General features: G+C 51.7%; 1 protein-coding gene and 2 non-coding genes across 3 annotated transcripts; 2 read left to right on the forward strand and 1 right to left on the reverse strand.

Moving 5' to 3' along the window:
• The first annotated feature begins 1,744 nt into the window (after window positions 1-1,744).
• TRNAA-CGC (transfer RNA alanine (anticodon CGC)) lies at window positions 1,745-1,816 on the forward strand. Its single transcript has one exon. It is a non-coding gene; the product is annotated as a tRNA-Ala (tRNA).
• A 229-nt stretch (window positions 1,817-2,045) lies between these two features.
• On the reverse strand, window positions 2,046-2,116 carry TRNAG-GCC (transfer RNA glycine (anticodon GCC)). The gene has a single exon. It is a non-coding gene; the product is annotated as a tRNA-Gly (tRNA).
• Window positions 2,117-9,549: 7,433 nt separating this feature from the next.
• GPD2 (glycerol-3-phosphate dehydrogenase 2) lies at window positions 9,550-59,075 on the forward strand. Its single transcript, XM_058809311.1, has 17 exons — window positions 9,550-9,590; window positions 19,861-19,968; window positions 24,533-24,701; window positions 26,513-26,637; window positions 27,471-27,568; window positions 28,445-28,608; window positions 41,489-41,641; window positions 42,733-42,877; window positions 46,881-47,074; window positions 48,849-48,983; window positions 49,228-49,403; window positions 49,866-49,997; window positions 50,403-50,561; window positions 51,337-51,449; window positions 51,527-51,605; window positions 51,705-51,803; window positions 55,657-59,075. Exons 2-17 carry the CDS (start codon window positions 19,867-19,869, stop codon window positions 55,777-55,779), a joined length of 2,166 nt encoding a protein of 721 aa, XP_058665294.1. The 5' UTR covers window positions 9,550-9,590; window positions 19,861-19,866; the 3' UTR covers window positions 55,780-59,075.
• The last annotated feature ends 2,376 nt before the right edge of the window (window positions 59,076-61,451 follow it).

Consider the following 61,451-nt stretch of genomic DNA (forward strand, 5'->3'; position numbering starts at 1 on the left):
GGAAGAGAAGCCGTGTTTCAGTTCAATATAGGCAGCACTCGTATTGCTGCCACAGGGACAGGAATGAAACACTGATAGGCTCTGGATGTGGAGCTGCTGTTCTCAGCACACAGAATGGGCTCTGCCTCCATCCACCTCCCAGAGGGGACGTTTCACAACGGGGTGACTGTCCATCACAGCTGACAAATCCGTAACACCATAGTAATATCTGTATTGTTCATTTTTGGCCATTCTGAACTCTACAGGAAAGTAAACAAAAGAAGAGAAATATTTAAATTGCTTTGTGTTTTTATTGCAAGGTTGGTATTAGCACCCTTGGCTCAGCCTGGTGAGGAGCCACGGCCTCTCTGCACCTTAGGTTACACACAAACCAGAGTTCGGGTGTTGATTGGGAAAACCCAGTACCTCCCAGAAAGCAGCTTCTTAAAATCTGGCTGGAAGAAAGTCAAGCTGTAAGTGCTGTTTTCTGACAGGATGGAAACACCTGAGTGGCCAAGGTTATGGATGTCAGAATGGGAATGGCTGGGTGCAGAAGGGCCCTAAGGGATTGGTATTGCTGCCTGTGGGAGAATAAATGAAATTAATTTATTTAATAAATTAAATATAGTATCCAGTATTCCTCCCTGTGAGGGAGGTGAGGCCCTGGCACAGAGCAGCTGTGGCTGCCCTGCATCCCTGGCAGTGCCCCAGGCCAGGCTGGACACTGGGGCTGGAGCACCTGGGGCAGGGGAAGGTGTCCCTGCCATGGCAGGGTGGATGGGATGGCATTTAGGGCTTCACACCCCCAGGCTGTGAGCTGTGGAGTGGCTGGGCAGCACACCTGGATGGGATGGGATGGCATTTAGGGTTTCAAACCCCTCTAGGCCATGAGCTCTGGGGTGGTCGGGCTGCACACCCGCATGGGATGGCATTTAGGGTTTCACACCCCCAGGCTGTGAGCTGTGGGGTGGTCGGGCTGCACACCTGGATGGGATGGGATGGCATTTAGGGTTTCACACCCTCCACACCCGGATGGGATGGCATTTAGGGTTTCACACCCCCAGGCTGTGAGCTGTGAGGTGGCTGGGCAGCACACCTGGATGGGATGGGATGGCATTTAGGGTTTCACACCCTCCACACCCGGATGGGATGGCATTTAGGGTTTCACACCCCCAGGCTGTGAGCTGTGAGGTGGCTGGGCTGCACACCTGGATGGGATGGGATGGCATTTAGGGTTTCACACCCTCCACACCCGGATGGGATGGCATTTAGGGTTTCACACCCCCAGGCTGTGAGCTGTGAGGTGGCTGGGCAGCACACCCAGCGCCGCCATGGAAATGGGGTTTGGGTTCTGGCACCGGCGGCACGGCGCAGCTCCGGTAAAGGCAATGGACGGCGCTGGTTCTGCTGGGTCTCCGCACGGGAACAACGTGTTTGGGTTCCTCCCCGTCAGCACCAGGGCTCCAGACTCGCCGGCTCCTGTCCCCGCTGAGGGATCAGCACCGCGGGCTGCCCCAGGCCCGGGGCCCTGCCTGCGGCTCCCCGCTCACGGACGGGCCGCTGCCATCCCCGGGGCTCCGTGTCTTGGTCCCGGGACTCCGTGGCCGTGTCCCGGTGCCTCCGGCGGGGCTCTGTGTCCCGGTGCGGGCGGAGCGCGGTGCCGGCAGAGGGAGTTGTGTGGGGACGGAACGGGGCAGGACCAGCACCAGCACAGGCCGCGGCCCGCCCTCCATTTCGGGGCGCCTGCCGCAACCGTTGCACAGCCGGGGATGTAGCTCAGTGGTAGAGCGCGCGCTTCGCATGTGTGAGGTCCCGGGTTCAATCCCCGGCATCTCCAGGCGCTTCTATTTTTTTCACTGTTTTCTTTTTTTTTCCTTTTTCCCGTCTCTCCGCGCGGCCGCTGGTTCCGCCACGCCAAACCAGCACCGCGCCTCCGGCACGGCCCGGCCCCGTCCGGCCCGGTATCGCTTCCTCCCGCCCGGGAGCCCCGCGGGGAAAATCAAAGCTCGGCGGCCACAAAACGCGGCGGCTCCTCCGCGGTAAAAAAAAAAAAAAAAAAAAGCAGTTGCATTGGCCGGGAATCGAACCCGGGCCTCCCGCGTGGCAGGCGAGAATTCTACCACTGAACCACCAATGCGCGCTCAAGAGAGTGTCCCCGCCCCTGGCTCAAGGAGCTCACCCATGGCACCGACGGCACCGACGGCATCGCACCCACCTGCTTCGTTCTCTTTCTCAGCCCCACGCTGCTCTGCTCAGCCATCATTTCCAGCGAAAAAAAAGCTTTTAAAAAGTCACCACTAGCCGTTATACATCGTGCCTCTAAAGGATTAAAAAAACCCTGGCAAAGTGTATACTGCACCCACCATACATGCCACAGAGTCTGGCCTGATTTGGTTTTGGTCTTGTTCATCTCTCACAGATGCAAGACGTCACTAATCATTATTTCTGTGATAATTTTAAAAACTTTTTTTTTTCCTCAGTATATTCTTTGAAAACTTCTTTCGTTTCTAAGCATTCTGTTTGTAGCAGGGATAAACTAATAAGTAAGGAGTGATTTAATGGAAGAACTTCAGGAGATTACAGGTGAAGGTTTCCAAGATTCTTTACCCCAAGCACTATGGTTGGAGTCAATCTTAAAGGTCTTCTCCAACCTAAATGGTTCTGTGATCATTCTTTACATGTAAAAGCTTTCAGATCAAGTCACAAATGTACATTTTTGTTCCTTTTCCACCCTGGAAGGACTTTGTCAGGGGAGGCCAGGGGTTACGGGCTCAGAGGCTCAGCTGACCCACAAGGGAGTCATCAGAGTGTGCTCATGATGGTCTCAGTGACTTGCCAGGTGATGACATTTCAGCACACTGTGCCTGTGTGTGATGTCAGCAGTGAGTCCCAGATTGTGCTGTGACACGGCCATGCTGTGTCCCAAAATAAACTATCAATTTGCCTTGGACACACTCCCACAAACAGCCACATGTGAGCCAGAGCCCAAGGAAAAGCTGCAATGAGTGCTTCACATCGAGGGAACATGGAGGTTTACGTACAAAAGTGCTGGAGAACACTGCCTGGGCAGGAGGAACAGGTCACGAGCAAGGTCAGCACAGGTCAGAAGCAAGCAGGTGTTCTCTGGTTCAACCTTCTGGCACTGCAGGTCATGTTGCAGCATCCTGTGCTTGGATGTGCATGAACACCACAAGGTAACAACCCAGCACAGCTCCCTTTCCTTCTCAGCTTCCGTTGCCAGAAGGCAACATAATAAAAACTGTAAGCAATAATTATCTAATTATCATTTAGGCTGTGGCTTATGGTTGGATTAGTCAGCAAAACTGTTTTGTCAGACAAAGCCAGGACCAAAAACCCCCCAAGCACTCAGGCAAAAGATACTCATATTGAGAAGCCCTAATTCCCCATTTTAACTGTGTCTGTAAACTGAAAAGCTTGTTTTTCAGTTTCTCAGACAAGCTGAGGACCAAAACCCTTCAAGCATTCAGGTAAAAGACATTCATACTAAGAAGCCCTAACTCCCCATTTTACTGTGTCTGGGAGTCAGCCATGCAGACACAGCTTCCCCTATTTCTGTTCTCCACCTCCTCATTGCTGGTGAGCTGGGGCTGTGCCAGGCAGGGACACCTGGCAACATCTGTGCCCAGCAGCTGTGCCCAGCAGCACGCCCTCAGAGAGGGCACGGAGCCAGAAAACCGGAGCTGCCCTGTGAGATCACCGGGTCCAAGGGGTCACCCAGCGCTGGCAGGGCACCTCTGATCCCCGTCCCCAGGTGCCCCTGTGCTCTGTGGGGCAGGCAGAGCAGAACGTGCTGTCTGTGTCAGTCTGGAGAATCATTGCACAGAGGGTCCCACAGTGACACAGACTTTGCACTACCTGTTCCCAGAGCAGAAATGGGACCTGTCCTTGCACCCTAACAGCTCACAGAACAGTTCCTCATGTCCCTGGACTGTTCTGCAAACGCTCAGAACATCTGGGAGTGTTGGCTGACATCCTGCAGGGAATTCTGTCACCGGGAGGAGTTTGGTGACTCCAGGCATCCCTGGGGCCCAAGGTCACCCCAGAACATGCTCTGGGAATCCGTTCCCAAGCTGTGTGAGCCAGGCTCACACTTGGCTTCCCTCAGAACTGGCTGGGAGTAGGGGGTGCTGAACGGGGCAGAAATGGACACCTGCAATATGAGAAATGGTGCTCCAGGCCTCAGAACTGCTGAAAATCTCACAGGGTCAGTTCAGCTGAGCAGGAATCAGAACCCTACGCCAACAGAACAAGGAGCTCTAAGGGGTTCCTTGCCTCAGCTGTCACAATGGCTGGGAGAAGGTTCCCTGCCAAGCTGCAGTGCAGAGGGATCTGTTCTGTGTGCCCATGGACATGGCATTGTGGCAGCAAGCTCAGAGCAGGTGACAGAGCTGGTGAGGCTACTGGAGCTCCCTGTGACCCTGAGAAAGCTGGGCCTGGTCAGCCTGCAGGGGAGCAGGCTCTGGGGACACCCCAACCCCTAACCCTAAGCCCTGAGGGACACCCCAACCCCTAAACCCTACACCCTGAGGGACACCTAAACCCCTACCCCTACACCCTGAGGGACACCCCAACCCCTAACCCTAAACCCTACACCCTGAGAGACACCCCAACCCCTAAACCCTACACCCTGAGGGACACCTAAACCCCTACCCCTAAAGCCTGAGGGACACCCCAACCCCTAACCCTTCACCCTGAGGGACACCCCAACACCGAACCCTAAACCCTACACCCTGAGGGACACCTCACAGCCCCTTCCAGTGTCTGAAGGGGGGTACAGCAGAGCCAGAGAGGGACCTTTCACCAGGAGCTGCAGGGAGAGGGCAATGGGGAATGGCTTCACACTGACAGGGGAAATTTAGGTTGGATATGTGGAAAAAATCCTTCCCTGGCTCAGGTGCCCAGAGCAGCTGTGGCTGCCCCTGGATCCCTGGCAGCGTCCAAGGCCGGGCTGGACAGGGCCTGGAGCAGTCTGGGACAGGGGAAGGTGTCCCTGCTTCTGGCTGAGGCCTGGCAGGGCAGAGCCCAGGAGCTTCAGGTGTTTCTGCTGACTCTGCTGTGCCCCTCTGAGGAGGATGCTGCAGCTCAGGGCCACCCTCAGCCTCTCTCCCCAAGCTCAGCTGGTGCACTGTGACAGGAACCAGGCTGGGTTGATAGGCAGTGGTAAATCAGCTCAAATCAAGCCTAAAAGTGCAGGTGTGGCTGACCTGGGGTGTGGCAGTGGCTATCACTGCTTCCCTCCTGCCTGCTGCCTTGGACACGTGCTCCCCCATCTCGTGGAGGGACTGTGCAGTCAGTCCATATAAAATGGGTGTGCACTGATCTTCATCCTGGCACAGGAAAATGGGGAAGCGTGACAGCACCTGTACCGCTGGCTCTGCTCCACCTCCTCACGTGGAGCTCTATTAAACCATGGACATCCTGAAGGAGCAGCTGAGGGAGCTGGGCAGGGGCTCAGCATGGAGAAAAGGGGGATCAGGGGGGACTTTGTGGCTCTGCACAGCTCCTGCCAGGAGGGCACAGCCGGAGGGATTTGGGATCATCCCAGGGAACAGGGACAGGAGCAGAGGGAACGGCCTCAGGCTGGCCCAGGGCAGCTCAGGGTGGACAGCAGGTTGAAAATTTTTAGAAATTCAGGAAGATTTTCTTCACAAAAGTGTGGTGAGGCCTTGGCTGCCCAGGGAGGTTTGCAGTGCCCATCCCTGGAGGTCTCCAAGGAATTCCTGGAGGTGGCACTCAGAGCTCTGGGCTGGGGACAAGGTGGGATTGGGCACAGCTGGGACTCCATGGTCTTCGAGGCTTTTTCCAGCCTCAGGGATTCTGTGATTCTGTAAATGGAGATCTTAGAAATAAAGCCCAATGAGTAAATCAGAGCACCATGAAAGACAGCAAAGCTCTGTGTAGGAACCAGCTGTTGTTTCCCTCACTCACACACCAGGCAAGCCCAGTCAAGACTTCCAAGGCACTGAAGATAACAAGAGGCCTTGCAAAATGGCTTCTCAAAGCCTCTCCCAGGCGTGCTCCTGCCTCCTCTTGCGCAGTGCAGGGAAACTGCTCCATCCCCGCTGAGTGGGGCACACGCACATCAACTCGATTTTAACAGGTCACGGAATGAGCCGGGCATTTAAAAATATCCACCTACCCAAAAGGACAAATGAATCCGTACTGTGGAGCCCTCAGCAAAGATGGTTGGAACAAAACAAACAAAACAATCCTGGTAATCTTTTAGGGGAGACTTATAATGTAGAACAACTTGTCAGTGCGGGTTAAAGTTTTAAGGCCTAGCAATTTTGACAGCGTCCCTTTGAGCACAGCGAGCGCGCGGGGACGAGCAGGACAGCAAAAGGTCACTTGGTCACACATATCTGCTGCCTCTCTGAAGTTTAGCTCCAGACCCACCAGGCACGTCCCAATTAATTATTTAAATCTGCAGGGAGAAATATTTCAGTAGATGAAAAAGCATAATCTGAAATTCCGGGCAAGGTACAGGATGGCTGGCGTGGTCAAAATGGTGCTGAGGGAAAATGGGGCGAGATATCCCTGCCACTCCCACCCAGGAAGGCTGATTGCTCCAGATACCAGCCTCTCAGGGATTTTCCAATATCCTTTCTTTTTCAATGGAATCGTTCTGGATCACAAAAGGTCACTGAAACCAAATTGACAATGATACATGTGGTTATTTAAAATAACTTTTCCCGGCACAATTATTGATGATGTTGCTGGCAATCTGCAAGTTCCTTATAAATGCATGGACACCCTGAAACTGTTCATCCCAGATCCTGCCTAAAGTGTCCCAAAGGAAAGCCATCAGGCAGGCAATGCCAGGGAAATGGGCATTGGAAGCAAATAGGAGACTCAAATCCTGGATTTATTCATTACGGGATACCAGGCTGGGAATTTTTAATAGTCACTGTATGTGTCTTTGAGCAGGTTTTCTAAGCTTTTCCTAACCAATTCAATGGAGAAAATACCTGGATAAAAAGCAGACATGCACAGTTACCAGGGCTGGTTTTCATCAGTCATTGTCTGAGGGAAAAAAATAATACAGCACAAATTCTGAAGAGCCTTTTGCCTTGCTTTTGCTGAATACAGTTTCTCACTCCAGCACATGTACAGAAAATAAATTTAATAGGCTTTTTCTTATATTTCCTGCCACAACAAAGCTCCTTAAACGTTTAAAGAGAAAATAACTACTCTTGACTAGTGCGAGCAGTCTTGCTTTCTAAAAGATACTGTTCTTCTTTTCTTTACCAACGAATTTGTGCTGTCCATCAGACCTAGCTGGGCCATTTGCCCAAAAAAAACACGGATGCTCCACATCCCTTCCTTCCATTCCCTCCTGTGCTGCCATTGCAGGGAGAGGCCAATTAATTACAGTGTTTGTTCTGCCACCAATAACGTGACCCGTGACCTTATTCTTTTAAAGCTGCAATTTCTGCATTTGTTTCTGCAGCTCAGCCCTCGTGCGGGATCTCGATGGGACAGCCAACAATCAGACATGATTACAGTGACAACACACCAGAACAGGAAAACCAGCCCCTTTCTCCCCTCAGAGCGCTGGATTTATCTGCTGCAGGGCAGGGGAGCACCTGAGCAGCAGCAGCAGAGCAGCAGCAGCAGCAGAGCAGCAGCCGCAGCAGCACATGCTGCTGGGCACTAAACTGAGCCCGGGGAAAGCCTCGGGCTGTACCTGCAGTGACAGCCGACACCCCGGCCCGAGATGGGAATGATTTCACACCTAACCACAGACACCGCCAGCCACCTGCATTTCCCATCGGCAGGACCTGCCCTGGATCCTGCTGGGAAAATCCCAGCGGTGAAGTTCTGCATCTGTTTCTGTCCCTTTGTCTCAGCTCTCCTGCCACTGCCACCACCCTTGCTCCTCACAAAGACATTTTCCTCAAGACAGATTAGCAGAAAACATATTTGTGAGCGTATGAACAGATTTTCTTCTTATGATACATAACTTTGGCATGCAGTCAGGAAATGGTGATGATCTTTTTCCCCATCTTCCCTTGCTAATGAAGAGAAAGTGCCTCTGGGGCTGAGGACAAAAGGTGAACTCTCCCTGCACACAATTTACACCTGCTGAGCACATGATTTCGGGCATCTGAAATTCCTGTCTTGGCAGGTGTCCCGGGGACCAAGCCACACGCACGGAGACTTGCTCTGGAGGTAATATTTTCATCCAGGCATTAAATAAAAAACAGACTTGAGAGGGATGAATTTTGCAATACTTTCGGGCATCTCATTTTTTTACTTAACCTTGTAAAACTCTTTCACTCTTCAAACTTATGCAGCCCAATGTTAAACAATCAGTAACTAAGATAAAAAGACGGTAGTAGTTGAACAGAAGCCTAAAGTAGGGGAGAGAGCAGCCCATCCCTGTTTATTGGTAGCTGCACTGTGAGGGTGGGGACAACCTCTCCTGGAAAGTGAGATTGCTTGGGAAATGTGATCCTTATGAAGTTTTCACTTTCCCTTTATGAGGACAGTAGTACAACGCTCTCATTTTCTACCCCCTTCAAGATTTTGCAGGTTGGAAAAAGCTCATGAGACACAGCAGTGCTGGGGTGCAGAAAATGCTCACTTGGAAACCGGCCATAGATACATTTTGCACTCATAAAATGCCCTCTATCAATCAAAATTTGTCATACATGAACACTAATAGTCCAGCATATGGGTAGACAACCACTTTGAGAGGCGGGAGGAAAGGGGATTCTCCTAGCTCTAACAAACATTTGTTAAGAGATGGATGAAACAACATCTAGTGCCATGTTGGAACATATATATCGGGTAGGCATTCACATCCAGAACTTGTGCGTTGGGTCATGATGAAATTATTTGCTAGAAAAAGCATTTTATCCTTTTTTTTTTTTTTTTTTTGTATCCCAATTATTCTTCCTTTGTGCTCCAAACACCACACACCCTAAAACCATATTCTTAGAAAATAATGAATCATTGTCTGTTTTTTTCCCTTTTATTTTCAATTCCTTCTCTTCAGTTGACAGTTTCTAAGCCAGAGTATCTTCTAATTCCGGCTGCCACTCGAGATCTTAGCTCCTTTTAAGAGCACTAATGTTCCTGGGATAAACACGGCTCCCATCACCAGTGACTGAATATCACTGACTTTGCAGAACTCACGAAATCCAATCCTTGCAGTTGTTTACTGACTGGAAATGACACCCAGACAGCTGAAGACCCCGATCAGCTGCGCGGGCGGCGGAGCCGGGCCCCACGCGTGGGCCGCAGGCCTCCGGTACCGCCTCCGGTACCGCCACGGGCGCGGCCCCGGGGAGGGGCCGCCATGGGCGGCGACCCCCATCACGCAAGGCCGGGGATGAGGAGGCCGCGGCGGGCCCCTCCCCACGGGCCCAGGCCGCAGCGGCGGCGCTCCCGCGGCCTTGGCGGGGCAGCCGCGGCCCCGGGCGGGGAGCAGGGCGGGGAGGCGCCGGCGGTGTGCGAGGCGGAGCTCGGGGGAGCCCGGCTGGCTGCTGCAGGCGGAGGGCGGGCAGGGAGAGAGCCGCCCTCCTGATCTCCTCCCGCGGCCGGCGAGCAGCCCGCAGAGGGACGCGGGCTCCCGGCGCTCCGCAGTAAGTGCCTCTCGGGTCCGGCTCACCGGGCTCCGAGCCGCGGCGGGCGGGATGAGGGAGCGGGGCCGGCCCGGACGCGCGGGTGGAGCGCCCTGAACACCGCAGTGCTTTCATTAGAAACGCGTATGGAACGCATCCCGCCTGCCTCCCCTGCACATGCCGCCCTGCTGCCCAGAGCTGCTGCCCTGGGTCCCTGGCAGTGCCCAGGGCCAGGCTGGACACGAGCGAGCGAGCGCCTGGGACAGGGGAAGGTCTCCCTGCCACGGCAGGGTGGGACCGGAGCATCTTTAACGAACCATTCTGGGATTTTATCATTCCCTGTGGGAGGCTCAGGAACAGCACGGGTGGGTGGGATATTGGGAAGAAATTCTTCCTGTGAGGGTGGGCAGGCCCTGGCACAGGGTGCCCAAGCAGCTGGGGCTGCCCTGGATCCCTGGCAGTGCCCAAGGCCAGGGTGGAGCAGCCTGGGACCATGGAGGGTGTCCCTGCCATGGCAAGGGTGGGATGGAATGGGATTTAAGGTCCCTTCCAACCTAAACCATTCAATGACTCTATGATCTTACACAGCAGCTTTAAATGCCAGGTGCTCTCAGCCTCCTCCCCCTGTTTTATTTAAGCTTTCGGATGGGGGAAAAAATAATAAAAAAAGGAGAGTGTGGCAGTTTTACAGAGGTGGTGCAGAGCCCCTGGAAGCTGTCCTGTGTGTGGGTCATCCCTAAGAATGTCCCACAACAAGAGGTCCAGCCTCAGTGTCTCCCTGTCAGGACAGCTGCTGTGTGCCTGTAGGTGTCTATATATAATAAATAAGGACGTTGCAGAGCTCATTAACTATATTTTTTTTCTTGGATGGAGCTGGTAGAAATAATATCTCCCATTATAAAAAAAGGCCCCAAATTCTTGGTAAGAAATAGCACAGCTGTAATTACACTGAACTTTGTAAAATGAAAGTAAGTTATTACTTCCGCTGAAAGTACTCGTGGGACCATTGCTTGGTGTCCTAAACTTCTCTGAGTTCTTACCTCTGTTAAGCAGTCAGTGAATGTTTGTAAGCCTGATTCTACAGGAAAAGATGTAAATGTGTGTGTGGAGAGCTTGGGCTCCAAAGCAGCCAGGTTTACTCCCTCCTTGACTTCCTCTGGTGAACAGGTGGTGCAGGTGTGCTGAGAGCAGCTCCTTTCACCTGCTGGGAAGCAGGGGCTCTCCTCCTCTCCAAAGGATTTGCATTTTCTTCTCTTCCCTGCTCCTTTCCATCCTTTTTTTTTTCCTCTCTTATTCTTGGTTACAGTTCTTCAGGAATTTTCAGTGAGGAGCAGTGACTGATTAGCCAGTAAAGACTTGGTCTGATAGTTCAGGATCTTTCTGTGTTAATATGTAAAGCAAAGGCCAGTATTGCCCCTTCAGTAGCAATAACAGAATATTATTCATTTTAACATTAGGCATTAGCAGTTTACTTAGTCTGAAGTTGGATGGAAGTTTTGAGTAGGCACAAGTGTGCATACAAAATTATTTACACCCCTTGTATCTAATTGGTAGCCTTACTTTGGTTGTGTATACATGGATTTACACTTTGTTGTGCTTAATTATGTGTGTGCACAGGAGCACAGTAATAATAACAACGTTGTGAGCTAGGCCTTGCTGCATAATGTAGTATTTTCTCTGGAGATCCATCTCTGCCTGCTGGCTGTTCCTGACAGGAGTTTAGGAAGCTGGCAGGATGTGGTCAGTGCAGTGGCCATTCCTGCAGAGCAGTTTTCCAAAGGACAGCTCCCGCAGGTTCCTTGCTGCTGCCTGCTTTGTCTCCACACAAGTCTCTGCAAGCTTTAGCAAACATTTGAAAGAAATGTGGGTTTTCTGCTGTCAGTCTGCAGTTGTGACTTTCATCTTCCACTCGTAGCTGATGGTTTCAAAACAGGGCTTGGCATTTGCAAGTAGCTCAGTTAGGCAACATCTTCCTTGTGCTGGTGCTTGTTTGTGTGCTGGCAAATGGGACCCAGGGAGTTACTTTGGCTTTTTATGGGCTGGGTACCCTCAGTCTCAGCCAGAGCTCTGCCAGCCTGGCTGTGCAGATTAACCAAGCCACTGTCTGTTCTTGGCCTCGTGGCTGTGGTTGGCAGCTGGGTTTTTGCAGGGAATAGCTGTGCCATGGTGGGTGTGCTCCTGGGAGCACAGATGTGAGCACCAGGGTGCTGATCCCTGTCCCTGTCCCCCTTCTGGGACGTTCTGGGCAAGGGACACCAGGGCCAAGGTGGGAAATGGGAACAGGCTGGGCTCTGCTCGCAGGGAACAGGGACAGGAGCAGAGGGAACGGCCTCAGGCTGGCCCAGGGCAGCTCAGGGGGGGCACAGCAGGAATTTCCCCATGGAAAGGGGGCTCAGGGACTGGAGCTGCCCAGGGAGGTTTGCAGTGCCCATCCCTGGGGGTGTCCCAGCAATTCTGGAGGTGGCACTCAGGGCTGGGCACAGGGTGGGCATGGGCACAGCTGGGACTCCATGGGCTGGGAGGGCTTTTACAACCTCAGTATTTCTGGGGATTCTGTGCAATAAAAATTAAAGGGTGGAAAAAGAAAGCTGAAGTAAGTGGGACAGAAGTAGATCATCCTTTAAGGAAGGAAGGATTCCTGCACTTTACTGCTCCATGGGTGCTTGTGGATCACTGGAGCCACTTGGGGTAAACACTGCGGAGCACAGAGACCACAGAGCTGTTTGCAGCAGCAGCTGTTGGGCTCTAGGACTCCACTAATTAGCTCTAATGTAGATGCAGCCCATTTCTTCCAAAAAGCTTCACTTTAGGAAATAGCTTTTGTTACGTAAGGAACAGACAGTTTGTAATCAGAGCTCTTCCACAACATCACAGTATTGATTTTGGAAACATTCCATATCCCTAAAAGGCTCTCTCTGGGCCGGGTTCCCGAGCCAGCGTGTAGCTCTGTCTCCAGGGGTTTCCAGGTGAACTCACCCCCAATCACAGCCAGATCCTGTGGATGGCGTCCAAAGTCTTGGACTGGCTTGATTTATTTGCTTTGCAAAGCTTCTCATATGAAGCGTTGGTTCTGATTTCAGAGTGATTCTGAAGGCAGGCCCCTCCTCCAGGATTAGATTTGCATGTGCTATCAGGTCTCAATCTGTATCCCAGGATATAAAACTAGGCTACTTCCTTGCCACACCTAGGTATTCACCTAGTTAGTAGCTATTTTTTGAGCAGGTTCCTGATTGTGTGTGCAGGTATATGTCCAGTCTTGTAAAAAGCAAAACCCCTTGTTTTCTAGCCCCTGCTCCTTGGGTCTTTGGCTAGGGAGCGGAAGGGAGAGCATGGATAAAGTGCCAGCATTGGGATCCAGTTGAACTGGCAGACTGTCTATTCCAATATCCGCATTAAAAATGGGGGGAATGAAGAATATATATAAAAAAGGGGAACAGCTGTAAATTAACTGTATCTGACAAGTGCATTTCTTTCCAGTGGCAGTTATTGGCTCACAGTCATTGTACTGCGTGCATGGTTGATGGCTGATATTAACCCCCACCAACAGTGAAAGCAAGAGTGACTATCTGAGAAGTTTAAGTTAAAACAACATTGGCATAAGTACACAAAAGTATGGAAATCATCCTGCACACATTAGTCAGCGATCAGGCTGGAGACCAGGCTTCCCATGGGACAGGAGGGAACTGAAATACTTTCATCTAGAACTTGATAAATATATTGTGATGTGTGTATGCTGGGAAAGCTCAAAATACCTGTTGACATTGGAGTTTCTTTGTATTCCTGTTAGTCCTTAGATACAGTTCTTGGGATTACAGCCATCCCTGTGTGCAGTGTTGCCTCATTCCCAGGGACTGCTACTGTCTGTGGCAAGGCTATTGCTATTGAAATTCCGAGAGGGATTTTCACAGAGGACTTTTCCACTCATCATCTGTAAGTGGGAGGGTAATGAAGCAGCAGAAAAAGAAGGTTAGGCTAAAATCGAAACACTGACATTGGAAAGAGGAGCTAAAAAAGTTTGTTCCTTGTGGGACAGAGTTCACAGCAGTGCTTGCGTCATCTAAAGCAGGGTGGGAATATCTTGGTGTCTGGGTACAGAAGGCAGATGAAGCAGTTGGAAGCAGTAGGACCAAGAGGAGGAATGAGGATAGGATACCTATTTTCTGCTTTGTTTCTCCTTTAGTTTTGTGCCTGACAAGTGCTGCAGCCACTTTTGGGCATGGGAGCCGAGCTGGTTGCCTGTGCTGGAGCGTGGGAAGGACTTTCCCCATATGGTGAAGTGCTGCTTGGCTTCCACTTACGGCACAGAGTGACCGGGGGGATTGGGGTTTAAATCCTGCATGCAGGATGTTCCGTGACTGTGGGGTGACCCTGTGAACTGGATGGATATTGCAGGCTGTGCTCCTGTGCTTGGCTGGAGAGGTGATCTCGGATAATGACTTAAATTGCAATGCCTACCTTGTGTGTGAGAGCCCAGAGTGACGGGGAGGCTCCAGGGCAGGCTCTGGAGGGTGGCTGTGGCCGTGCTGTGTCAGCCCTGGTGGGACCCTCTGCAGCCCTTCCTTGGGCTGTGTTGGGTTGTTCCTCACCAGACATCTGCCTTGCTTGGGTTGGGTTAAGCTTTAATCAGTTCCTTTCCAGCTGCTTCAGCTGCTCTGGCCTGACATCCCGTGTAACATTAACCACTCCCGGCTTCTCAAAGGCACACGAGAGACAGCTTGCTAGATGACCTGCTTAAGAGGGTGCTAACTGGGCTCTTTTCAGGTTACATCCCCTTTTCTGGTTGGTTGGCCGCTTCCTGCATTACACACCCTGGAACTGAGGGTAACAGAGCAGTACAGCACTGAAGGCTGGAAGTGCCCTGTCAGAACTTAACTTTCTGGCCTTGCTGCTAGGCCACCGTGGGCACCTTGAGTAGTCCTGTGAGAGGGATGGGAACTGGGTTGGAGGCAGTGAGGGTAGGACTGCAGCTCTTTGGAGAGGCAGGACTCAGCTCAGCCCGGAGGGACGTCAGTCTGTGCCTCTCATCATCCCAAACTCACCTGAGGAGCGTTGGGAAGGAAGGAATTAGACAGTGCCAATGGCAGGTTATGCAAACCGTAGTGTAGATGATTATAAGCTTTCTATTTTTAATCTTTGCACGGAGTGACTCACTTTATTAGACGTGTTCGTTTGCACTGGAATGCGAAGCGCCTGGATTCCATGGTAATGGCCTCGTAAGGCACACGGGTATCCAACACAACAGATTGGGTTTCTCCTCCCAGTTTCCAGGGCTGTGTGTCTCAGAGCCTGTGTGATGGCAGCACGGGGCGGCTCACGCTGCTGCAGCACAGCTCTGCAGCCTCCATCCATCTGTGCCCCTGCTTCTGCTGCGGCGCCCATCCTGCTTCATCCTCCTGGCCCTGGGGCTGAGCTCCCCGCCATTCCCCTCACTCCTTTCATTCTGGCCATGGGCTGCTCACATCCAGCCTGTACCCGAGCAGAGAAGCGCTGATGGTTGTGGTGTTTCACACCTAGCCTGTACCTGAGCAGAGAAGCGCTGGTGGTTGTGGTGTTTCCCTTTCAGCCACTGGCTGCCTGGGTTGGGAGTGGGTTGCACAAGTCCCAAGAACGTCCAGACAATATCTGGCAGCTGGCTGGGCCGGGCATTTCGGGAAGTAAGGAAGGCAAAGTCACTCCCAGGAGCAGTGCCAGCCTGGTGAGGGCTGCGGGTGGCAGAGGTTTGTCATGTGGGACACCCTGTGCAGAGTCATGAGGATGGCTGTTGAAATCCCTTCTTTGAAACCCAGGCTGTAAGTGGTGCCTTGTAGGGTTCTGGGGTTGAAGCAGTGTCAGGAGTGCATTACCTGCTGAAGTGGAGCCCTTGCAGGTCCAGGCTCTGATACCTGGGAGGGTCCCCTGGGCACCTCACCATGCAGGGAGCTGGTCACCAGCCTGGGTCTGGAGTGGGACACTCTTCTGCAAGTGGCTGTTCCATGCTGCTATAGTCCAAGTGACTGTGACTGATGGTTAAGGAATGCACCAAGGACTTCCTACTGTGACTAGGGTTCGTATTAACTTTTGGAAATTGAAAGCAGGAACTTGTGCTGATAAATCTTTTGTGTAGTTTCCATTTTCTGTAGACTGCTCTCCCCTCCCCTTTGTGTCCTTTCAAGTTTAAAGTCTATTTCTTCTTATCATGAATCCTTTAGTAGCAGTTTGAGCTCGTGTCCCTCTGAATCTTCCCCAGCGCTCAGCTGTTCCTGGGAACTGTTCCCTGGGGACATTGAACTCCTTGGACAGATCACTCTCTGCAGTAGCTACTCCTTGTGACGTGCTCCTGGCTCTTCCCACGCCAGCCAGGGGCTCCTGCTCCTGCCACAGCTTGTTCTAGAGCCTGTCAGGGACCTCAGCTCACCCTCCAGGTGAGGCCATGGGTCCAAAGGTGCCATTTATGGCTTCCACTGAAATCAAGGGTAAGGCTTAACATGCAGATTTAGTGTGTCAGATGGCACTGACAGCACTGAAACACTCTGAGCCGCTTTTAAAGGTGATTCAGAATATTTGCGTGATGGAAAGATGACATTTCTGACTGTAGTGCTTCTCATGCTGGTTGCTATTATAATTTTCATTAAAGTAAAATCCCATTTCTGTCACAAGCTATTGATCTCAGCTTGAAGAGAGGCAGGTTTCAGTAGCTGCTCCCAGAAGAGGAGGGCTTTGTGAGCGTGGGCTGTTCCCTGGTACAGCCTCCGTGGAACCACATGGGCTGCATTCCTTCCCCTTTCATCTGCCCTGGGGTGGATCCTGCTCAGAATTGGCAGCAGCCTTCCTCAGCCACCTGGGACAGAGCTGGGGAAAAACCCAGTGTCTGACCAGAGCCTCTCCTTTCCCTGTGCCTTGTGGCCCCCAGGCAGTGTCCAGTCCTTTCCAGAGGAGGCCGTGTGAGCCGTTTGCTGCCTGCAGAGCCGTTCCTTTGGGAAGAACCAGAGCTGTGCCGTGCCCTGGCAGAGCCTGGGGCAGCCTGGTGCCCGCGGTGCCCGGCCCTGCCCGCCTGCAGTGCCCTGAGCTCACCCGGCCTCATCCAAACACATCCTCAGAAATGCAGGCTCACGTTTCCCGGGATGCAATTGAGCTGTTCCAGGTGTAAAAGCACCGTCTGGCTGGAATGCCCGTCTGGCTTTGTGCTAGAGTGGCTTATGCTAAGCCCTGTTTCCCTTTCTCTCCTGAATAAGCTCCTGTTAGGGATGGAGAGCAAGATTGATGTGGCAATTTGAGCAGTTGGTCTGCTGGGAGAGTTCCTTTCTCGGGAGAATTGCCTGTAATCGGCTCCCAGCTCTGAGGAGAGCTAAAGCTGCGTGCCCCGGGGCCGGGCAAGGAGTAGGGAGCCCTGAGGCCAGAAATCCTCCTGCACAAGGCCATCAAGTCCCTTTCTGGGTGTTAGAGGTGTTACCTGCAGGATGAAAGTGGGAATGCCCTGTGGCACATCTAATGTCACTTTAGCTGAACAGCTGTACCTGGCTGGGCTCAGGTGACAATCACTGAGCTCCTTAGTCAGTGGTTAGTGTACCTTGTGTAAATTCCATGGAAGGGAATGCTGGAACTCACAGGTGTGTCCCTGGTGTCCCAAATGAAGTCCCAGGAGAGGTCCAAGCCAGAGGAGGAGAAGCAGGGCTGAGTGGTGTCTGTGCTTGCAGGAACCCTGGTTCTGAGCAGGGATCGTGCTCCAGCCATCACCCTTCCTCCTGAGCTCACACAGCATGGAAAGGGCACGCTTCCCTTTGTCTTCCTGCAGGCCAGCATCTCTGCAGACGTGTGACACACTCCTTGCAAGATGCTGATATGTTCTTTTTCAGCTCCTTGGGTTGTTGTGTTCTGGCACAGGCACTTGGAGGGCTCCAGGCTCTCAGAGAGACTCCTGTGCTGCTGTGTGAGGGGTGTGGAGCCACTCCAGTACTGCCACCAGCCTTCCCTGGGCAGCAGAGCTGTCATTGCTGCCCCCTGGCAGCCTCGGGCACAGGTGTGTGTCCCACAGTGCTGGCTGGGGTGTGCAGTGCTCCTGTCACCACCTGTGTGCTGTGGCTGCAGGTGGTGGGAGTGATGGAGGCCTGAGCTCCTCAGTGTGGGGATGGCCACGGGACTGTTCCTGCTGCCCTTCAGCTCCTGTGCTCTCCTGGATGTTCCAGCTGTCCTTCAGCTCCCTGTGCTGTCCTCCTGTGCTCTCCTGGATGTTCCCACTGCTCCTCAACTCCTGTGCTCTCGTCCTGTGCTCTCCTGGATGTTCCCGCTGCTCTTCCAATTCCTGCACTCTCCTGGATGTTCCAGCTGTCCTTCAGCTCCCTGTGCTCTCCTGGATGTTCCCACTGCTCTTCCAGTTCCTGCGCTCTCCTGGATGTTCCAGCTGTCCTTCAGCTCCCTGTGCTGTCCTCCTGTGCTCTCCTGGATGTTCCCGCTGCTCTTCCAGTTCCTGTGCTCTCCTGGGTTCCACCTTGTGATCCAACTTTGACTGTCCATAGTGTTCCTCTCTGTTTTCACGGAGGTGCTGTAGTGTTTGAGGCCATGCCTCCACAGTAACTTCCCTCCCAGCTTTCTTTGCTGGGGTTTGTCTGTCAGTTCTCCCTCTCACTCCCTGTCATGCCACAGAGGAAAGCTGAAGCTGATCTTTTTTTTGCAGCCATAGTAAGAAGCAAATGGAAAATGTGATACAGGAAAGGCAGTCACGGTGGGAGTCTCCAAGAGCATAAGTGGCCCTCTTTGGAAAAACTTGTGGGAAGCTGCAAGTCTTGGCCTTCTGTATATGATTACTTACACAGTTTGTACACACAGCAGCTCTGCACTGAATGCCTGCCCCAGAAATTGTGTGGGGGATTTCCCCCATGCTCAGGGTGCTGCAGGCAAAGTGCTCCGGGAATGAGGTCAAGCTTTGGCTTGGGAGGGACTTCAGAGCTCCTCTCGTTCCGTGGGCAGGGACACCTCCCCCTGTCCCCTGTGCCAGGTGCTCCCAGCCCTGTCCAGCCTGGCCTTGGGCACTGCCAGGGATCCAGCGGCAGCCACAGCTGCTCTGGGCACCTGTGCCAGGGCCTGCCCACCCTCCTAACCAGGAATTCCTTCCTTTGAGGCATTCCAGCCTGGGAACATGTTTCCATGCCCAGCCTGGCATGGGGAGCTGGCTCCCTGCTGCTGGCCTGGGGCTGATCCCCAGCGCTGGTGCTGCGGTGCTGGCACAGGGCTGCACACACAGTCTGCCCCTGCTTTGAGCCCTGTTGGTGCTGAACCACTGTCTGGGGACTGCTGGGGAGTGTGGCCAGGCCGGGGTGTCCCTGGGTGCTGATGGGATCCCCAGGTGGGAGGGATGCTGCCCCTGATGTGCTGCAGCCCCAGCAGCAGGGAGCGCAGAGCAGACTGGGCCTGTTTAACATTCCGGTCAGCCCCGAGCACATTTGTCATTCAGCACCCGAACACTGGGCCTATTAAGGGTCTGCCTGACCCACATAGGGCTGGTTTCACACCCTCTGAGCTGGGTGCAAAGTGCCACTCAGCGCTGTCCCTGTGTGTGCTGCTGCTGCTGCTGCAGGCCCTGCTCCTGCTGCACCTGGGTAGGACAGGCTGGGCTCTGGGCAGCAGGGACTGCAGCAGGGCTGGGATGGGATGGGATGGGATGGGATGGGATGGGATGGGATGGGATGGGATGGGATGGGATGGGATGGGATGGGAATGCAGCTCTGTCCCTGTGTCTGCTGCTTCTGCGGGCCCTGCTCCTGCTGCACCTGGGTAGGACGGGCTGGGCTCTGGGCAGCAGGGACTGCAGCTGGGATGGGATGAGATGGGATGGGATGGCTTGGGATGGGATGGGATGGGATGGGATGGGATGGGATGGGATGGGATGGGATGGGATGGGATGGGCAGGGCAGGCAGTGCAGGAGGTGCTGAGGGGCTGATCACACCTCCTGTGGTGCTGGGATCAGGGTTGGTGGCACTGTCACTGCAGACAGGCTGTCCCTGGTCTGCCTGTCTGTGGGACTGGCAGTGCCTGTCACACTCAGGGTCACTGTGGGCTGTGGATATCTACTCTGATCTCAATACTCTTTCATCCTTCAGCTTTCTCAGCAGACACCAGAGCACTCTGGCTTGCCTCTGTCTAGACTTTGTTTAGAAGTTACTAATATTGCAGTGAAAATCTCTAATTAAGATTTTGCTACCCTAAATTTCAACTTGTCACAACATTGTTATTAGTTTCTTCAAATGGTTTATTCTGCGTGTACCAGATCCTGACATGGTAAAACTGCCAATTAATTTTTATCTTCTTTTCTTCCAGTAAAAAATGGCATTTCAGAAGGCAGTGAAAGGAACTGCTCTCATTGGAGGAGGTGCCATAGCAACAGTTTTTGGCCTCTCTCAATTTTCTCAGCATAGAAACAAACACGTAAGTATTAATTATGATTTTTGATAAAATAGGAAACTTAAAATCTGTCACAGCATATGTCAGGCTTGTACAAATAGTTTTAAAGAATGACCTTTGGCTGCCACTGGGGGCTTTACTTAGTTGCAGGAGGAGTGGAAAGACCTGACTGAAGTAATAGTGCTGTCTGCACAGTGTTTTCAAGCTGAGAGGCTGGAATTGAAACCAGCAGCACTACCTGTGAATATCCCAGGCTCAGCACAGAGCTGGTGCCAGCTCCTGCTGGGTTCCTGGGGCTGGGGACAGGATGTGTGCCAAGGCAGGGCTAGGGCAGGCTCTGGTGGGCACGGCCCGGCCCCATGGGCTGGGGTCCCTGCAGGGCTGTGCCCCAGCTGAGGGCCATGGGCAGGGGCAGCTCCCCCAGCAGGGCAGGCTGCTGCTGCAGCCACCAGCTAAAGCCAAAGCAGCACATCCCATGTCAGTCTGTGCCCTGCATCTTGCTGCTGCAGAAAACAGATTTCCTGGGTATCTGCTCCTCCCAGCAGGGCTGCAGTGGCTGTGCTCTTGGGCTCCTTTCTGCACTATTGCACCGTGGACTTGTAGGGCTGGCACATTCCTCTGAGACCCCCAGTCCAGCCATTCCCCCAACACTGCCAAAGCCACCATGTCCCCGCGTCCACAATGGTCTTTAAGTCCCTTTTCTGGCTGTTTCTGTGGGGAGGAGGAGGAGCAGCTGGGAACGAGATGAGTCACGTCTGGGGAGCCAAGCTGCAAGTGGATAAGGCAGGATTCTTATGGCTTCAGATACTGTTGCAGAAAATAAACCCCAGCATTTCAAGTGAGCTCCCCATCGTGCTGCCTGCCTTGCTCCAAGCTGGTAATGTTCTCTCCAGAGTCTCTGTCCCAGGGTTTTACAGCCTGCCTTCATTACTGACAGAAATGGCAGCTGCAGCTTTGAGGACTGCTAAATAGGAGAGCTGGAACGGAAAAGTCACCTGGAGAGGTCACTTGTTCCATATTGTCTGCAGTACCCCAGAATTCAGGGAATTCCTCTTTTTCTGGGGATGGATGGCCACTGTGAGCTTCCAGAGACAGGTTAAACCCCAGGGTTTTACAGAGTGTGATCATGGGGTCAAAATCACAGAACCACCTGTGCTTTTATCCCAACTAATTTTCCTGTACACACACATCTACTGGCATTTTGGGTCACATTTATGCAACTGGAACTGAGTCACTGAATCCCAGAATAGTGTGGACTGGAAGGAGCCTTAAAGCTCATGTCATTCCAGCCCTGCCCCATCCCTGGAGGTGTCCCAGGCCAGGCTGGGCAGGGCTTGGAGCACCCTGGACAGTGGAAAGTGTCCCTGCCATGGCACTGGATGAGCTTTAGGTCCCTTCCAGCCCAAATCATTGTGGAATTCTGTGATTTGCCCTCAAACACTCAGGCACCTGCACGGCCCAGGTGGCACAGTGAGCCTTTGCTGGCTGTTTCACCAGCACTTCCAGCACTGATGGGGACGCAGAGTTGGACACAGATCCTCCTGCTTCCTGACTGCAGTGCTGCATTCTGGTTTTGGGCCTTTATTGAATGCATCAGCCTCAGCAGGCTGGTGCCAGGTGTGAGATGGGGTGTTCTGGACATGCCAGGTTCAACTGGAGACCGCTGCTGGCTTTTCCTTCCCCTCTCCCCTCAGATCACTGAGGAAAAGGCAGTGCTTTGGTTTGGAATTGCAGGATTCTGCTGTCCTTTCCCAGCCCTGCTCTTCCTGGTGTGTGAGTGTGTGGTTGGTCAGTAGGAATTGCTCAGCAAGGTGAATCCAATGTGTGATAATATGATAATGCATCAGGGCCTGCTCTGGGGAGTTCTAATTACTGTATTTTTTTGTTTAAATGAATAAGGATGATGAATTTGACTCTGCAAACCTACCTGGAAATTTACAGTAGCAAATTAACGAGAGCACTGGATTATGGATTACTAGATCACTTTATAACTTGATGATTAAATTCAAACTGCCAAACTAAATTCCTCTCACTAAGAGCGTAATCAAAACCATTCAGGGAACTCTTGCCTGAGAAATTGTAGATATAAACAGCAATTGCTTATTTCAGTAAACACACTTGTTCACTGCCAAACTAATCACGTTACTGCAGATGGAATCCCTCTGTGCAGCTTTTCTTCACTCCCCCATTTAATTGACAGCAAGATGCATCATATCTATATCAATTCCTGGTACTAATCACTCTGCTTATATTCCAGGGCTAATCTCCACACTCTGGCTATACCAGGGGCTGGATGCTGGGACTCTGCTCTGGGCTCTGCTAGGAGCCATTTGTTGTAAATAATGGGTTTAAAAGCAAACCTAGACATGGAGTCAAACCCACCTGATGCCAGTGTTTTTTGAACTCCAAATCTCTCTTTTCTGGTGTTCTGTTATTTTCCTGAAGTAGCATGCTTGGAAATTTCCCAGGAAATGTAGTGCACAGTAAATTTGGAGGGGAGTTTCCTTCTCCAGAGCTCGTGGAAGTTGATCACATGTCGCTGAGCTTGATCAGCCAAAACACGTGCAAGATAGGGAGTTTTAGTGTCCCCAATTTCCTGCTTGTCACTGCTGTCTGGCAGTGCCAGGGTGGCCTTTAAGGTCCCTTCCAACCCAAGCCCTTCTGGGATTCTGCTATATGCTCTTCTTGTGCTTTGGGGATATGAAAGGTTTATGGCAGTGCTGGAGCCGACAGGGCCGGTGAGAGAGCAGGGCAAGAGGCAGGAGGAGGTGGGGATGGGCAGAATTCCGTGGCCAGGAGAATAACCAGGCACCTGAGTTTCTCTGAAACTCTTAAACTTCTCACCTGTCTCCTCCCAGCCCCAGAGTGCCTCGGGAGCTGCAGGCTGTGTCTGAGGGCTGCTGTGCCTGTGAGCAGAGTTTGCTGTCTTTGCAGCTGGGCACAGCTGGGCACAGCTGGGCACTGCAGCTCCTGAGTGCCCTGCATGGGCTGGAGGACAGAGCCGATCCCACAGGGATCACCACGCTTGGGAAAAAGCAGGATTTCTTATAACTCTTTTTTTTTCTGTCTTGTCCCCAGTCCCTCTTCAGCTCTCCCGAGACCCTTTGGGCCCTGGAGGGGGCTCTGAGCTCTGCCTGGAGCCTTCCCTTCTCCAGGGGAGCACCCCCAGCTCTCCCAGCCTGGCCCCAGAGCAGAGGGGCTGCAGCCCTGGGACACTCCAGGACCTCATTGGATCCTCAGTATCAAGTGGAGGACTCTGTCTCCAGCCCCACTTTCCCCAGGGATTGCACTGTACCACAGGGGCAGTGACAGTGGCTGCTGCTGTCCTGAGGGATTTTCATCAGCTACTTTAGTCAGCATTACAGTCAATATCATCCCTGACTGCAGGATGAACCTGCCCATTAATTATCTTTGGAATATGCACTTCCTTGAGTCATGGCTACTAGTTTTTAGATTTTATTTTCAGCTCTATGGCAGATATAGGGGCACAGAACGAATGCATTTAAATCATGATACTGCTGAGGAATGAGCAAATAATTCTGAACAAAAATATTTAGGCTGCATGCACCATATAATCTGAACTGAGGCTTTTTGTGCTTGGCTGGAAAGGAGTTTCTGTGGTTTGTCACTTGAATTTTTATGAGTCTGCTCTTTCCTGTCTGGGAGATCTGGGCAGAAGCTATTCTGCATAGTTAAGTCTGCCATTTGGCCTGGAGACTGTGCCTAAATTAGGTCTTAAATTAGGGTTAAACAGGTTTTTCTGGTGTTCAAAGTGTTTATAATTTTCAAGAAAGTCTGGAAACGTTCAGAATTCAGTTTAAGTTGACGTTAACAGCAGAGAGCCTTCAGAGACTGCTCAGACCCTTCCTGCTTGAGCCATGGTCCGTGGTAGGTGGCTGAGCATCAGCCCTTCTCTCCACAGTCACTGCACACAGCAGCATTGGCTCTGGGAATATCAGCCCAAAGAGATCCCCAGGGCCATTCCAGAGAAATGGGAACTTGTCTGCAAACTGCCACGTTGTTAAGCTTTGTCACTTTAAACTTGTATTTTAACGTGCTCCAGGACATAAACTGCATTGCTTAGAAGTTTCTCAAAAAGGAGGTGAAATTAGAGTTTCTTGGTGTTTCAGGGCACTATGTTTGACAATCACATCACTCCTGAACCTCATTAAACTTGAGCTTGGATTAATGCCACTGCATGAGATGGGAAATGTACACTCAGCTCTGGTGAATTTTTTTGAGAGTCCAGAGCCCAGCCATGTGTCTGTTTATTAAAATGCTTTCTTTGTAGTGCTTATTAAAATAATAACAGCATCCTGTAACTTTTGAGAGTTCCTAGAAATAATAATTACAGGTAGTAACACTTGAGTGCGGTGTTACATTGATGTGGGCAAGGTGAAGTAGAGGTGTGGTAGCCCTTCATGGGTTTAGTACCGTTTGCTCCTCAGTGTTTAATACGATACGGTTGTGAAAGGTGGGGGCAGTGGCTGGCAATGAGTGAGTTCACCCCTGTGGCTGTAGAAAAGGCTGCGTTTGGGGGTGTGTGCAGAACCGAGCCGCGGCTCACGGCTGTGTTCCCCCTCCGCAGGGTGCCCTGGTGCAGGTGCAGGCTGCAGAGGCCGTTCCGGCCAGGAAGGAGCATCTCCCCACGCGGGAGCAGCAGCTGGCGGCCCTGCAGAGCGGCGCAGAGTTCGACGTGCTCGTCATCGGCGGGGGAGCCACGGGCTGCGGCTGCGCCCTGGACGCGGCCACCAGAGGTGAGGCTGGCCGTCCCCTGCGGGCTGCTACCTGTGGGTTACTGGGAAGGAACGCACTGCTCTGAGGGGCTTCTCTCAAGTGCCCGCAGGCAGAGGTTGGCTGTCCTGCCTGGGAAACCTCTGCTCCCAGAAGGACCCCGAGGAAGGTCATGTAGCCATGGTAATTTCTGAAAAATCCTTTCTTTAGGGTTTTTTCTCCTGAGAAGCTGAGAGGCCTCAGGAACAAAATGTATACAATGATTATCCGTGGAATGCAACAGGTGCATCTGTGATTGGTCTCATGTGGTTGTTTCTAATTAATGGCCAATCACAGTCAGCTGGCTTGGACAGAGAGCTGAGACACAAACCTTTGTTATCATTCCTTTCTATTCTTAGCCAGCCTTCTGATGAAATCCTTTCTTCTATTCTTTTAGTATAGTTTTAATGTAATATATATCATAAAATAATCAATCAGCCTGCTGAAGCATGGAGTCAGATCCTCGTCTCCCCCCTGATGCTCAGACCGCTGTGAACACCATCACAAGGTCATACAGCACAGTCTCCCCACCTTTGGGGAACTGGCCTGAAGCTCTCAGGCTCTTTAACCTGACATGCACCTCAGAAACAGAGACAAAACCCCAGGAGAACCTTTCAGTTTGAGCCGGGAAACACTCATCCAGCAGGTGTGGCAATATGAATGGATAAAGCAGTAGGGACTGAGCACAGGGAGATAAGTCCAAACTCCAGCCTGGTTGTTATATTTAATATTAATATATATAATAACACAGGACAAAGATCTTCTCCCTTCTGCCTCTGCTGTGCTTTGGCAGAAAATGCAGTTGTAAAGCAGACAGAAATTATTACAGTTAATCTCTGTTTATCCTTTTCTTGGGTGTACTGGTTATATCAGTAGGTCTCTGAGGTGTGAAATATTCACGGGCATTTGGTTAATGAGTTGTGTCTCGTTGCTGTTCATTCATGGAACTTGCTCTTTTATCGTGTTTGCTTCGCTTAACAACAAATTTTGTTTTTCGTGTGTTTGATAAATCTTCACCAAATTATTTCTGATTGTGTCCATTAATCTTCAGTCACATTCGACAAAAATAAATTGCTCTGATCTTTCTAAGTTACCAGTAATAATTAGATTTTTTTAAGCACATAAAAGTTTTGGGAGACCAGCAGATGTTAAAATCTCAGTGTTGGCACTGCTGAGGGCCCTCAAGTGCTGTGTCCAGTTCTGGGTCCCTCATGGCAAAAGGACATTGAGGGGCTGGAGCATGGTTGGACCCAGTGATGCTGGAGTCTTTTCCAGCCCCAGGGCTTCAGTGGTTAAGGCTGACCAGGCTGTTTCCTGTGGATATCAGAATTCCAAGCGTGCCCCACGGGTTTGGGCACCTCTGAGGCAAACTCCAAGTAAGCAGAGCTGCCAGTTGTCTCCCTCTCTGGAATGCCACTTAAATGGTTGCTGAAGAGGTGTGGAGCTCCCTGCTGCAAAGGGTTAAAAGTGTCCACGGAGCCCCTCTGTTCCTGCCATGCATCCAAGCTGTCATTTCCCTGGGGAGCGTGCCCCCGTAATGTGCAGTAATGCCTTTCCATTGTGAAATACCCAGCTTTTAATGTGCTGCTGTTTAAGTTCTGCTTTGACTTTTCCCTCAGGAGGAAGGCGAAAATTTTTCATTACAATATAGACAGTGCACTACACTTTGAATACAAATTTATCTATGTACAGAGTAATTTTTCTTGTGATTGTCTCTACCCTAGAGAAGTGTCTTTAATGAATTACATACAAATTGTGTAATTTAAGAAGTTAATTTGGTTTTCTGGTAACACAGGACTAAAAACAGCCCTTCTAGAAAGGGATGATTTCTCATCGGGGACCAGCAGCAGGAGCACTAAATTGATCCATGGTGGGGTGAGGTACCTCCAGAAGGCCATCATGAGGTTGGATTTCGAGCAGGTAATTTTGTGTGCTGGTTGTTCAGCAAGAATTGCTGGGAGACCCTTCACTGGCCCAGTTAGAGCTGCGTCTCCTTTGGAGCTTTCCAGTGCTGGGTTCCAGCATTGTGTTCCACAGCCACTGTGCGTGGGAAGCGTCTGCTCCGGGGAGCTTTGCTGGGCAGTGTCACTGCCAGGCCCTGCAGGCTGTGGGTTTTGGGAAGGGCAGGCAGAGGCAGGGCTGATCTCAGAATCAAAACAGCTTGAAATAAAATAAAATTAAAAGAGACAGGCAATGTCATGAACTGGGGTGAGTGAGTGGCTGTCCTGTTCTGGAACGGGGAGAGAAAAGATGGTAAATGAGTGATTTAATTTGGAATGGGGGAAGGATATTGTAAATGAGCGACTTATTTTGGGATAAGGGAATAAAAGATGGTAAATGAGTGATTTATCTTGGCATGGGGAAAGAAAATATGGTAAATGAGTGAGAGTTTGTAGATGCTTTTGTGCATTCTTGTGTGGGTGGAAGCCTGATATTCCTGTTTTGAGGACTCACTTTGTCTTTCCATTGGAGCCTCTCAAAGTATGTTTTAGTGGTTGAAATGCTGCTGCCAGAGTGTGACTTTTCAGGGGAAACACCTGGCTGGTGTTTGGCAGTGCAGGATGGTGAGGAGGCTCTGGAGGAGGGTGGCTGCTGTGGCACTGACCCTGGCTGCTGTTTTGCAGTACAGGATGGTGAAGGAGGCCCTGGAGGAGGGTGGCACTGGCCGTGGCTGGGTTTTGCCGTGCAGGATGGTGAGGGAGGGCTGGAGGAGGGTGGCTGCTGTGGCACTGACCCTGGCTGCTGTTTTGCAGTACAGGATGGTGAAGGAGGCCCTGGAGGAGCGTGCACACCTGCTGCAGAGCGCGCCCCACCTCTCAGGTGCGCTGCCCATCATGCTGCCCATCTACAAGTAAGCTCTGCTGTGCCTTCTCTCCTTTACCTTGGCTTCTCACAAGCAAACCCTGGCCTGGGAGGGTTTCTTAAAGCTGTCCTGGGGGAAGTTATTGGGCTACAGAAGCACAAAGCTCACTTGTGCACAGCCAGCAGTCGCTGCTTTGGGGGGCACATCCTGGGGTGCAGCCCTTCCAGCACCCCAGCAGGGACAGCTGCAAAGAGCTCTCATTGCCAGGATGTATTTGCTATTCTTTCAGTGCACCCTTGTCCCCCCAGTGTTCCCAGCACGGTGCTGTTCAGTCCCTGTGGGCACAGAACAGATTCCTCCTCCTCTGAGGAAGGCACTCAGTGCTTTGGGTTAGGTTTTCAGCCTGCAAGAGCAGTTACTCACTGGAACAGGCTACTCAGACCAGGGAGGTTTTGCTGAAGGAACCTAATTTTATTAAGATCATTGCTGTTTTCATTATTCCTGTCTTAGTGTGAGGGGCTTGTAAAAACTAGAGCTTGAGTAGGTCAGTGGCTGCCTGCATTTATCGTGGTCCTGTTTGTGCAGGAGGCCTTAGACCCTGCCTTGGGGGAATCCTCTCAGCTTGCACACACAGCTCCAGTATCTCACCCAGAGGCACAACAGCCCCATTTAGATCCTGATTTTAGAGCAAATAAATCCTTGAATGTGCTTGACTCACTGCAGAGAGTAGCTCAGTTAAAAACAGTGGCAAACAACACCTAAGTCTGCAGTATTTACATTGTCCCGAGCTTGTGATGCTGCACAAGGTGGAACTGCTGTAAGAACATTGTGTGTCGCTCGCCGTGTTGCAGTAACAGAGTGTGCACGCACCTGTAGATGCTTCGTTCGTACCTTGTCTCACCTGCCGGTGCTGTTTCCCCCCAGGTGGTGGCAGCTGCCCTACTACTGGATTGGGATCAAGCTGTATGACCTGGTGGCAGGCAGGCAGTGCCTGAAGAGCAGCTACGTCCTGACCAAGAGCCGGGCCCTGGAGCTGTTCCCCATGCTGCGCCGGGACAAGCTGGTGGGAGCCATTGTCTACTACGATGGTGCGTGGCCTGTCTGCCTGCTCGGGGCTCCTGGGCTCTGCCTTTGGCCTTCAAACACGACTGGGGGGCTGGGGTTTGAGCCCTGGCTCTCTGCAGCTTGCCTCTTGATTGTTAGTGTGGGAGAGAAGTCATGTTTTCTGCAGCAACTTACTGGGTGTAGGAGAAAATGCAATGGCTTTTCTTGGCTTTCCTTGGGTGTAGAGCAGCGTGAAAGTGTTCTGGTGGAGATGTGGTTTCTGACCTTTTGGCAGCAAAAAGGTCTTCACACAAGGTGGATTATAAGGGAATTCTTTTCCCTTTGTAGAACTGCATTTGGAACAATTCATCAGCTCATCAAAGGGGTTCTGGACTGGGAAGAGCTCTGGAAACACACTGGACTCCAGTGGGGTTTATGAGGCTTCTGCTTAAAGCTTGTGTTGTTAATTGCAGGTGTCTCAGACAGAGCCCAGCAGCCCAGTGGAAATGAATTAAAACTTTATATATATGTGTGGGAATATGTATGTGCAGATTCTTGTTTGGGAGGAGGGTTGGATTTAAAGGATGGACTTGTGTTTAGTTGGTTTTACTACTGATAGAAGCTGCATTTTATCTCATTTTTAAGGTCTGGAGGAAATTAGAGCAAAATTTGCAAATGTAGCAAAATTTGTTATGGGATTATGTGGTAGTTTTTGTACCCAGGACCTGCCATACACAGCACACAGAGAGGGAATTCAGGTTTATTTTTTCTGTATCCTGAGCTATTCCTTAGCTTGTTTTAAGGGATCCCAGGAGCCTGCCAGAAGAACGAAGTGGTTCTCTTAACTGTAATTACACTTCTCATAAGAGCACTATAGCTTGAAATCTATTTATAATCTAGTGAAGTTTTTTCTGATTAAATAAATAATTTGGCTGTATCATGGCTATTTACTACTCCAGCATTCCAAAGATGCATCTTTCAGGGTAGCCTTAAAATTGGTTTTCACGTTTCTTACATGAATGATTGTTTTAAACAGTGCTGTAAATCTAAAGATTCAGCATCAAGATGCCAGGTGGGCTTTGATGGCAAGCACAGGCAGGGCAAGGCTCTGAGTGACTGAGAGATGTCCCTGGAGGTTCAGTGCCATCCCAACAGAGGGAAACAAGCCCACACTCACTATTGGGAAGGAAGATAAAATAGAGAAAAAAAGGAAAAATCTGTCTTGCTTTATGTGGCTTTCTCTTAGTTATCCTCGGTTTTAGGCAGAATGTAAAGAAATGCTGTTTTGAATTAAAATTTTAAAAGTTCTCCAAGCTCCAAGCCTCAGTTTCCCTGAAGAGTAAGATGGGTTTGAAGGACTCAGGGATGAAATTTGTGAGTGGATAATGCACGTGTGAGTGTTCTGAGGCTTCACCTAGTGCAGAATGAGCACTGCCCAGCTGGAGCGTTAATTCAGTGGTGAGCAGGCCACGTTTCAGCTCGCTGCTGTCTGTGTCACTCTGCTCTGGGGTGGCCCCTGGGGCACGTGGACTGCTGTGTCCTGATCAATTAACCCGTGTTCTGGCCACGGGAAATGGGCTTTAAGTCACAGCATTTCAGCAAGCTCCCTTTAGGTCTTGTGAATTATTGTACTTGAATTTTAGTGATGTGCTGTCACACCCTAAACCCAGAGGGATGGAGCGCAAAGGGAGAGGGAATGGAGCTGAAAGTAGAGGAAGGGGTGATGAAATTAAATTTGTTTTAGTCCTTTCAGAAGGATTAGTCATAAAATAGAGTATTAAATAATGGCAAAGCAAAATACAAGTCTTAAAGTAGGTGATATCTTTCTCTTCTCTGTCCATCCCTTCTCTCTCCCCCAAAGGATGAATTGATAAATTGGCCTTTTAAGGATGGAGTGTCTCACCTGTGAGTGCAGTTAAATGCAGTTTTATCCCGTTTCCTCACTTTCTGTATTCCCTGTCGCTGTAATTGTTGCAAAGGGAGCTGTTAATGGTGACAGCTGTGGATCCCCAGCACGGAGGGGAAGAGGTGCAAACGCTGCACGTGCGGGTTGGTGCTGGTGTGCTGCAGCCCTGCCCAGGGTCCCCGTGTCTGTGTGGCCCTGTGGGGCTGCTGGCACCTCCAGCCATCCATAATTCATGGGGCCGCTGCGTTCCCAACCGCGCCGGGGTCGTCTTCATTACAGCCTCTAAATTGTTTATACAGGCACAAAGAAATGGTACATCATAAACGTTGCAAGTACCAGCAAGAGCAAATCGCAGCCTTGTCCAGAGGCTATTCTTGCTCTGCCTGAGCATCGGGAAGCCAAAGCATATGTTGGATGTTAGCCGGGGTGTACACAACGTGTCCTATTTATTCAAGGTTTGCTTTGAAGCCACAACTTACAAGTTTGTTTCTTAGGGGGACATGTCAGACTGCATTTAGCATTTGTTGGTATTAGGATACTCCTGAATAGCAAAAAGGCAACATTTTGGGGGGAGAAGGCGGCTGCTATCTGAGCAGGGATCTGTCAGATCCACTTAGGGGCTGCGGGAGAACTGGAGAGGAGGCACAGGGAGAGGCTGGGCTCAGCTCAGGATCTCGGGCAGGATTGTTCCAAAGCGCTTTAAATGGGAGAATTAATCTCCATTTAAATTATATAGAGTTCATTATGATAACAACTAAGAAAACCATTAAAGCAGGGATCCAGCTGGCCAGAGTGTGTCAATGTAAAGTGTTCAGCAATTCCAAGTGGCACGGTTCTCTTCATGATACATTATTTTTCTGTCTCTAGGTGCTTGCAGGCTTCTTTAACATATTTTGCCTTGCAAGAGCCCTTAGGTGTGTAAGGAAAATCTGTGTTCTGGAATCGGTCCTGAATTTTAGATTCTAGGGCTCTGCTGACTGTGCTTTCTGAATTTGCTGTATTTCCTGAAATAAGAAATTAACATATGCTGTGTCTGGGACTCTCTTGCCACATTGAGGTATTGGATTGTTTATTGTCTTGTTCTACAAATCTCCAGTATGTTTATTGGGATGTAAGTAGTTGTTTTTTGCTTTTTGCATTCTCAGTAGTTTTGCATGCATTCTCTGCTGAAATATTTTAATATGGAGGTTATTTAAAAGTAGAAAAAGCCTTGGCAGAGGATTTCGCTTTCCCTGTTTACAGCAAGCCCCCTGAGAAATCCTTTCCAGGCACACGTGCACACACAGACACACACACAAAAATCAATGCAAAAGAGTAGGGCATTCGTTAAGCTGTCAAAAATGGAATAAATGCTTTTTTTTATTTGGGCTCTTGTAGCTATTTTTCCTAGGATTTGAGTGTGTCCTGAATTATGAAATGTTATAGCTTTATAATTCATGTTTGACAAATGGATATTTGGAGATGTTGAGCTGTAATAGGGGTATTACAGACAACTCTGTGGCTGTTTTCCTTCACTGGATATAAAAACTCTGACAGCTTGTCACTGAACAGAGTTTCCATAGGTGAATTTAAACACGCAGCTGCTGATATTTCCCGGTGTTTCCAGCCTGGGGCTGGGTGGGAGAGAGAAGCCTTGCAGGCACGCTGACCATGGTGTGGCTGGGAATCACTCGGTGTGTGTCCGTGCCCGGTTGTGTGCCAGGGCGTTCTGCATCTCAGAGCTGCCCTTGAAATCCTGCAGGGTGTGGGGCTGAAGGGGCACAGAGCCCAGGACAGGGCTCTGGAGCATTCTTATGGTAGCACAGAGAGGCAGGACCAGCTCCCAGGGGTGCAGAGAGCCCAGCACAGAGCTCTGGACCATGCTGGAGCTGGAGCTGGTGGTGATGCTGGTGCTGGTGCTGGCACAGACAGGCAGCCTCAGCTCCCAGGGGTGGAGAGAGCCCAGAACAGAGCACTGGAGCTTTCTGGTGCTGGCATGGATAGGCAGGACCAGCTCCCGGGGCTGCCCAGCTCTGTGGGATGGAGGTGCAGGGAGCCCAGGAGAGACCTCTGGAGCATTCTGGTGCTCGTGCTGGTGCTGGCACAGACGGGCAGCCTCAGCTGCCAGGGATGCACAGAGCCCAGCACAGAGCTCTGGACCATGCTGGAGCTGGAGCTGGGGCTGGCACGGACAGGCAGCCCCAGCTCCCAGGGATGCAGATGCAGAGAGCCCAGCACAGAGCTCTGGAGCACGGACAGGCATGCAGAGAGCCCAGCACAGAGCTCTGGAGCACGGACAGGGGTGCAGAGAGCCCAGCACAGAGCTCTGGAGCACGGACAGGCAGCCCCGGCTCCCAGGGGTGCAGAGAGCCCAGCACAGAGCTCTGGAGCACGGACAGGCAGCCCCGGCTCCCAGGGGTGCAGAGAGCCCAGCACAGAGCTCTGGAGCACGGACAGGGGTGCAGAGAGCCCAGCACAGAGCTCTGGAGCACGGACAGGGGTGCAGAGAGCCCAGCACAGAGCTCTGGAGCACGGACAGGCAGCCCCGGCTCCCAGGGGTGCAGAGAGCCCAGCACAGAGCTCTGGAGCACGGACAGGCAGCCCCGGCTCCCAGGGGTGCAGAGAGCCCAGCACAGAGCTCTGGAGCACGGACAGGGGTGCAGAGAGCCCAGCACAGAGCTCTGGAGCACGGACAGGGGTGCAGAGAGCCCAGCACAGAGCTCTGGAGCACGGACAGGCAGCCCCGGCTCCCAGGGGTGCAGAGAGCCCAGCACAGAGCTCTGGAGCACGGACAGGCAGCCCCGGCTCCCAGGGGTGCAGAGAGCCCAGCACAGAGCTCTGGAGCACGGACAGGGGTGCAGAGAGCCCAGCACAGAGCTCTGGAGCACGGACAGGGGTGCAGAGAGCCCAGCACAGAGCTCTGGAGCACGGACAGGGGTGCAGAGAGCCCAGCACAGAGCTCTGGAGCACGGACAGGCAGCCCCGGCTCCCAGGGGTGCAGAGAGCCCAGCACAGAGCTCTGGAGCACGGACAGGCAGCCCCGGCTCCCAGGGGTGCAGAGAGCCCAGCACAGAGCTCTGGAGCACGGACAGGGGTGCAGAGAGCCCAGCACAGAGCTCTGGAGCACGGACAGGGGTGCAGAGAGCCCAGCACAGAGCTCTGGAGCACGGACAGGGGTGCAGAGAGCCCAGCACAGAGCTCTGGAGCACGGACAGGCAGCCCCGGCTCCCAGGGGTGCAGAGAGCCCAGCACAGAGCTCTGGAGCACGGACAGGGGTGCAGAGAGCCCAGCACAGAGCTCTGGAGCACGGACAGGGGTGCAGAGAGCCCAGCACAGAGCTCTGGAGCACGGACAGGGGTGCAGAGAGCCCAGCACAGAGCTCTGGAGCACGGACAGGCAGCCCCGGCTCCCAGGGGTGCAGAGAGCCCAGCACAGAGCTCTGGAGCACGGACAGGCAGCCCCGGCTCCCAGGGGTGCAGAGAGCCCAGCACAGAGCTCTGGAGCACGGACAGGGGTGCAGAGAGCCCAGCACAGAGCTCTGGAGCACGGACAGGGGTGCAGAGAGCCCAGCACAGAGCTCTGGAGCACGGACAGGGGTGCAGAGAGCCCAGCACAGAGCTCTGGAGCACGGACAGGCATGCAGAGAGCCCAGCACAGAGCTCTGGAGCACGGACAGGCAGCCCCGGCTCCCAGGGGTGCAGAGAGCCCAGCACAGAGCTCTGGAGCACGGACAGGCAGCCCCGGCTCCCAGGGGTGCAGAGAGCCCAGCACAGAGCTCTGGAGCACGGACAGGCAGCCCCAGCTCCCAGGGATGCCCAGCTCCCTCGGGCACACGCCGTGCCTCGCCGCTCCGGTCCCGCCGCGCTTTCCCCGCCAGGGCCCTTTTATCATTTTCAGAAAGGATAAAATCAATGGGCTGCACCAGCTGCGTGTTTAACCCAGTTTTGCCTCTGTCGGAGGTGCGGGCGCAGCCGCGTGGCTGCAGGAGGAGCCCTTTGCTCCCGACAGAAGGGCGCTGCCTGCCCGCTGCCCCGGGCGCCTTCCCAAAAGCACCGGATGATAGCTGCGTCTCTGCTGTACCTGTAACAATTTAATCGTGTGAGTCAGCCCAGTCAAGCATCCCCAGCTCATGACTGGGAGACATGAAATTCATTGTCATTATTGTCCCTGTCATTTTGGATCATTATATCCTGCTGCAGAATTTTCCTCACTCCAGTGCTTTCTTACCTCCAGGAAGCAGGGATTATGGCTGAGGTTGGGGTGGGGGCAGGACTGTGAACTACATTTACCTCAGGGGAGCCACAGATTAAATTGGCTTTGCTTTCTGACTTGCTGGATTCGTCTGTTTGTACGCTCTGGGTTTAAGGTTGGAAATGATGAATATTCCGGTGAATTCAGGGCCTCTCTCTTTTCTTTTTTTAATGCTTGTATAAGCAAAGGATGGGGTTTGTGTCCCTTAAGAAGTGAACGGGGAATAATTCTTCAGATCGTGTTACCAAAAAGATTTAAGATTATTCCGGAACAAGACGACGTTACTGCTCATTGTGGCACAAACATCTGCGTGGTCCCCGGTGTGTCGTGGCTTTCAGGGCCAGGGATGGAGCTATGCTGTGAGCCAGGGGCTGTTTGTGGGGGCTGCAGTGGGTCACGGGGTGCCAGCTGCGCTGCTCCTCATGGGACGTGTCCTTGGGAGGGGAATTGGGCAATGGGATCCCTGCCCGTCTCACTGCTGCCGGGAACAAGGGACAGGAGCAGAGGAACCGGCCTCATGCTGCCCAGGGGAGCATCAGAATAATGTTCAAAACAACTTCTCACTGCAGGAGTGGCCAGGCATTGTAGTAAGTTGTCTGTGGAGGTGGTGCTGTCACCATCCCTGGCAGTGTGCAGGAGCCATCTGGATGTGCCACTTGGGCCATGGTTGTGGGGAGATTGTGGCAGTGCTGGGTGCTCTGGAAGGTGTGTTCCTGCCTTGCTGCTGTGGGCTCTGTGGTCTGTGGGAGCAGGGCTGCTCTCTCTGCTGTGGCAGGGCACTGTGTCCCTCCGGGCACTCCCTCCCTCTGGCCAGCCTGATGCGGCTCCCAGGTGGGCTGTCCTGCGTGGCACAGCAGCAGCTGGCCAAGCTCAGTGCACGGGGGCTGACACAGCCATCCCTGCTGTGTTGGGAGCTAGAAACCAGCACGGGCTGGGAGCTCACCCTGATGGGATTTTCCCCTGGGAGCTGTTGGTGGCACTGGGGACACAGCGAGCTTGGTGACATCCCGGGTCCCTGCCTGGCGCGGTGGCACGGCTGTGCAGCCGTGCCGTGACGGGCACTCGCGGTGACATTTTAGCGCTGTTTCCATAAACTGACAGTGACAATGTTTAGTTTCATTTTAACACAGTGCTTTTCCTGCCACTGACACGGCAGTCACAGCGTAGTGACAAGTTGAAGCCTGATACAAAAGAAGTGGGAAACAACGTAATTATAAAGCAGTCACACAGAGCCAGAATTCCAAATTTTGTCTGTCACTGGATGTGGTGGATATTGTGGCTTATTTTTGTGGCTTTCTTAGTGGGGATCTTAGTTTCAGTAGGAGTTTTAGCTCCTGTGCTGTAACTTGGCAGCAGACTCTAATCAGACAGACGTTTGAAGGATATTGGGATTTCTTCTGTAAAACCATTTTATGGGCTTTCTGCCTCTTGCTTTGTTTATAACTGCAGAATTTGGAATAAATCATAGTAGAACAGGGGCATTGGCTTTAAACAGACAGAGGGCAGGGGTAGGTGGGAGGTCAGGGAGAAATCCTTCCCTGTGAGGGAGGTGAGGCCCTGGCACAGATGCCCAGAGAAGCTGTGGCTGCCCCTGGATGTGTCCAAGGCCAGGTTGGCTGGGATAGTGGAAACGGTCCCTGGAAGGGGAGGTGGAATGGAATGAGCTTTAAGGTCCCTTCCAACCCAAACCATTCTGTGATTCCAAGATTCTTGTGATCTGAGCTGGTGCTAAATGGAGGAGGTCAGAAATGAAGGTGACTACTATTGGGTGACTACTAAACTGTGGATGTGTCAAATGTGAGTTTGAATCTGTTGGAATCAGTTTACCTGTGGGAAGGCTGGAGGCTTCCCCTGCCACGAAAGCTCACAGCTCTGGGCAGGTGTTAGAGAGCTGAAATGTGGGGTGTGGTTATTTCCAGTGCATGGTCAGTTGTCCACCATCCTTCCCACCTGCTTGGGCCTCAGTTCAGCAGCACGGGTGCCCAGGGCACAGCAGGGTGGGCTCTGTGTGCCCTGCAGGAGCTGCAGGCACAGCCAGGAGTGCTGTCGCTGTGCTGCTGGGGGGATGGCGCTCATGGAGCCGGGTCAGAACGCGTCCCCTGGAGCAGGACAGGAGCAAGGACATGAGTGCTGCAAAGCCTAGAAAGTCTTGGAGTTTGCAGCAAATTCCACTTCAGCTTCTTGTGATTCAGAGAGCTGGAGAGTTCAGGTCTGAGGGCATTGTTCCGACTTGTGACTCACGAGTCAAAGGGGACATTCCCCCTGAGCTTACTCTGCTTGTTTGGGGAGGAGAGCTCGCTGAGCTCTCGCTCAGAGAAGTCTGGAACGATCTTGAGTCACTCCAGCTGATTCATCGTGCCTAACTGGGATCTAACCCTTTCCATATGCACAACAGCTCCTGGGCTCCTGCTTAATGCTTGTAATAAAACTGCTCGTGCAATTAAGCACTTCCTTAAAATTATAGGAGAGGGACAGTCTTGGGGACTTAGTGTAGTGTGGTTATATATATCTAATGCACATGTATAATTGTGTCATCACTCACCAGCCTTCAGTGTGGTGAGGTTGGGGTAAGGTTTGTGGGTACACAGTGAGAAAACCTGAGCAGGAAAGGATTTGGTTTCCTGTGTTGCTTTGTTGTGTGCCTGCTGTTACCTGGTGCAGGGCTGCAGTAAGGAACACACCTGTAGGCAGGTGAGCTTTAAGGTCCCTCTCATCCCTCTCTGGGGCTCTGTGAATTGGTGTGATGGGCTAGTTGCAGAGTGACACAGGACAGAACATACCAGAGCTGCCAGAGCTGCCTCATTCCCGCTCTGGTTTTCACACAACGCTCCTGAACCAGCCCCAAACAAATCTCTCTGGTCTGTGGGCTTTGTTACCTCTCCCTGCTGGCTGGGGCTCAGCTCTGATAAAAATAAAATTGAATGTACACTGTGTGCACTCTGGGGGAGGATCCTGTGAGTGCCAATGGAAACATTGTCTGTTCGGATGTGGAGAAATACAGCATTTGCTACTAAGGAGTGAAAATAGAATTCTCCCAAATTACACAAAAATAAGAAATTATAAACCAAATGGCATCACTGCTGGGCTTAACGTGATGTGGGACAGACTTACTCAAACTGTCTTTGCACACTAAAATGTCCTCAGCAGTGTGGCTTCCAGGATTGAGGGGTTTCTGAGAGGGTTCAGTGCTAATTTGGTGAAAGCACTTAGGCCGGTGTTTTGGGAAAAGCTGGGTTGACTGCCCTTAGTAAAAATGAAAGTATCTCTTCATTGTCACCATGTTACAGCAGGTGAAAACAGCAAATAAGGGATGACTCTTTCGGTTTTCCTCGCCATTTTCAAGAAGCACTACACAAGGAGCTGCAGAGAGCTCAGCATGTTTCCTCAGCATGCTCAGGGAGGTTTCTCCCAGTGCGCTGAGCTGTGCCTGCCTTCTGTTGGGGTGCAGCAGGTGAGAAGTGGCACCATGCAAGGGACTAACACTCAAACCCAGCCCTGGAGCAGCAGAGTCCTCTCCAGGCAGGGCACTGGTGAACATCTCTTCTTGGGGAATGCCACGGTTACCTTTTCACTGGGCTGCCTACACTTAGGGGATGTAGGGGATCTTCAGGGGCAAACTCACCTGTACGAGAAGGATTTCAAATTAATTTGGCTTAGCCACTCTGTTGTTAGAAAATAACTTTTTGGCGGAAGTATTTGAATATTCTGATTCTCTGTTCAAGTGCAGGATTTTAATGTCATTATCTAGGGAGAATACACACATGCCAGTTGGCAGGCCCTTAAAAGAAAAGGCAAAACCCAGCTGTTTATGAGTATGGAACCACTATCCTGTGACCCCATCTGTCCTAAACTGCACTGTTGTTCTCCACAGATGATAGATTCCCAAGGTAGGAAGTCACTCTTTACTCCTTTCAAACCCAGACCTCTGCAGATCTCTGCTGTTCATGCCATGAAATACTCAAGCACTCCACACTGTAGGTCGCATCAATCTGAAGCCAGTGTGCTTTTCTAGCCATGTAGTTAATCAGGAACTGGTTATTTCCCAGTCCTCTGCCTGCAAATGCATTCCAAGGGCACTCAGTTGCTTTTGGACAGCTGAGGAGTGAGTGATAGCATGGGGGTTCTTGCGTCAGAATAATGATGAGGGGAAAATGGATGAGAGGTTCAGAGAAAGGAGGAAAATGTTGTTTTGAGCACAGTGGTCCAAATCCTGGCATGTGCTGAGAGTGACCTGAGCTCACTCTGACTTTAGGAGCATTGGGAGGCTCAACAAAACACTGAGCAGCCTTTGGATTTGGGGCTTGCTAAACAATTGTTACTTGGAAGTTTGGTTTTATAGAAGCTACCCATTTCCACATTATTTATTCTGCTGATTGGCTCCTCCGGATTGCTTTTGCTCTGGACAAATAAGTGACAAATCTGGGAAGAGGCAAACTCGCCAAATTTAAACAGTCAGGGCTCCATAGACCAGAGCTAATATTGGCTGAAGTGGGGTCGTGCTGAATGTGATGAATCCCCACACCAGGGCACCCCAGGAGGGGGGTTTGTGTCGGTGCCACCTGGGGCCCTGCTGGCAGGAGCAGGCTGGGGGGCCTGAACGCCCTGGCCCCAGGGTCCTGCTGCAAGGAGGGAGCACATCCCCTTGTGCTGAGGTTTGGCACAGCAGGGTTTGGTTTTGGGGGCCCTGCCTCAGGGGGGGTGCTGCATGGTGTGTGACAGCTGAGTCCTGCGGTGCCATGGCTCGGGCTGGCCCAGTTCAGCCCCAGGGAAAGGGGGATGTCTCCAGAGCAATGAGCTCCTCAGAGCCCCTGGCCACGGGCTAGGGGAGCGTTTCCTGGCTTACAGAATCACTGAAGCATTTATGTTGGAAAAGCCCTCCGAGAGCATCCAGTCCAAGCTGTGACCTCATCATCCAGCCCAGAGCACCGAGTGCCACATCCAGTCCTTCCTTGAGCACTGGGTTCCTCTGGAATCCCTGTTGTTGTGTGGAAGCAGCTGCTGTTCCGCATCTTGTCGCTGTCCTTTGTCCCTTTTTCACCCAGCGCTCCCTTTGCACACGAGCTGTACCTTCTCTCAGCCCTGCCTGAAAGTGGGCAGCTTTGAGGTGAACCTCATAAGGTCATTTATCCCTCCCTGCCATGGCAGCAGCAGCAGGGCCCGTGCATTTACTGAAAGCTTTGCCTGCCAGCTCTGACCGATGGTTGTTCCCTCTCGTGCATCTCGTGTGATGGAGCATCCCCAACTTTTCCTGACATCTTGCTCAGTTGTTTTGCTGTTCTTCCGTTGTTGCAGCTGATTCTGGGCATTGTTTGCTGAGTGGAATTGGAGTTACTGTTTGTTTCTTCATCGGTGCTTTATCATGCTGCTGTTTCTGCACACTTTGTGTAACTTTTTTTCTCATAGCTGAAGACGGATGGCACTGCACAGCCGGGGCTGGGTTGGAATGAGGGGTTTGGGGAGGGGAGGTGGTGCTTGCGAGGCCATTGATCCCATCTTTATAACTTTGCCCTTTTAGCTGGGAACAGATGATTTGCACAGGGGTTGGAGATTTGCGCAGCCAGAATCCGAAGGACCAAACTTTACATAAACCATTTATACTAAATGCTGGGAATGCTGGCAACATAAATCACCTACAGTATCTATTACAAATTTATCACTTTTTCAGTATAGTCCGTGATAGGAGTGGTCCGAGCAGGTGGGGAAGTGAACCTCAGGAAGTTTAGCCTGCTCGGAAATTAATTATTCAGGACACACAGAGCCTGGCCCCTTCAATGTATAGTAATTCTTTCCAGCCAGCATCCAGGCCTCCAACTTCAGTGCAATAATAAATAGGAAAAGTCTCAGGTGAAACCAGTATTTCAGAGTAATTAATCATCTTCCCCTCACAGTCCCTCCACCTCTCTCTTGGTTTTCTTTAACGAGGGAATTTCAGTAATAAATCTTTAATGATATGTGTTAAGAATCCTTCATTAATTCTTGTCCACTTATTTCTCTTTTTTGGTTGCTTTTATGTTATATGTTGGGAAGTTCAAAGGCATATACAAAAAAAAAAAAACCCAGTTAAATTTGGCCGAGTCTCTAAAAGGACGTTTAGGATGTCGAGTGTCATGTGTTCACTTGGTAATCAGACTTGTTGGTTAATACCAGTTGTGTTGTCAAAATCCTGGGTGTGGGTACCGAGTTAGGGCAGGATGATAAAGGAAAGGCAGGCATGGTTTGTGTGCTGCTCAGTGCAGCAGTGCAGACCCTCCGCGAGAGGCTCAATGTGTGGGGCAGGCCCAGCCCGTGTGGGGCTGGCATGGGGCAGTCGGAGCTCGTGGGGCAGGCACAGCCTATGTGGTGGACAGAGCCCGTGTGGAGCTGGCACAGCCCGTGTGGGGCAGGCACAGCCCGTGGGCAGGCTTGGGGCAGGCACAGCCCGTGTGGGGCAGTCAGAGCCCCGTGTGGGGCAGGCACAGCCCGCGGGCAGGCTTGGGGCAGACCCAGCCCGTGTGGGGCAGGCAGAGCCCCGTGTGGGGCAGGCACAGCCCGTGGGCAGGCTTGGGGCAGACCCAGCCCGTGTGGGGCAGGCAGAGCCCATGGGGCAGGCCCAGCCCGCGGGGCGCGCTGGATACGGCGGTGCCCCCCCGGCCTGGCCCGGCCCGGCCCGGCCGTGCATGCAGAGCCCGGCAGCGAGCGGCCGTGAGCGGTACGCGATGTGACAGGGACAGCTGTGACAGATCCGTGCTGACACGCTGCCGCGGCGCCGGCCGTGCTGCGGGTGACGGCTGTCCTTCCCTTCCCTGCAGGACAGCACAACGACGCGCGCATGAACCTGGCCATCGCCCTGACCGCCGCCCGCTACGGCGCTGCCACCGCCAATTACACCGAGGTGCGGCACCTGCTCAAGTGCTCGGACACGGGCCGCGTCTGCGGCGTGCGCTGCAGGGACGTGCTCACCGGTCAGTCTGGGGTTTGGGGTGTGTGTGGGGTTTGGGGTGTGTGTGGGGTTTGGGGTGTGTGTCTGCGGTCTGCGGCGTGCGCTGCAGGGACGTGCTCACGGGTGAGTGTGGGGTTTGGGGTGTGTGTGGCGTTTGGGGTGTGTATGAAGTGTCTGCAGGGTGCGCTGCAGGGACGCGCTTACTGGTCAGTCTGGGGTTTGGGGAGTGTGGGGGGTTTGGGGTGTGTGTGTGGGGTCTGCGGGTTGCACTGCAGTGATGTGTTCACCAGTGAGTCTGGGGTGTATGGGGTCTGTATAGGGTTTGGGGTGTGTGCAGGATCTGTGGGTTGCGCTGCAGGGATGTGCTCACAGGTGAGTCAGGTGTGCAGGGTCCCACTACAGGGATGTGCTCACAGGTGAGTGGGGTGTGCAGGGTCCCACTGCTCACTGGTGAGTGGGGTGTGCAGGGTCCCACTACAGGGATGTGCTCACAGGTGAGTCAGGTGTGCAGGGTCCCACTGCTCACAGGTGAGTGGGCTCTGTGGGGTGCCCTGCAGGGGGCAGTGATACTCTGGGGTAACATGAGAGGGAGGAGCGGGGCCACTGCTGTCTGCAAACAGCCCTGAACCAGCTCAGGAGCCATCTTTCTGGGCCGTGCTATTAGTGTCACTCAGCTTCCACTTCTGTCACATTTCTCACTCAAACCCCAGTGTTTTGGCAGGCCAGACTGAGCCTGGCATCCCAGCCCTTCTGTCAAGCAAAGAGGACATTGTAAAAGGCTCCATGCTGTACAGTAGTAATCCCATTTACCGAGTCTGTGGGCTGAGACTGAAATCTCTCTTCTTGAGAGGCAGATTTCAGCTGAGCAACTTCCACCCCACCTGCCTCTCTTCTGCCCTTACAGATAAGCTGGGATTCCACTCTAAAACATTTTCTCTCAAATCTGGTGTTGGAGGAACACTTGGTTAATTTTTAGAACCCGTCCCAGCTGTTGTGTTCAGACGCACAGGGTACGCTTTACAGTAGGTTGAGTTCATAGAGAGATGAATAACAAAGAGCATCAGTGAGCAGGAAACAAATGGTGTCTGTGATTGATACTGTTTTCTTTCACAGGGAAGGAGTTCGATGTCAGAGCCAAGTGTGTTATCAATGCCACGGGACCTTTCACAGACTCAGTCCGCAAAATGGATGATCAGGAGGTGCCCAACATCTGTCAGCCCAGTGCAGGCGTGCATATCGTGATGCCTGGTTATTACAGGTGAGGCACAGGGAGCCTGCAGCCCGTGTGACACCATTTGTAATCTCTGCTGCTGCTGCTGAATAAATCAGCTGGGAGAGGCACACCGCTGGCTCTGCGGCAGCTCACCGTGCACAGTTTGACTCTGATTTTTGTTTGTGTTTTTCAAAGAGGATCCTGGCGCTGTGCCGGTGAGGAGAACAATTTCATCTCTTCAGAACAGACTGAAGCCGTGTAGTTTTTAGTTAGAGCTGCCCAAGGCAGGACTCCTGCTGAAGCAGAAGGCGTTTAGGCAGCACATCCCCAGGTGTGAAAGCACCTGTTTCGGTGATGCCTTTCAGCTGAGTGTGCTGCTGCTTGGTCACCCCCTCAGGGAAACAGGGAGCATGTAAAACCTTCCAGAGAGGTTGCACCTTCCTACAGAATCTCTTGTCCTGTTAAATCATGGAATCTCAGAGTGGTCTGGGTTGGAAGGGACTTTAAAGATCATCTTGTTCCACTGCCTGCCTTCACATATGAAACTCCCTGTGCAGTGACTCTGCCGGGATGTGGCTGTGCGAGAGAAAACAGGAGTGCAGAAGCACAGAGTAAGTGAGAGGATGGGCAGTGTAATCACTAATGATAATTACTGTCACAGGCAATAGAAGTAGCTCAGAGTAGCACAACCACCTTTGCTGTGGCCCCAGGCCCACGTGCCCACCCCTGGGGGTTTTGGTGGCCAGGACGTGCCCTCCGTGTTCCAGGAGAGGTTCCCATGGCACTCTGCTCCCTGCAGTCTCCTGCTCCTCTCCCTGTTTGCTGTGCAAAGCCAAATCCCCTTCTCCCGAGCCAGCCTTGTCAGTCGGAACTCAAATATTGCCTTTGGTTCCTGAAGTCATTAGCATCCTAATGGAAATTCCCCTTTATGGACTTAGCCCACTTGTGTTGATACAGTGCCCTTGCAGTAATGCCTTCCTCAGCCCTTCTCAGAATGGGAATTCAGCCTTCCAGTGCACCAGGGGGTGCTTCTGCCAGAGCTGTCCCAACAGGACACCACCACACACTGGAAAATTGAGGCATTTTTGGCCTGGTGTAAAATCACCCCTGCATTCTCTTCTGGGTTTTTTTTTTTTTCATTTTTGTGTCTTTCTCCATGAAAAATGGTAAAATGACCTGATAGCTGCTTTAAAGTAGTAAAAATGTGGAGAAATGGGCTGTAATCCCAGTTTCCTCATATGCCAGGAGAAGGATGTGTGTGATTAGGTTTATGGCCCTACACAAAAACGTGGAAGGCTTTGGAACCTGGACTCACTTGGTAAATTCAAAGTAGAAGATGGCTGGATACGCTTGAGAGCTCTGATTTATTTATTCTGTAATAACCCAATAATTTTAATTGGAAATGTGGAGAATTCTTGTTCTCCATGTTCCCCGGTGTATGTCAGCATGTGGGCATTACTTTCCTTGGAAAATAGTATCTGCCCACACACTGCCTCCACAGCACAGCTGATAAGATAACACTGCACTGAATTTCCTTGGAGTGGGATAGCTGAAAGCAGGGAACTGTCTGCTAAATAGAAAACACTCGTGGGATTTAATCTTGGTTGTATCAGGCCTTCCTTCTCGTGGTGCCAAGGAACACTGCTCAGCACAGGAGGGTTGGCATTTCACCGTGTCCATGTGTGCCCTGTGAATGTGTTACAGGATCTTGGCCCACAGTCACACAAATGATTTTTTTTTTAACATCTATAGGGTTTTAGTTATAAATATAGTCAAGATTTTGTAAAACTAATGTTAACCTAATGCATTCACTCCCCATGGGTTTCTTACTCATTGAAGTCCTTCATTAATAGTCCCAGAATTCCTCCCCTCATTAATTAGGCTTCCTGCCTGGAAAGTGTCTGTGAAGGCAAGGCTTTTTCCTCTCCCTTCTGACCAATTTCAGATGTTTCTGTCTTTCTGGAATTTTCCTCTTTGCTCTGCATTCCACATTCCAGGTAAAATTGCACCTCACTTCTCTATGGAAAGTCACTTTATATTGTTATTTAACTGCATTTGTGGTGCTTTGGTCAAATGTTTCTTCAGCTGGAGGTCTTCCATGGATCCAAGACCTTCCATGGATCTCCCAGACCTTTTGCCTCTGCATTTCTCTTTAAAGGCATTGCTATATGCTTCATGCTGGAATTTCCAATCCTCAATTTGCCTATTTTAGCCATCTTTAAAGAGAAATCTCACCGCAGCTACATGGCTCTTACCTCCTTCTCCCATCCATGGATGGGAGAATCATAGGAATTCCTGCCTCATAAAATCGTGTTGTTTCAGAGTTATTCCTGGTGTGCAGCAGCATGACTCCTGAGGCCTCAGGAAGGCCAGTATTTGGGTGTTAAGATGCTTCTTTCTGATGCAAAACACCTTATTTTGCATTTGTTTGGGTGGTTCTTTAGTTATTTAAATAAGCTGGAACAAGCATGGCAAAGGGCATGGAGAGAGAGCTTCCCAGGATAGCTGGTATCAGTGATTCAGTAAATAACTGGCATATGAAAAACTGCTCCAGCCTTTCTCAGCACTTGCTGTGCAATCTAAAACACTTCAGTCCAGAGGTGCTGTGGGGAAACTTAGTTGGAAGTCTTTGCTTGTTTATCTTCCTTGTTTTCAGCAGTTTTTATGAAATCATATAAAAAAAATTCATACTTTGAAGAAAATGTCTATGAAGTTTCTAAATTCTGATACTGTATATTAAACCTCTGATTTCCTCTGTCTCTAAATCAACAGCTTTTTCATTTTAAAAAGTAATCATTTGTCTGAGGTGATTTACCTTTCCCAAACCTGTGTTGACTTCCCCTATTAGATTGTACCTCTGCCACCATATGCCTAAGCTGTCTATAAATATCAGCTAAAATGGGTCTAATATACACGCTAGCTATGAAATTCTCAGCCTCTCTCCCAGCCTTGCCAGATATTGCCAACTTCCCTTCAGTAATCACTTCAGACTTCCTAAAAAAGCAATATTCAGCTTGAATAGGTAAATCCCACCCAAGCAGGCCTTTGCATGCCTTAGGATTTGAGTCCACTGAATAATTCCCCCCTGAAGTCCATAACTGGCACCTAAATCTGCATCTCCTGCCCTCCTTCCATGTGCTCCCTGTGCCTCAGGAGCAGGGGCACAGCCTGAAGAGCCCTGACCCGACTGCACATGTTTGTAAAGGGAGTTGCAGCACCTTAAATGAAAGTCAGCATCAGTCCTTGAAGGAAAAATGATCGAAAAAAGGGGCAGTTCAATGTTTTCCTACATAAAAGCTGTTTACTTTGAAGAGTTTATAAAAGCCTTTTGTTTTCTGAAATACAAGCAGAGCTTTTTAATAAGCCATGAGGAGGTAGTGGGTTTGTACCTGTGGATATCTTTCTTACATTACACCAGAAAAACCTGATACATTAATTAAAATCTATCCAAAGCACTACGGTTTTTCATCCTTGTACTGAATCATTCTGTTGTAGCACTGGCAGAAGGAATGAAAAATGCCTGAGTAGCAGCATCCACCGAGTGTCCCTTTTGCTTTTTTCCCTCAAAGCACAGTTCCCCTCCCAGGAGCAGAGCTGGAAGCACTCAGAGCACGTTCCTTGATCCAAATCCCTCGGGAGTCTGTGGGTGTTCCTTCCTGCTCAAGTGGCAGGTGGTGACAAACTCAGGCTTAGTGTCACTGCAAGGATATTCCTTAAATGTCTTCATTTCTCTTCTTTATTCTCCTTTTCCTTTCAGTCACCAGCCCTCACCCCTCCTGCTCCACCTTTATTGTGGAGGCAGATTGGAGGAATCACTGTGATTTTATGGCATAAAAACATCCACAGGCCTTGTTTCCCTAACCTGCTGGGACATCTGTTTAAAGCCATGTCTCGGCCACACGTGAAATCCATTATTTGTTGATTTATTGACCCCTTTACCTGGGAGCAGATGCTGTGTCTCAGTCCTTGCCTGGGCACTGGGGGTGCAGGGACAGCCCCAGGTGCCACCCCCTGTTCTGGTGTGAGCCAGACCCCTCCTCTCTTCCAGCCCTGACAACATGGGGCTGCTGGACCCAGCCACCAGCGATGGCAGAGTGATCTTCTTCCTGCCCTGGGAGAAGATGACGATTGCAGGGACCACAGACAGCCCCACGGATGTCACTGCCCACCCCATCCCCACCGAGGAGGACATCAACTTCATCCTGTGCGAAGTGCGCAACTACCTGGGCCCCGACGTGGAAGGTAACCTGGGGGGACCTTGCTGGGAGGGGCTGGGGGGCACTGCAGCCTGGGGGGCATGCCAGCCTGGGGCACAATGTGCTGCTGCCTGAAGCTGTGGCTCTTGGCATCTGGCCGTCCCAAACTGGTGGGCTGAGGTGTCAGCGTTTGCTGCTGCTGCTCCAGAGCATCCAGTCCATCACCAGCCAGCACCACCACTAACACATCTCCCCAAGTGCCACATCCACTTTTGTTTTGGGCACCTCTAGGAAGGGTGACTCCACCACTGCCCTGGGCAGCCGTCTTCCCTCCAGACTGAGGGTTTGGTTTCTTTAAATTATTCTGTACTGCTGTGTTTCTGCTGCAGCATTGAAATAAGTCTGAAAACCACTCAGACAGGAACACTGTAACATACTTGGGTTTAGGAAAACCTGCTGTCTGGAGATGGGAAATGATCGATTCCTTGTTTCCTGAGGAATTGATGTCTGCATGTTGTATAAAGTTCTGAAAGTGTCCAGGGAAGCTCCTGTTGGGTGTCCGGAGCAGCAGTTGGTGTTGGAAGCGCAGGAGAGCAGGGAGGGAAATGGCAATGTGAATAGGACAGAGATTTGATGGGATATTGGGAAGAAATTCTCCCCTGTGAGGGTGGGCAGGCCCTGGCACAGGGTGCCCAGAGCAGCTGTGGTTGCCCCTGGATCCCTGGCAGTGCCCAAGGCCAGGCTGGACAGGGCCTGGAGCAGCCTGGGATGGTGGAAGGTGTCCCTGCCATGGCAGGGCAGGATGGGATGGGCTGTAAGGTCTGTCCCAAGCCAGGCCATTCCCTGGTTTCCCACGTGTTTTCCAGCAGCACATTCAGGAGTGTTCAGTCCCTCTGGCTCAGCCCAGCTGGGCCTGTGCTGGTTTTCCTGGGCAATTACTGTTTATAGATGGCTGGAGCTGAAATAACGACGGCACTGCCCATATCACCCCTCGACAGCCCTGTCTCTGCTGCCAGAGCCAGTGCCAGGGTTATCAACTTCCACAGGCTTGGACACCTTCCAGCTGCTTAATTACAGCGTCACGCATGCTGCTTTCTGTAGTTTCATTAGTTTATAAACCTAATACAGGGTCTTGTGTCTGTGATTAACACTTCATTTTGGCAGCTTGAACACGCTGGCAGAGCACATTGATTTCGGAAATCTATTCCGTGTTCTTTGGGGGATGTGTTTTACACCTTTTTAGTGATTTTTCAATTATCGGTCATTTGAAAGTTGTATTAAAACATGTTCTAAAGACTTCAGTATAAAGCAAATTGCTAACTGCACTTAGGGTGAAGGCTGTGGATAAAGATGGCTTGTCAAGAGGAAATCTTGGAATAATAACCTTCAATCTAGAGGAAAAGCTTGGAAGATGTGAAAGGAAATGTTATACTCATGTAACAAACTTTATTTTGGTTTATAAAATATAGTGTAAGGACTGTTCAGATTCACTGGGAAGAATTTTCCTGGAAAGGGGGCTCAGGCTGCAGCTGCCCAGGCAGGTTTGGAGTTCCCATCCCTGGAGCTGTCCAGGGAACACGTGGACGTGGCACTCAGTGCTCTGGGCTGGTGACAAGGTGGGCATTGGTACCAGCTGGACTCGATGGGCTGGGAGGGCTTTTCCACCATCAGTGGTTCTGGGATTCCATAGCCCAGCTTATCCCGGGGCTCTGGGGGTTGCTCAGCGCCGAGCAGGGTGTGGAGCAGCCCTTGGTAGTGCCCACTGGGAACTGGGCACCCCCGGGCTCGGGCTGGCCGTGCCTCAGTGTGGCTCTGCACAGTGAGAAGAGGAGATGTGCTGGCAGCCTGGAGCGGCATCCGGCCCCTGGTGACCAACCCCGACTCCAAGGACACCCAGTCCCTGTCCCGGAACCACGTCGTAACCATCAGTGACAGCGGCCTCATCACCATTGCAGGTACTGGGGGTTCCTAGAACTGCAGCTCTGCTGGGCTTCCCTGGGGTATTTAATGCAAAAATCCTGTTCTGTGGGAATAATTCTGCTCCTGTGACCAAACTGCTCTGTCAGTGGCAGCGGGACTGGCTTGGAGCAAGCCTGGCAGCAGTCCTGTGGTCTGTGGAATACAGAGATATGTCTGTAGGGTGTAAGAGGTTGTGTTCCTGCTGCTTCCCCCAAATAACGAGGTGAGCCCTGTTCCCAGGTGGGAAGTGGACGACCTACCGTGCCATGGCCCGGGACACCATCGACGCGGCTGTGCGCGAGCACAACCTGGAGGCAGGCTCCTGCAGAACCATGGGGCTGCAGCTCGAGGGGGCCCAGGACTGGAGCCCCACACTCTACATCAGACTGGTGCAGGACTACGGACTGGAGAGTGAGGTGAGCCCTGCCTTCCTGCCTCAGAGGGGTTTGGCCTTCCTCTAAATGAAACACCAACATATCTTGGGCAAAGGTCTGGTGAGCCCGATGAGAGCTGGGGCAGAGATAGTTCTAACAGAAATAAAGTTAGTAATTGTTCATCATCTTTCCCTTTTCCTTCCTCCTAATCTTGACTGTTTCCTGCAAAAACTCTCTGACTCATGGGGTCTGTGGTCCCTGGAGCCCCCCAAGCTGTGCAGCAGCGTGATCGCTGTGTGGCAGGAGAGCTGGGCTGTCAGGCCTGGTGGCACACACACAGCAGGGCAGTGCTGGTCCAGCCTCCCACAGCACTGAGCTTCCTCCCACACTGTCACACTCCAGCACCCTTGGCAGGCTGTTTGTTATTGGGGATGAGGGAATGGTCAAGGAAAATGTGTCTTTCGTGTGCTTTCAGAGCATGTGGGTTTGTTTTCCTCTCCACAGGTGGCTCAGCACCTGGCTTCCACCTACGGGGACAAGGCTTTTGAGGTGGCCAAAATAGCCCAGGTGACAGGGAAGAGGTGGCCTATTGTTGGGAAACGTCTGGTATCTGAATTTCCTTACATTGAAGCTGAGGTATGTGGAAAAACCATGTCACCTTCTGTGTTTCTGTCCTTGGGGCAAGCAGGCCAGTGGCTCTGAAACATCTGCTTGAGCCCTTTCCTTTGAGGAAGCCAAAGGAAATTTTCTGTGCCTGTACCTGGAGCACACTTTGTGTATCGATATATACACATGAATATATCTATGCACAATTAAATATTTATATAGTGCCTATTTTGTACTTCATGTACAAATATTGGATCCCAGATGGGTTCTATAAACTGTCCCAAGGAGAAGGGGCTCTCCCAGCCATGTCTGGGGCTCTGGGTGCCATCCCTGCTGCCCCTGTCCCCAGGTGGGTTCTGTAGTGTCCCAGGGACAAGGGGCTCTCCCAGCCCTGCTGAGGGTCTCAGGGTGCCATCCCCGCTGTCCCTGTCCCAGGTGGTGTACGGGGTGAAGGAGTACGCGTGCACGGCCGTGGACATCATCTCGCGCCGCACGCGCCTGGCCTTCCTCAACGTGCAGGCTGCCGACGAGGCCCTGCCCCGCATCGTGGACATCATGGCCAAGGAGCTCAACTGGAGCGAGCAGAAGAAGAAGGTACAAAGGGCCCTTTTCAGCTCCAGCTGCTTTGTTTGGCTCGAGGAGTTTCTGTGTTAAGGATCCCAGCTGGTTGAATAGAGAGCTACAAGTGATGTTTTATTCCCGGCAGAATGAGGCACTTGGTGCATTTCATTCTAAAGGCTTTATAAAATGGCTGTGAGATGGGTGGGGATTGGCCAGGGGGTGGGAGGGGAAGATCTGTATCCTGCTGCTCCCCAGCCTTAGAAATGAAAACAGGCTTGGCATTGCTGTCCTATTCCTGTCAGTTATTTTGCTTTATTGACACTTTTCAACAGATCTGCCTCAGCAAAGGAAGCTCCTGTAACCGTAAAGAACCTGCCTGGTGTTGAGCTCCCTGGTTTTTTTTTCTGATTTTGGACAGCTGAGTCCAAATCATCACACTAAAGATCACACTAAATCATCATCACACTAAGATATCAAATGGGAGAAAAATGACAAGTTGTAGGCCTAGCCTAAAAAGGCCATTTCTTTCTGAAAGGGACAGTCAGACTGTGTGTGACTGAAGGTGTGGATGCACCCGAAAGCATTCACACAAAAATTGGAAGTCTTTACTAGCATGGATACCTTTTGCAAAGAGTAAAAAGTGCCTAAGTTTAACTTTTTGATACTTCTCAGCTGCCATCTGCTTAATTTTGGGGCCTTAGAAAAGTATTGGTTAAGTGAACGAACCTAATAGTAAAGTATAAAAAATAAGTACCTGCGTAAGAACTTGCTATTGCTCAGATACTCAGGTTTTGTGTTTTCATTGTAGGAGGAGCTTGAAACGGCTAAAACATTCCTGTACTACGAAATGGGCTACAAAGTGAAAACAGATCAATTAACAGACAGCTCTGAGATCAGCCTGGTGCCTGCAGACATTGAGAGGTGAGTGGGGCAGGAGGGCTGCCCGTGCCGCTGTCCCTGCAGCCCGGGGAGCCCTGACGTGCAGCCCCTCCCTCCAGGTACAAGAAGCGGTTCCGCATGTTTGACAAGGACAAGAAGGGCTTCATCACCATCCTGGACGTGCAGCGTGTGCTGCAGGTGAGCTGCCCCTGCTCCTGGCTCCCTCTGGGAGCGGCCTGGTGCGGGCTGAGGCCAGGCTGCTGAGCTGAGCCCCTCTCCTGTGCTCGTTGTGTGCAGAGCATCAGCGTGCAGATGGACGAGAACACCCTCCACGAGATCCTCAACGAGGTGGATCTCAACAAAAACGGGCAGGTGGAGCTCAACGAGTTCCTGCAGGTACGTGCCTCATCTGGTTCCAGGAAGGGCTGGTTTCTGAACAGCACACAGCTAGGGAGCTTTTCCCTTTGCTCAGGGCTGGAGACCAGGGGACTGTTCCTCTTGTGGTACAGGGGGCACAGAGAGCATCCTCAAGCAGCTCGGAAATTCAGAAAAAAATGCTTTTTTTCCCAGTCAGACTCAAAGAACAGGTCAAATTTACAAAGTAGGCCCCAGTCCAGACCTGAATTTGGCATTTTAAGCCCAGAAATGCTGTTTAAATGTATTTAAAAAGATACAGGTGTCCATTGGAAGGTGCTTGGCACAGGTGTGCACACTGACATTATCCACAGCTGTTAACAGTTGTTATAAAAATGAGTAAACTAAGAAACTGAATAATAAATAAATAACCTAATAGTTATAGTCATAACTATTAATATATATGTAATAATAATAAACTAAATAACTAAATAATAAACTGAATATTATAAAGAATGAGCTTGTAGTTAGAGCCCATCCCAGGCCCTATAACCCATTTTAATTCCTGGATTGGCTAAATTGTCCCAGTTTCTCTGAAAAAAATGACATGCATTTGCTTTTTGGGGGGCTTTCAAGCAAACCCAAGGGTGCTCCCTTTGTATATGCAGTTTGTCAGCTGGGCTGGTGTTTGAGGAGTCTTTTTTGGGGTGGTATTTCAGAGCCTGCCGTGTCTCCCCTGCCTGGTGGCAATGATGAATGCCAAACAGGAGAGAAATTAATGCTGGGGATTTTGGTCAATGTCAGCCCTTTCTTCACTGTGTCAAGTTAAACAAACAAGATCAAGGCAAAGGAAATGGTAATTGTCTCTCTGGAGATGAGCTGGGGATAAGAGCAGCATTGTTGAATCTAAATGCAGAAAATTTTCACAGGTTGTGTCCAGCATTAGCAAAAAGGAGTATTTATTTGCCTAAAATGCAGCAATTGAGCTGAGGGGCTGTAGTGAACTGGGGGGAAGGGGAAAAGCCAAACCAAACAAGCTGGGGGGAAGGAGAACCAATGGCTTTGGGATTTATGCTGACCTGTTCAAATGGGAGAGAGCAGCCCAGCTGGGTTCTGGCTGCTGGAAAGGGACACCCTGGTACCTCCACTGGGGCAGCCCAGCCCTTTCTGCAGGGCTGAGCTAGGGTTGGGTACACTGGCTGGGGCGCTGAAACAACCAGTAATTGTTGTTCTGTGGGGTTTGGGGGCGTTCTGGGGTGTTTTTGCTGGGCTGACCAGGCTCACCAGGGATTGCCAGCCCTACATCATCCCATAGAATGCAAAGGCCAGGCAGTGCTTAGGAGTATTTCAGGGTTGTTTGTGCAAACCTGTGTCACTCTGTGGCTCCTGCAATCTCCCAGAGCAGCAGTGATGGGGATGCGTTGTTCAGGCTGCCCTGGAGCAGAGGCTGGACAGAGTCCCAGAATAAAGCAGGGATTCACTCACAGCATCTCCTCCATGGATCCCCCTTGGGCAGCACCAGAGCCCAGCCAGGGCTGCACCCAGGATGAACCAAAATGGCCCCAAAATGCACGAGCGCTGCCGGGGTCTGTCCCTGGGATCAGTTCTGCTCCATTTGCACCTTGCAGTTCATTGTCCCATTGCAGCTTTAGCCCCTGCAGTCCCACCCTGCTTGTTTTTCTCTCTCAGCTCCTGGGCTGAGATTTGGCTCATTTGTCCTTGGTGCCCAGCTGGAGCAGGAATTGTTTTGTCTCCCTGCTCTGTGCACAGAGCTCAGCAACGCTGAATGTGAAGCTCAGAGCTGCACACTAAAGCAGCACAGAGCCTGAAACATAGAAAAGCCAAACCTGAGGCATCAATGGCACTGCAGGGCTGAGCCCTCTCCTGTGCCTTGCACTGCTCCAGGGAAGCACTCAGTGCTAAGCACGAGGGTGCCACTGAAATGAACTGGGGTTGCCATGGAAGGAGCAAAATACATTAAATGTTTGTTTAATTTTTTAATGGATCTGTTAAGTCAGTGCCCAATACTTGAGTGTTTGCTTTCTGAAAACTTTCAAGTAATTGCGTTTGAGTGCAGAACTTGTGCAAGCCCTGGGCAAATATTTGTGGAGGTTTGTGTTGGAAAATAGAGCAGGTTGTGCCTGGGGGCTGCTGGCCTGCAGGTGGGAGCAGAGCAGGGCCGGCCTGGGCCTCAGAGGGCTGGCAGAGAGGGGCCCTGGCAGCCCCTGCTGCTCGGTGCCCATGGAGTGATGGGGCCCACAGGAGGGACAGGGAGCCTTGGAACTGCTGGTAAAGGCAACCAGCCCATGTTCCATCAGGAGGAATCATGGAATGCCAGGTGGTTTGAGTGGGAAGGGTCCTTAAAGCCCATCCCATTCCTCTACAGCACAGTGCCCCAGGCTCTGGCAGGCTGGTGGCCCAGGAGGGTGACTGACTGGGCAGGAGGCAGTGCCTCTGCTGCTGGGAGATCCCTGTCTGTGCACAGGTCAGCTGCAGGTGTAATGAGCAGCTTTTCCCATGGGGGGAAGGAATCTGAGGGATTCCTGCGGTCAGTGGGAGTAAGAAATTGCATTTGGCAAGTGCCAATTGCTTCCCCAGTGCTCTCTGCAGAGCTGGCTGCAGGTAATTTCAGCTCTAATGCTGCCTTTATCCATGGGATAAAAAAGAATTAACTAAAATCTTAGCGCTATTGTGCTTGCACTGGGAGAGAGCAGAGTCCAGCTTCCAGGACTTAGAGGCAAATTAGTTTTAAAAGTCTATAAAGGAATTTGGATTTGAAAGAATTGTGGGAGTCAAGTACAGTGTCTCTCCAGAGAGAGGCATGTGGGTGGAAAGGGCAGGTCTGGGATCAGTGATGGATCAGGAATCACGAAATCCCTGCATGATGTGGGCTGGGAGGGACCCTAAAGCTCATCTTCAAGCCAGGGCCAGGGACACCTTCCACTAGGTCAGGTTGTTCCAACTGGCCTGGGGCACTTCAGGGATCCAGGGGCAGCCACAGCTTCTCTGGGCACCCTGTGCCAAGGCCTGCCCATCCTCATGGGGAACAATTTCTTCCTAAGTGCAAAAAAATCCTGAATTGTCTGTGAGCTGCACCCTTCAGATATTACAAATAACCAGAGAAAGCCTTTGCAGCTGCTGAGCTTTCCCACATTGTGAAATGTCATGGAGGAACCCCAGTGATGATGGTTGTCTGCCCTGCTTCCAAGCAGATCCTGTTTGGTACTTGCCCTCCTCTTGCCACGCGGGCCTGTCCAAGGCAGTCCCTGATACCCCCGAGGGTGTGGGTGAGCCTGGGCCAGGCTCTGGGGCACGGTTGGTTGGGGTTTGCAGTTTGGGGATGCAGGTGTGTGTGCGTGTTGGCTGCGGTGGTGTGAGTGAGCCTGGTGCCAGGTTTTGGGGATGCAGGTTGTGTGTGTGTGTGTGTGTGTGTGTGTGTGTGCGTGTGCGTGTTGGCTGCGGTGGTGTGAGTGAGCCTGGTGCCGGGTTTTGGGGCCGCAGCTGGTTGGGGATGCAGGCTGGGGATGCAGGTTGTGTGTGTGTGTGCGTGTGCGTGTGCGTGTGCGTGTTGGCTGCGGTGGTGTGAGTGAGCCTGGTCCCAGGTTTTGGGGATGCAGGTTGTGTGTGTGTGTGTGTGTGTGTGTGTGTGCGCGTGTGTGTGCGTGTTGGCTGCGGTGGTGTGAGTGAGCCTGGTGCCAGGTTTTGGGGATGCAGGTTGTGTGTGTGTGTGTGTGTGTGTGTGTGCGTGTGCGTGTTGGCTGCGGTGGTGTGAGTGAGCCTGGTGCCAGGTTTTGGGGCCGCAGCTGGTTGGGGATGCAGGCTGGGGATGCAGGTTGTGTGTGTGTGTGTTGGCTGCAGTGGCAGCCCCTCAGTGACACCGTCCCCGTGTCCCCAGCTGATGAGTGCCATCCAGAAGGGCCGAGTGTCGGGCAGCAGGCTGGCTGTGCTGATGAAGAGTGCCGAGGAGAACCTGCGGCGCCAGGCCATCCCCGTGGACCGCAGCGGAGGCGGGCTCTGAGCTCTGAGCTCTGGGCGGGGCTCCTGGCCCCGGGGCAGCTCTCCCAAGTGACTCTGGTGCGTTTGTCCTCCTCATTCACGGTCTCCTCGCTGCCCCGGGACGTGCCTGGCTGGGCTGTGCCGGCAGGAGCTCGGCAGTGCAGGCTGCAGGGCTTGGGGGCACACTCAGCACGTCCCTGGCCATTCACCTTTGTGCCGTGCTCAGGGTGAATCCTGCCCCGGCCATTCACCTTTGCAGCATCCTTTCCTTCAGAGCACCCTGTGCTCAGGGTGAATCCTGCCCCAGCCATTCACCTTTGCAGCATCCTCACCTTCAAGGCACCCTGTGCTCAGGGTGAATCCTGCCCCAGCCATTAACGTTTGCAGCATCCTCTCCTTCAGAGCACCCCGTGCTCAGGGTGAATCCTGCCCCAGCCATTCACCTTTGCAGCATCCTCACCTTCAGAGCACCCCGTGCTCAGGGTGAATCCTGCCCCAGCCATTAACGTTTGCAGCATCCTTTCCTTCAGGGCACCCTGTGCTCAGGGTGAATCCTGCCCCAGCCATTAACGTTTGCAGCATCCTTTCCTTCAGAGCACCCCGTGCTCAGGGTGAATCCTGCCCCAGCCATTAACGTTTGCAGCATCCTTTCCTTCAGAGCACCCCGTGCTCAGGGTGAATCCTGCCCCAGCCATTAACGTTTGCAGCATCCTTTCCTTCAGGGCACCCTGTGCTCAGGGTGAATCCTGCCCCAGCCATTCACCTTTGCAGCATCCTCACCTTCAGAGCACCCCGTGCTCAGGGTGAATCCTGCCCCAGCCATTCAGATTTGCAGCATCCTTTCCTTCAGAGCACCCCGTGCTCAGGGTGAATCCTGCCCCAGCCATTAACGTTTGCAGCATCCTCACCTTCAGAGCACGCCGTGCTCAGGGTGAATCCTGCCCCGGCCATTAACATTTGCACCCCAGGTGAATCCTGGGTGAATCCAGGCAGGTGAGTCCTGCCCTTAAATGCTCTGAGTTCTGCAAACACAAAATCTCTGAGCTGCTTCTGCCTCTTCACCAAGGAGCAAGAGAGGGGAAGCTGTGTTCTGGAGGGCAGACACCATTCCAAAGGAGCAAACCCAGCACTCCTGGGGGTGCTGGAGACCTGTCCTGAGCCTGCTGTGGGTGGTGGGTTTGCCCTGTTGTTCCAGTGGCCACTCAGAAATTGCAGCTGGAAAACAGGACACCTGGATTAATCACCCGAGGTAATAATGTAGCTGAGAGCTGGGCACAGCTTCCCTTCTCCACTGTTAACACAAATAAACTGCCTCTAATAAATGGCATTGTCTGCAGCTGGTGCTTTGTGCAGTGAAATAAAGGCAAAAAGTGTTTTATTCTAAAAAGAGCTTCAAGTTTGGGGCAAACCCTGATGCTCTGTAGAATGGGGCAGGTTTTGGTAGCACAACATTCTTAAATGTTAATTTTAAAATGCTCAAATGCGGTGAAAAAAACAAAGTGTGTGTTTTGCATCCTACTAACTTTTCTAGAAAAAAAAAGGCTGTTTTTCAGCAGGCTAAATGAAAAACCAAAGCTTGGAGCCCTCACTGGAGCTGTTTCCAGCACTGCTGTACCTGCCTGTTGTCCTCCTGCCGCTGGGCTGGGCTGAGATCAGCTGGGACATTGCTGCTGATGTAGAACAAGGCAGGGAAACCTGCTTTGCTGCTGGATTTGGCATCTGCTGTATTCCCTGAGTAGAGCAATTTCCACCTCAAACCAAGCTTCACTTCCCAGGGGTCAGAATTTCTGCTGGAGTAAAATTTGATGTATTTAACTGGTATCACCATGTCCACTGATGGAAAATAGCATCCATCAGGGATGCCCAACAGGGCAGGAGTGAACAGCAAGGATTCCTTGGATATTTTAACAGGGAAAGTGGCTTCAGACACAAATGGAGGTGCTGGGGACTGGTGGGATGTAGCACAGTGAGTGCAGATGCTGTCTCTGGCTGCAGAAGCAGAGCCCTTAAAAAAAAAAATAAAACATTTGGGTGTTGAAAAACAGTAGATACAAAAAAGGGGTAAGACTGACCTAAAATGAGTTCGTAAAATGGTTCAGATGGTTTTTGCATGTTCAGTTTGTTTTTTGATGCAGATGTTGTTCAGGTTCTGGCTTTGTGCTTGGAGCAGGGGCTGAGGAAGGGGGAGTTGGCACATCTGGCACCACAAGGACCTTTCAGTGAACAAAGGGGTTTGTTCCTGTGGCCCTGTAGGCTTTTCCTTTTGAGCTGTGTTCCAGAACGTTCAGGTGAAGGATAGGATGTGTGTGTCCCAAACGCACAGTGGCTGATCTCACATGTCCTGCAGGATGGAGGGAATTGAATGTACCACACACAGGCATTCTGGCTCAGTGGGCAAGGGAAGGGCTTCAGGATTCTGCTCTTAACAAAAGTGTAAGGGGAAATAAAGTAAAAGTCATGAGATCTTTTCCAGGCCACGGGAAGAAAAAACTATTTCCAATGTTGAACAGGTTTTTTGTAAAGAAAAAATATTTTCACTATAGAACAGCTTTTGTACAGTTTAAAGAGAAATTCTCCACTCCTCTCTAACTGGCATTGTTAAAATAATAGCCTGAACTTCCCTGGAAAGCAGGATTTCTGTGTTGCACCCAAAGTATGCTCTTTGCTCTCCTGTTTCGCTGTCTTGCATCTGGACTGTGGCTGTGGGTTCCCCTGGCTGTGTGTGTCCCTGGACATGGATGGCCCTGTGTCTGGGGCACTTGTGTCACCTCCTGCTCCCCTGCACGGGCCTGCAGAGGCAGGGGTACCTGCCTGTGTCCCCAGCAGTCCCTGCCAGCTCTCAGTGTTCGTGTCCCCTCGTTGTGCCTGCAGGAATTGGCTTTGCTCTCTGGGCCCTGTGATGTGCATGCGCTGTGGAACAGTTGTGAGGTGTCACTGCCTTGCCGTGCTGGGAAAGCAGCAGTGGGGCTGTGTGTGTGAAGGGAGGATTCCTGGGGTTTCTGTGGGTATTTTGTATTGTAAATAACCTGTGGGGAGGGGGATCCCTGCAGTGTTTGGGTGTATAAATACGTGTACAGACACACTACAGGTTTCCACGTGGCACTAAGGTTTGTTGTCAGGTTCCTGTTGCAGCCTGGGCTGTTCAATGCTGTGTTTGAAGCTGGGTTGTCATTTTTATAACTGTCTTGGTGTTTTCCTGCCATTATTTATTACCTTTGGTATCTGGAATGAGCCGCATGCGTTTATTGAGCAATAAGAGGATGTATTTAATGTGCCTTGTTTTTAACTGAGTAAGGACTGAAAGCATGAATCAATAAAAGTGGCTAAAAAACTTCCTTTTGCTGGCAGTTTGTGTGGCAGTGCAAAAGTCCCTCGGAGTTGTCCTGGGGAAGTTTCTGTGGGAGGGAGGAGGTGGAGATGGGTGGGTTTGGGGACAGGACCCGGGTTTCCCATGCTGTCCCCTCTTATCTCAGCACTGAGTGCTCTGCAGTGTGGCATTGAGGAGAGGGGGCAGCCTTGGCCCTGCAGGAGGTGGCAGTGGCAGGTGAGGAGTCCTGCCCTGCCCTTGGGGCTGCAGTGGCACCAGCCATTGGCTTTGGCCAGTCCAGTATATGCATTTATCTCCTGGATTTTGGCTGCCAGCCTGGAGCAGCCCCCGACACGGGTGAGTTTGATCCTGGCCCAGATCAGCACCAGGGAACAGGGGAGGTCTCCCAGCCCCTGTGGGTCGTGTTCTGTGTCAGGTGAGCCCGGGCTGCCACGTGCCAGGGGTGCTCCAGCAGAGCAGATCCACTTTCCCAGCCAGGGAATCAGCAGCGCCCTTGGCAGTGGGAGCACAAACTTCATCATCTCCAGGTTATTCCGTGGGTTAAAGCACACTTGTAGCAGGGATATGGCACAGCTGCCACGGAGCTGTGCTGGTGCACAAGCAGCTCCCTCCACCTGGGAATGAACCAGACTGGAGGGGAACCACAGAGATTATGGATTTCCCCCTAATCCACAGCGTGTAAGTGGTAAGGAAAAGAATGTTTGCTGTGACCAGCTTTATCCCAAATATTTTGCAGCACCAGGATTGCCTTGTGTCGAGCTCCTGCCTTTGCTGCTGGAAGGCATGGGAATTTGGGGTCGGTCCCTTCCTGTGGTGTCTCTCCAGAATGGTCACAAATTCGGATTTATGGTCCCTGGTGTGGCTGCTGCAGCCTGGACAGAAATGTGATGGGGAATACCAAAGCAGCATTAATATCTGGGTGTTCCCGTGTCAGCTGGGAGCTGATGGCAGCTGTTGGGGACAAGGCCACCCCTGGGGCTGTGCTGCTGGGACGTGCTCTGCTTCAGGGCAGGAGTGCCTGTCCCGCTGTCCCTGCATGGCCCAGGTGAGCTGTGTGCAGGGCTGGGTCACACAGTGCCCAGGTGCTTTGTGCTCCCCATGCAGGTGGGATGTGCTGCAGTCACACACCCGTCACTGCCCAGGTGAGCTGTGTGCAGGGCTGGGTGACACACCCGTCACTGCCCAGGTGAGCTGTGCTCCCCATGCAGGTGGGATATGCTGGGATCACACACCCCACTGTGCCCAGGTGAGCTGTGCATCACCTGCAGGGACGCCCCCTCCCTGCCCCAGGGATTTTGTTTGCCAGCCTCGGCTCTGCCTCCCCGCTCTCCTCCCCTCTCCGGCGGCTGCAGCTGGAATTAAAGGATCTGTAAAACCGGCAGGGTCCCCATGCGAGCTCCCTGTCCCCCCCAGAACAATCCCAGGGCTATGCTGCCCTCCGTTTGCTCTCCCGAATTGCTGCTCCGTTTATTTTGCACAGATTCATTTATTATTTTTGCATCTCTCCAATTAACTGATTTGCAATTCATTCCTATGCAAGCGGAGCTGTTCCTGTCCAAGTCGAGGAGCTGTAAATCTTGGATCTATTGAGCTGACAGGGGAATATATTTCATTTTTCCCCATGAATCATTTGCCATCCTTATTGCAGAAAAATGGCAAAATTATGGTGTACTGTGTTTTCATAAATTACTGCTTTTCTCTCCCCCCCCCCGCGCCCCTCTAATTTGTAATTTCCTGGGAGGAAGAGGAGTGTGGGAGCCCACAGCAGCCAGGTGAATAGGGCTTGTTTCTCCCCGAATTGTCTGAAAAACTCTCTCATCTCTTTTACGTTGTGTGTGGAACAAATAATAAAGCTTTCATATGAATTTAAAAACTGATTCTTGCTACTGAAGTTCTTTTGGCTTGGTGTTAAGAGATTCTCCAGTTAAACTGTTGTAGGAAGGAGGGAGCAGTAAGCAGGGATACTTTACTGGGATTTGTGCCCCCCTTCATTTAGATTTCTGCTCCCTTACATCAAAATCTTGTGAACTGCAGAAAGGTCAGGATTTTTCTGGTTTAGGAGTGTAAAAAAATTCCTCATTTAGAACACTATAGCTGTCAGAACAACACTTAAAAACTTGCCCATAATATTTATTTTGAAATCCCAGAAATATCTATGCATTTTCCACTTGAGGCTGAGCTGGGTGGCCAGTTCTGATTAGTGACTCATTGCATCAGCAAAGGAGATGGTTTATCCCCCATCTTCTCTTGGAGCCAGGTTCTTCCTGGTTTAAAAAAAATACAAAAATGTTCATCACAGTAAGCTATTAAATTGTTTTCAAAATTGGCCATTTTTTAAATGGAGCTTATCCAGCTCTGGCAGTACT

Source organism: Ammospiza caudacuta, chromosome 8, assembly GCF_027887145.1.
Source record: "Ammospiza caudacuta isolate bAmmCau1 chromosome 8, bAmmCau1.pri, whole genome shotgun sequence".
NCBI lineage: Eukaryota > Metazoa > Chordata > Aves > Passeriformes > Passerellidae > Ammospiza > Ammospiza caudacuta.

What these genes read in the sequence shown, in the direction of transcription:
- GPD2 (XM_058809311.1), top strand. Translation starts at nt 19,867, where the DNA reads ATGGCATTTCAGAAGGCAGTGAAAGGAACTGCTCTCATTGGAGGAGGT. An exon ending in CCTGGGCCCCGACGTGGAAG is followed by an intron (nt 47,075 to 48,848) that starts GTAACCTGGGGG and finishes GGCTCTGCACAG; the next exon opens with TGAGAAGAGGAGATGTGCTG. An exon ending in ACGTGCAGCGTGTGCTGCAG is followed by an intron (nt 51,606 to 51,704) that starts GTGAGCTGCCCC and finishes CGTTGTGTGCAG; the next exon opens with AGCATCAGCGTGCAGATGGA.